This window comes from Medicago sativa, chromosome 5, assembly GCF_051527215.1.
Source record: "Medicago sativa cultivar Bolivia chromosome 5, Bolivia_mono, whole genome shotgun sequence".
Lineage (NCBI taxonomy): Eukaryota > Viridiplantae > Streptophyta > Magnoliopsida > Fabales > Fabaceae > Medicago > Medicago sativa.
Window position 1 is genome coordinate 62,618,689 of NC_140753.1, and position 72,089 is coordinate 62,690,777.

A 72,089-nucleotide genomic window follows, 5' to 3' on the forward strand; every position below is an offset into this window, starting at 1 on the left:
AAAATAAATGTGAAATTATGAAAAGGTAGCTTATGACCTTATGTTTACAAACATATTAATAAATAAATTTAAAAACATATTTGAACAAAAAAAAATTAAAAACTTATTAATAAATAAATGAGAAACTTCCTTAAAAAAAATAAATGAGAAACTTATGACCTTATGTTTACAAACATTGATTACAGATTTTATTTTGAACAAATACATTAATGATTTTTTATTATGATATTTCTAAATATAAATCAATATAAAAGTGTTAACTTCAATCAAAAACACATATGTGACCAAAAAAAAGAAGGCAATATACATAAGTTTTACATTAATGATTTTTTATTATGATATTTCTAAATATAAATCAATATAAAAGTGTTAAATTCAATCAAAAACACATAAGTGACCAAAAAAAGGCAATATACATAAGTTTTTTTTTATGTAAAAATATAATAAAATTTAGATAATATATATTTTTCAAATTGTTTTGTAATTATATAAGTTCCTCTTTTAAACAATATCATCATTCAATTTGTAAAATAATAATTCGAGTAATATGATAAAACAATATTTTTTTTTTGAGGAAATATGATAAAACAATATTGAAATCAAATAAACAAATAAACTAAATTGACCACATAAGTTTATAAGGTAAATATTTATTTTAAGGTAAGCATTTTTTAAAATAAACAAATATATTGAATTGGTTAAATAATAAATAATAATACAAAACATTATGTACAAAAGAGTTTTGATGTTTATAAAGATGACACTCGTTTCTCTAACATGATATGAAAAAACAAAGTATATCTAACACATATTAAAAAAAACAAAATATAGCTACAAACTACAATATGTAAAGCAAACAAATGATTTGGATCCTTCAAAAAAATGAATTGGTTGAATATGAAAATAGATGACAACTAAAATACAAATGTATAATCTTCCATTACAGTGTCGTTAATCTTCTCATCCTAACTCTGTATCTTATCATACCATGAGAGTTCTCTAACAGTGACATGGATTTTCTCAAAAAAATAAATAAAACACAATAGTTAGAAAAATAGTTATAATCATTAAGACACAAAAAAACACAACAATACGGAAACTACTATAATAATGATTATTACTAAAGATCATATTTTTTCAAAAATAAATAAATTGCATAAACAATCAAATATTGTTTGGCAAACAAAATATTTCTCATTCACACAAAAAAAAAATTAGCAACCAACGATTGACAAAAAAAAAAAGAAGCAAAGAAACTAATAAGAAAAAGAGAATACATGGAAGAAGCAATGTAATTTGCAATGGTCTTTCGAATATCATTTATATAGACAATTTTGCAAGGGTATTTTAGTATTTTTGTTTCATACCAAGCACATTCAAAAAGGAGTCTTTATAACGAAATCATTAGAAATCTTTTTCTTTTAATTTTGTAACCTCTCTTTGTGCTAATTCCATGAAGCATTTATATTGATATTGTTCATCATCCTTTTTAATAAACTTCTAAAGCAAACTATTTTTTTATTCTCTATTTTGGGTTTTTTTTAAAATTACAAAAAAAAAATAAGAAAGTAATTTTTAAAAAAATGTAAGGATTCATATTTTTTTTATAAGTTTTATACATTAAAACAAATTCAATAATTGTTGTGCATATAGACACTTGATATCTAAATAATGTTATAACGATAAATCATCATCATTATTATTATTATTATTATTATTATTATTATTATTATTATTATTATTATTATTATTATTATTATTATTATTTCTATTCAAAATTACAAAAATAATATCAAAGTCATACCTTAAAACAATTTAAATGAAATTAATTTTTTTAATGGTCAGATTGTCATTACCTATTTCACTAAGCCTTGAAATTTGAATTTCAAATGGAACATCAAGTTGAAATTTGAAGTTTTAGGTGTATTAGAGCATTAATTAGAGCATTAATGATGATTAACAATTTAGAGTGCCACGTGTACTTTTACAATTTTTCAAGGCAAATATATATAATAGAGATAAGAAAATTATTTGATATCCAAATATAGAGACAAACTTTTCTAGTTGGGTAGAACAATAATAAAAAAAAAAATTAGATATTTAAAAGTACTACATTTTTGGAGCTGGATTGGAATCTAAAGTATCTGATTAAGTTGAAAGAGATCTTTTAGTATCGTATACAACTGTTCTTTGGGTTATTGTTATTTATAAGCAAATCTAATTTAAAATCAGTTCCCCCCTCCTCTGGCCTCTGATGATGATATTCATGATAGATGGGTTTGGGGAGCTTCTCAAACAGGAAGGTATTCTTGTTCTACAACATATAGTTGGCTTTTATCTCGTTATAGAGAGTTGAATGATAATGAAAGTTGGGATTGAATATGGAAATTGTCAATTCCAGCCAAGGTGCAGCATTTCATGTGGCTTTGCATGCACAATGCAATCCCAACTAACAAGCTTCGACATCACTGCAACTTGGCAACTTCTCCGGTTTGCCAGCGATGTGGAAAATACGAGGAAGATGTGCTTCACTGCCTTAGGGATTGTGCTCCATCAAGGAAGTTTGGCAGCTAATATCTAGTGTTAATCATCGATATTTATTCAGCTTCACATCCTGGAAAACATGGTTACAAACTATGTCTAAAGGAGCGTTTGGTAACATGTTTGCAATAACTATTTGGTGGATCTGGCGCTTCAGGAATAATCATATTCTTGGCGACAAGCAATGGAAAACCCAAAATGTCATTCATTTTATAGACATTATGTGTACCGACCTAACTTCTCTCAATATTCACTCCTCTGAGCACCACATTAATCGTCACATGGTTAATTGGACCCTACCTCCAAATGGATGTGTTAAGTTGAATATTGATGAAAGTTGTGGTGCTTCTGGTGATATTGGTTCTGGAAGTTTACTTTGAGATAACAAGGGAAATTGGATAGCTGAATTCTCTTCTAATGATGGCCAAGGGGATGCGCTTTTTGCTGAGCTATTTGGGGTTTACCATGGTTTGATGTTGGTAATCAGCAACTCTATTTAACGAGTTATTTGCGAAACAGATTCTTTAGAAGTCTTCCGTCTTCTTCAAGATCCAGATCACTCTCATATGCATGTGTACACCTCTTTGTTGGTGAAGATTTTTGGGTTAAAGGAGCATATTCGTAACATTTCTTTCCAACATGTGCTTCGAGAGGGCAACCATTGCGCAGATTTCTTGGCCAAGCTCGGACGCTCTTCAAGATTAGGTGTGACTTTTTTGCATGCTCCTCCATCGGAGTTGAAGTCAGTCTTGAGGCTTGATACCCTAGGCTGAGCCCTGTTTTTAGGGTTTTTTTTTGTCATTTTACCAAAAAAAAAAAAACCAATAGAGCTTAAAAGAGATGGCACATATTTTAATTTTGGTTAAAAGTAAAAATATAAATGATTTTTGCTTTCAAATTATAAGAAATCAAACTAATCATGATTATCTATTTCAATGAAACCAACAATATAACAAAAAATTATAATATACATTCTTTTTTTTTTAATGACACCAACAACTATCTTTATTATAGAAAAAATTGTCGTTTAAGGGTATAATTGAGATTTTGAAAAAGTAAGTATAGATACGCTCATCTAGTTTGTTACACTTTTTAAATGATAAAGGAAAAAAGTGGACATTTGTGTTTGTTGCACTTTTATTTTAATATTCAAATTTATTCTTATTTATTTGTTACAAGTTATTTGTATTGAAAATTGAAGACGATTTTAGAAAGAGAAAAAGTCAGCCCAAAAGAGCTGAAAGGATTGTTTTCTTTATAGATTTCAAACAATTATAATTATGAGTGCATATGTCCCTTAGTTTAATTTTTTATATTAGAGATTATGATGGGTTTCTTACATGCCAAAATTGTTAAGTAGAATTTGTGTATTTAGGTAGCTTTTATGATATTTTTTTTAAACTAGGAGGAAAGCAAGGTGCCTTCACTCCTAAAATATATTAGCCAAAAAAGATTGATATAAAAGGAGAGAGGGACTATACCAAAACCTTTTCAAGAGTGATTAAACTTAAAATTAGGTCACCCAAGCCTATTTTTAACATAATCACTCCTTACTTGTAAAGGCATGGAATGTGCGTAAGGAATGGACCATGTGCCTAGGGCATGGTGAGTAACACACTCACATGCGCCTAGGGCATGGAGTGTGCACCCCGTGCACTTTTTTTTTCTCAGTTTTTATGTTGTTTAGGGCGTTTGCTTCCATATAAGTTGTCTTGGGACCCGGAACAAAATTTCTCCCTCTATAAAGTCTTCTAAGACCTCTTGAATTTTCATTCTTGATCTTCCTAAGATCTTCATTAATCTTCAGATGTTCTTGTTTTGCTGATTTGCATGATTTCTTCGTGAATTACATCAAAAACACCCTAAAATTGCTATGTTTTGGGAAGACTAAAATTACAGACTCAAATATAGAAAACATTAACAAATGTTCCAAAATCATAGGCAATTGCTCTACTACTCCTCCGTTTTGCTGATAAAACCTACTTAAAATGACTAGAAAACATGCTAAGAATAACGTAAGATGATCTGTCATCAGCAGACTTCTACAATTCTTTGCTTTCACACAAGAAATGTTGGTACAATTCTTCTTCAAACTATTGTAACGAATAGACTTGAGAATAAAAATACAATTTATATGAAGAAGGGTTTTGTTGGATCACGATTTCTTAACACATGTTTGAGATTTTAATAAACAAACTTGAATGATTATGATTTAAAGATATAGTGAGAGGGCTTGGAGTTTGTTTGTAAGTGAAGAGTTTATGTGTAGTGATGATACTTCAAATCCTCTTGTATATATAGAAGTAGTGAGGCTTGGTGATCAAGTGTAGAGGGCTGTTTGGATAGCAAAAACTAGCTATCATAGGATCCTCTTGATTTCTCTTTTCTTGTAAAAATAAAGTGTTTTCTGTCTAGAATGTTATTTTACACATCCAGAACGTTCTAGATGTCCAGCCACTTTATGCATCCACGTGAAAGCATCCAGATGTAATGAGCTGTTGATAGTCGTGTAAAAGTGACTTGCTTATGTCATTCTAATGTCCTTTTGATGGTGTCATGTTAATTCCTATGTGTTTAAACCTTTATGAGATATTTTGTTTGATTGACAAGTTGCTTCTTGATTTCTGCTCTTCTCTCAGCACATTTTGCTCGCGCCCAGCTTATTTGCCAAATATACCCCTGCGTGAGTTAAGTCACGCCGCGTGACTTAACTCACGCACCTTATAACTCTGCTTGACTTAAGTCACACTCCTTTGGTCGGTGCGCGTGTTAACTCATGCAGGTTGGCCGGTTGGTCAGAGCTCAAGAACACACTTTTTTGGACTTTGGTCAATGCATTTTAATGATTTTTACACTTTTTTTTTAAGTTTTTTCACATTTTATTTACCTCATTAAATGCTATGTTACCTTAAACCACCTATAAATACCCCTCCAAACTTCCCCATTTCCTCACACCATCTCAAATTCAAGCTCTCGTCACTCTTTCCCTCTATTTCTCTTCTCTTTTTAATTTTCTTCAATAGTCTCTAGTCTCTTTTTACCCCTTTGACTTATAAAGTGGTCAGGCTTGAGGTAAATAGTGGCTAGCCGGCTTGGGGAAGAAGAGATCAACCCTTGGGATAAAATTATATTTTCTTCTTTTTACCCCAAAAACTTTTTACTGTGGGTATAAAAAGAATCTTCTTGGGGTATAAAAAGAACAAAATTTAAATTTAGCCTAAGGGTTGACGATGTCTTTTCCCCCAAGAAGGGTGGTCACTATTTACCCCACGACTGCTCACTTTTTACCCCAAGAGGGTAAAAAGAAAATAAGTAGATTTAGTGAATTCGAATAAATGTATCAATTATTGTATGAATTTTATTAACAAAATGAGATGTTGTTATATGTATTAATTTTGTTCATTTTTTTATTTATATTTGCTTTTATTTTCTGATTTTGTATTTAATGAATAAATTCGAATAAATATTAATTTTGTTCATTTCTTTTGATTTACATTTGCATTTATTTAATGAATAGAATAAATTCGAATAAATATTTATTTTATGTGAAAAAATAAATTAGAATAACGTAAATAAATAAATTAGAATGAAGTAAATAAATTAAATTGAATAAATTGAATACATTAGAATAAAGTGAACAAATAAATTATAATAAAGTGAACAAATAAATTAGAATAAAGTAAATAAATAAATTAGAATAACGTAAATAAATAAATTAGAATAATGTAATTAAATTAATTTGAATAAAAAAATAAACTAGAATAGTGAACAAATAAATTAGAAAATAAATAAAACTTGCGTGAGTTAACTCACACAACGTTAGTTAAGTTGCACATTTTTAACACTTGCGTTACTTAACTAACGCAGGGGTATTTCTGGTAATTCAGCTGGGTACGAGCAAAATGTGTTGGGAGAAAAGTAGAATTCTTGCTTCTTTTCCTTAATGGATTGACAAAGTCATTAAGGCCCAGAACAAATCTTTCTTCATTTTGCAAAGAATCCATGTCATGATTAAATGTCTTCTTTTGGTAAGGCAACATGAATGTTTTGATTTTGATTTCAATAATTCAAAAGTTGAATATTCTTGGCCAAATTTCGCCTTTTTATTGATTTGTCTTTTGATGTAATTGTTGTATTTGCTTTGTGATATCAGAATGTTCTCGTTCATACGATCATGTCATTCTCATGAAACAATTATCACAAAATAAATTATTAAATAACAAGATGAGATAAATTTAATAGTTCTTATCTTGAAAAGATCAAATAAAGAATTTGTCAACAACAAGACTATTGTTACTCTTCCTAACCCTAATTTCTTAGGGAGAATTAGATAGCTGCATTGGATGGTTTTTTTGTTAGAATAACATTAGCTTTAGTTTCATGGGAGAAATTAAGTTTTTTCTCCTAATTTATCGTACCTTGTTTTAAGGAAATTGGATCCAAGAGTTGATAACTTTATATTGAACTCTATAAACTGATGTGATAGGAATATATCATTTGTTTCGATCGCAACCATGTAGTTTTATGTAGAGAAATAAAATATCTAGAATATTTCTATCATTCAGACTTACGGTTAAATATAGAAAACAATTTAAAAAGATTGATCATGACTTAGGCTTGATTCAATTGTTCCTAGAAGAGAATCATGAAAGTGGTTGTGTCTTTTATCTCTTAAGTAGTGAATCACAATTGCATCAAGAAACCCCCTCGTGAGAGGCTTTAAACCCTCTCTTTTGGTGATATTTTTGCATCTCCAAATTGTCTAATATTTGATTAATGTCTTCAAAAATGAATTTCTTCGTAAAAGACTTTGTTTGAGAAAGTTTGAGATTGGTTTTTTTTTTTTTACAAAAACAAAACGATATTCATTCATTCATTCAAAACGATAGAGTACATCAGATACAAACATCGCTAAAAACGTAAAGGATGAATCTGCGAACAAACTCACATCACCTAAGTTAATAGCATACAACGACAAAATGCCTACAAATAATATGATAAAACCTAAGTCACTGAAATACTCATGCTTCCAGATCTACAACGTTGACCCCCAAATCATTGGTTGAATTTGTAATTGACTGATATAGATCTTTCAATAGGAATTAAACGAACACCGCGGCAAGGCGCGAAATCAAACTCAACACAAGACGACTGACAACACAAAACACAAAAGGAAAAACTTGATATATGTGAAAACCACTTATTTAGATTGAAAGAAAAGGGGAAAGAAGATGTAGATGGGTGATTCTAGGTCAAAAATGACCTAAAACCACCCCTCCTCGATGAACGAAGGAGAAAGAAAGTTTAGAGAAAAGTTGGAGTTTCTCTCACTAGAAAACTAGGGCCGGCTATATAATAGTTATAATATACTTAAATTATAAAAATATATTAATCATAAACATTAATATATCATTCTCGAAAAATCTACTCTTTTAAAACAAATGCAAAGATTTTACTATTTTCTCCTATATTTCCAACCCTCTAAAATATTCCCTTCTCCTCTGAAAGTTTGAGATTGTAATATAGTTTAGTATCCGATACCCCTAATTTGTAGTAATTTTTTTTATAAATGTTAAATTTAGCGTCGGTGTAGCCGAATCTAAAGGATTTAGTTGGTTATTCTAATTTTGACATTAGAGTCGGTTCATCCGACTCTAAGTGATTCAATTGAGTTTTTAGAATGAGATTAGAGTTGGACTTTAACTCGGCTCGGCCGACACTAAATTAGCCTCGGATCCACAAAACTGACGCTACCTAGTAGCTTCAACTTTTTAGCTTGCACCCTACCCCGACGTTAATCAGACGCTAAATCATTGTTAACATCTGATTTTACCCGGCTAGAGTGGGTTTTCGGCCGACACTAAAATGTAGTTTTCTTGTGATGTTCTCCCTATTGATTCTTCTGATTTATTGCAATTCTCTCTATTGATTTTTCTGATTGATTGCTTTTCTCTCCATTGACTCTTCTGTTTGGATGTTTCTCTTTTTGTTTGGTTTGTTTTGACCTGGTTCTTCTGTTTGGATGATTTCTTTCTCCATCGTTTCTTAACCTTAAGTCATGATTCCATTTTCATATCGGTGCAAATTTTATTTTTCAAGTTTGAAATGATAGACCTAATATCTATAAACTATTTAAGGGTTTTTTGGGGGCTAGTTTAACTGTATGAGTTTAAGAGTCCCATGCTAAAGAATAATCGATTATAGTTACATTGATTCACAATGTGCAAACCAAAAGTCATACTCAATTAAGGAAAATGCGAACAAGTGTCTTGTTTAGAAGTCCAAAGAAAAAAAATATTGAAAATTGTATATTCAATGAATTGAAACAACACTTTATATCTTACTTAAGCCATGTTTTACAACCTATTTTACACCATGTATTACATCATACTATCTTTGCAGTCGCAGGTACTATGTTCATTGTATAGGAACAAATTTTATTATCGTTTTTTCTTTTAATAAACTCACATGTGCATCACACATGTATACGATATAGTAATATTCTATAGTTTGGATATATTAAAAAATGATCTTTGTTTAATTTCTATTCAAATTTTGTTATATTTCCTCATAAAATACTCAAACCATGAAATATAAAGTAGAATCACTGTTTCCATTCATCTCAATTGCATTTCATTCATCTTTATTTTGTTACATAATAATTATCCAAATCATTTTTATTGAAAAAACAAAAATTAATAATAAAAGACCTTGTTGTGTAGAGCTTCAAGGCATAACTAAGAATATTACACAACAAACTAAAGATCCTAAAGTGAATCCCAAAAAGAGTCATAACCATTTGAAAACCTTATAGTTCTGCTCTTGTAATGAAGCGCAACCACATTGCACACATAATATTGGGGCACTACCTAGATTTGGTTGTGATTTAGAAGCACAATCTCTACCAATTTGATCGGGAACCATAGTGTCTGATGAGTCATCATGATATCTAGGAACATTACCAAATTTATTTGAAGCAAATATTGGATGTGTCACAAAATTATGTTTCCCATTCAACCAAGGTGAATGAGTTGAAAAAGTTACTGGACGAGGTTTAATAACTTCATGAGCTTTAATAATTTCCTTAGGGTTATCTTTTTCTTTCTTTTCTTTTGCTCCTCGAACATCCTTCTTCAAATTGGTGTGCCAATAGTTTTTCACATCATTAGCTGTTCTACCCTGAAGTCTTGCAGCAATCAACGTCCATCTATATTATATATGTATCATATATGTGAGTAAGTATAAGTTAGCTGAAATGCTATCTAAAGAATAGAAATAGATTACTAGCATGAATACAAAAAATTAATTTTACCCTCCAGAAAAAAAAAAAAGAAATTAATTTTAATTTGGCTCTATTTGGAAGCTTACCTATTCCCTAGGATTGGAAGCTTACCTATTCCCTAGGAGGTTGTGTAACCTAAGGATCATATCAGCTTCATCCTCAGAAAAGGTTTCTCTGTTGATGGTTGGGTTTAAATAATTTAACCACCTCAATCTGCAACTTTTTCGGCACCTATTTAGCCCTGCCAAGTATGTTAGGCAAATATTTTGATAATATATATGTAGAAAGAAATGAAACTATGCATATCCTTAATTGTATTTATGGTTTTGGGATGAATCGTGGCTCTCATCCATGATTTCCTTTTGATTTATATTCACAAAAACGACTTTCTTTTCTTAGATTTTGTAAATTGAATAGAAGTCATTGCAAATTTTTTTTTGAAGAGGCTAAAATGAAATATATTACCACAACAAAAGGGTCTTCCTAGCACGTGCTAAGGAAGAAAACACCAAAGTACAAAAAGATTCGGAACAATAATTACAGGCTACCACCAAACATCTGAAAACCAAAGAAAGAAACTAACTATTAACCAATACCTAATAGAGTAAAAGGATTGAGCCACCAACCATGATAGTTAAAGGACAAAGTACCGTATGATTAATTAAAAAAATAACAGAATAGAACTATTATTTTAAAGCCATCAAATAAATAATTTTTTTAACAACCAATAGTATTCATGCTACCAACCTCTCAAGAAGAGAGAGCTGGTGCCAAAGACAAACAAGATCCCAGCGCAAACAGCAAAAGGAATAATAGCTCCAACCACTAAATATATGTTAATGCATAAGTATGTTAATGCAATAATTTAAATGGTGAATTTTTCGCTAAGGTTATTTGACAAAAATAAAATAATATTAATGTAATATGTCATACCATTTATATTTCTTAAAAACCATTAAAATTTATAAATATTGTTCAGTTTGTATTTTTATTTTTTTGAAATTGAATCTAATTCGATGGTTTGGAATATGTGCACTCCTAACCCCTAGTGGTTTCATTACTTTTCAGTTGTTAGTTTGATTGTTTTGGATATAATTCATACGTCTAACATAAAAATATATATATTGTCACAATATTTAGAAAAGAAAATTATGTATGGTTAATTTACAATATTTGCTTCAATATAGTTGTTCAAATTAACTATATATTACCCAAATACGCAGTAGAATAAACAACATTCATTATACCTGCTCTTTTAGGAATTAAATGCCATTTTCCTTCACCATACTTGTTAATATAAGCTTTGAGTAACTTGTCTTCCTCAGATGTCCACGTACGTTTTCTCATGACTCTGTTATTCTCCTTACACATTTTTTCTCATATACGTTTTCTTTCTTTAAATGTCCATATACAAATATATAGGCATGATCTTTTGTCTTGAGATAGTATATATTTATGTTACGTGCATTAGAGGAAAGGTACGTTACGAAAAAGACAAAGGAGTATGACGTCACATTTCCTTAATTTTCGTTTTTTCTCGATACATCCTTTTCTTTAATTTTCACCATAAAGGTACTCTAAAAAAAAATTGATAGATGAAGTGTGGCAAGTATGAGAACCGCAGAAATTATTTATGAGCAATAAAGTTATAAGCAAACACATGAGTTGTCTCATAAATACAGTTTCAGATAGTAAAAAATCGAAGAAACGTAAACCTAATATGTTGAGATTTCCTCAAAAAAATAAATAAAAGGTAATATGTTGCTATATACTACCTCTGGTTTTGAATACATTTTCATATAGAAAAAATCGTAAAAAAAGTAGCATGTTGGGATTCTTTAAAAAAAAAAAAGTAATATGTTGAGATGTACTCCTCTTGTTTCGAATATAAAAAATATTTTTATTTTTATTTTTATTTTTATTTTTATTTTTATGAAGACGATGATGAGTAAGATGAAGTTGTTCATCAACTTTATGGGTTTCTATATTTTTAACAAAAAATATTTTAAAATAATAAGATTATCTTATATGTCTTGTCAATTCAGTAATTTTTTCAATCAAAAAATGAAAAAAAAAATATTTATTTGTGCAACATTCAGAATGTGGAGAAGGATTCTTAGTTACTATGAATGGTAAAACACAAACAAACAAATATTTGATAAGAAAAAGAAATTGATACTGAAGTCAAAATTGTCAAAGAGTTGAACATTCTAATGCAACATTCAGAATGCAAAAGAAGTGTGCTTGTCAATAATCACAGATGAAGACTCAAACTAATTATGCATATGAGGTATGGTCACCGAAATTTTAGAAGATTATGCTACTTGAGCTATAAAAATATAGTATCTGGATTACATGTATTGAATGCCGACAAGAAATTATATGAATTTTGCTTGAGAGGCAAGCAAAATAGATTACCTTTTGTCTCTAAAAATCCTAAGAGATCAAAAGCAACTTTATAAATTGTTCATTTTGATATATGTTGGGCCATTAGAGGTTCCTACTATTGGTAGATTTACGAGGCATTAAAGCTATACATATTTGTTTACTTGAGGGACAGGTTAGGTCTCTTAAGCTTGTAGGATTATGGATTAAAGGGGTTTTGTTAGATAGTTAATCCATAATCACACTTAGAGATTAGTTACAAAACTATTTTCATTTTGGTTACGAGGTAGTTAGAATGTTGGTTAGTTAGTTCTGATAACTTGTACCATAAGTTATGTGTGTATAAATACGTTGTAAATCCTGCCTTTCATTAATCAATGAAAAACACATTACAACAAATTATCTTCTCTCTCTAGCACCTTCATTCCTATTATATTCATTCAATTTCATTCATTCTATACGATTTCTTGTGAAGCGAGAAATTAGTTTTTGCGCTAATAATATTTATACATTTATTGGGTGAAATCATATGAATCTCACTACTTTATACATAACTTATTTTCAAAGTGTGAGACCCACATTAATTAAGTTCACCTAATAAGAGCATGAATGTTAGAGAGTGTTACAAAGAAAGCGTTACGTTCCTAGTATGTCTCGTCTAGATATATATATCTAATTGTGAGTGTTATGCATGGTCGTGCAAATGGGGCTTAGTGGATAATATATTGGTTGATGGACCATGGACCATAAATGGAAGGTTTTGTGTTAGTTCCTTGATTTGGAATCGTAGCATCATAGTCAAGGGTGGGCAAAAAAACCAAAAATCTGAACTGAACCGAACTAAACAAAAAAATAATTGAACTATTACTAACAATTCTGAAATTGAACTGAAACAGTTCGGTTCATTCAAAACAGTTTGGTTCGATTCGAAACAGTTCAATGCAGTTCGGTAACTAAAATTCAATTTCGTTTGGTTTTTTTTTATATTTTTTTAATGGTACCAATAATAACAGTTTGGTTCAGTTCGGGACAGTTCAGTTTAGTTTAGAACAGTTTGATTCAATTTGAAATGCAAACTGTTCAATACAGTTTTCATGCCGAACCAAACCATGTCCACATGAGTTTTACCCCAGTTCAGGTTTTTACATAGGTGAAGAAATCTACCAAACCATGTCCACGTGAGTTTTACCCCAGTTCAGGTTTTTACATAGGTGAAGAAATCTACCAAACCATGTCCACGTGAGTTTTACCCCAGTTCAGGTTTTTACATAGGTGAAGAAATCTGGCGAGTTTTACCCCGAACTTAGGATTGCGGTTAGGAAATTGGCATAATGTATTAGGAAGCTTTTACATACACTTTTTTTTTTGAAGAACGAAGCTTTTACATACACTTAAAAATATTTGCACCGATTTTACCACCACCATGAATTTGGCAAATATGAATCTTGAATCAAAGAAGTTCATATACTCGAAAAAAAAATATGAAAATATCTGTAGGTACCTGCAAAGTCCATCAAGCTTAACACATGGGGCAGCCCCTTCTAGGGTTCAAGTTTAAGTTGACTTGGGTGGGACGGATGCACATAGTTATAAATGGGGCAGCTGACCTCACTTTTTTTACTTTTAAAAAAACCCACAATAATGAGTAATTAATTGGATTATGAATTGGTTTAACGGTGAACCTTTATATTCTGATAAATTTTAATAAATGTTTTTTAATTGTCTATTTTTTATTATTTTGAAATTTTTTGTTTACTGAAAAAGGACCATATTTTAGGGTTGCTTAATGTGAATCTGACTCCAATTATGAATTATTTTATTTTTAGTGAATTTCAATAAAATATTTATTTTATTTTTCGTTTTTTATAATTATAAAAATTATGTTTTACTAATAATAGTAAAGGTTCACCTTTAGACTATTTCTAGATGTCCATTTTAGAAACCCACCCCCCACCCATATTTTAATAAAAAGGCAAATTACAGTCGGCTCCCTTGAAGTCTTCTTAAATGACACTAATACCCCCTCTAGTTTTGAATTAAACATTAACCTCCCTTCTCATTTAACACAGTTAGCTTTCTGTTAGTTACTACGTGACAAGAATTTTAGAGATTAGCTACTATAATTTGGCTACCGGTACTGGGATGGTTAACTCGCTGCTAATTAAAACACTACAATGTTAGAGGATTAATAACGTTTCCTCGATCACCCTCACAAGGTTCATCAAATCTTGCTTAACCCAATTTTTTTTGTATATATCCTTAATTAAACAAGTGTTCAAACATTTCAATTGACGTCAATTCACATTGATTTTACACCTTTCAATTCGCATCATCTTCTTCTTCTTCTAAATTAACAAATTTATCTTGATTTTACATCTTGCAGCATTGATTTCAACAATATATGTAGCTAATGAGTTCAGATTTTCGACCAATTTGTTTCTATTTCTTTGATTCCTGCATTTAATTATTCTTCATCCTCTTGAATTTGGTTTCTCCAATTTTTCAACCTAGAATTTCAGTTTCTATTTATTCACTTCCTTCTCTAATTCTCCAAAAGCAACATTAAGCAATTCATCCAACTTTATTATGTTGATGTGAATTACAACCGCTTCCTTAATCCTAAAATTGAATATTTATCACGTTTAGGGATCAAACTTCACGCCTCAAAAGCTAAGGTTTTATTTCAGGTCTTTCCATTAATCCATTTTTCACCATATAGAAGATATTCATTGTTATTGTTTTCCAATTTTTTTTTTATTTCCTTTAATCCTTCCATTAATCCGTTGAGTTTGTTCGACAATGAAGTTGTGTTAACACAGAACTAACAGTGTTACATGATAGGGGTGGTGTTTGTAGATTTGAATAAAAATTAAGGGAGGTTTGTGTTTAGTTAAAAACTAGAGGGGCTGTTCGTGCTATTTAAGAAAACCTCAAGGGAGGTGAGTGTAATTTACCCTTAATAAAATGGTCCATCTTTAAACTATTTCTCATGTCTATATTAGATTGACTTGTGAATAATATTATTTCTTTAGTTTTCATAAAAATATATTATTTCTTTAGTAAATAATAAAGAATAAATGTGACTTTTTTGTCAAAAGTAATTTAATACATTAATCCCCACGTTTATTCAAATAAAAAACGCTAATGCTTAATATAGCGACAAGATTTATCACGATAGTTTCACGAAGGCACATATCATAACAATACATGAGTGATTTTATTTGTTTTTTGAGTAAAAAATTAACAGGTGTGCTTCTTTAGTCCACCAAGTATTGAAATATTGCTCATAACTGGTGATATAGCTTCAATACTTTGCATGCTAGTAATGAGCCATGTGTCTATTGCGGTGATTTTGCTTTTTCATTTTGATGAAACATGTGATGCTTAATCATTTTCTTCTATTTAATAGTAGTTATATGGTATACAAGTAGTAGAAATCAGGTTTCGTGGTATTTTCGCGTGCATTTCTATCGGGTAAATAGCATAACCCAATAAAAAAATAACATTAACCCCCACGTGAAGTATATATTAATGTCCCCGCACACTTGGGCTGTGTTTGGTAACACAAAAAAGTTAGCTTATAGCTTGTTGGACTAGCTTATAAGCTTGTTAGATGAAAACGTGATTTGTTTGGTAACAAGCTTTTCTCACGAGCTTATAGCTTTTTTCGAGAAGCAATTTCAAGTAGCTTTTTACCTTATAGCTGATAGCTTTTCACATTTTCTTCCATTTATACCCGTTAATATTATTTTTTATTGAAAAAAACTACCCACAATAAAGAAAAAAACACTTCTCACGTTGTGTTAATGTTTTTTTACGGTTGCCCTATAAATTGCTTTCTATTTGAATTTTTATTTATTGTTTGGTTGGAAATATGGTTCTTAGATTTTTTTATTTATTTTTTACGGTCTCATGTTGCTTTCTATTTGAATTTTTTATTTATTTTTTCAGATGGTTCAAAATATCGTTCTTAGAATCTTATATTTTGGGGAACCAGCCCCTTGCACTATCCATATGTCCACTTATGTTGTAGTTTTTTTTTTGATATATATTTTCTTTCACTTTTTTTTTTAAACAAAATCTACAATAAATAGTGAAGTCATTTTAGTTAAATACAAAATATTAATTGAATTCATAAAACACATTTATCATTTTAGAGATGAAATTAATTTGAAATGAATTTAAATATTTAAAAAAGAAATGAAAAAGTAAAAAAATTATGTATAAAATTTATTAAAAAAATAAATAAACAAGCATGTCCTTTTATGTCATTTTATATTAATCAGTCACTTCAACAACTAATTTTACCAAATACATTATTTTTAATAAGCGAGGTTTTCAGCTATAAGCTATCAGCTATCAGTCATCAGCTATCAGCTAATTTTTCAGCTATCAGCTAGTTTATAGCTGATTTTTACCAAACTGAGCTTTGATATAAACCATTTTTGAGGGAATACGCTACTGCATATATGCAAACTAATGGAGTATAACACTACATTCACCTCTAATATATTATATAAATTAATATTTTATTTGATTCAAATAGTTTAGGGATGAAGACTTGTGTGGTTAAAGATATGGACACGTTATTTAGAGACACACACTCAAAAGAGATAAAAAGGTTGAAGAAAAAAAAATTAAATGATGTGTTTTTTTACATAAATTAAATGATCGATGTATAATTGGCTTTAAATTTTATAGCTAATATTTTGTGAGGAATCAAATGCGTAACAATATGATCGATAAATTTTCGAATGAGAAAAAATGATATGTTTGATAATGTTGAAAAATGAGAAAAAAAAGTTTCCGTAAACTTAGCTCAGTTGGTAGGGACATTATATAATATATCCAGGATTCGAGGTTCGAACCTTGAACATCCCACTAAGACTACTTAAAAAAAATTCATATGACATTTTTAAAATAGGAAGGAACATAGAAAGCAATTATAATCCTTTGGTACTAAGGTGTCTAGAATTTTGCAATGCACAAAAAGTATATATTTTTTTTATGATCTCTAACTTTTTGGATATACAAAGTCATGATTGGAATTGTTTGGCTAACAACCAAGGTTCATACACACTAACTTCATTTTATAATTTATTGAGCTACTCCTTTTTTATTCCTTCTTCGGCAATTGCTCCTTTGGCGTGTTTTTGTACTATCGGGGGATGTATTGTCATTATTCCAAATGTTCTCTCTTTCACCGGAAGGGCAAGAGGAGAAAAGGGTCTTTTTGGTTTGGCATGCACATATTTGGTTAATTTGGGAAACAATGAAAATATCTTTCAATATATACAATACAACTTCATGTGTCGGGGATGCTGTGGAAACAATTAAGACATTGTTTTGGCAATGGTGTTTAAGGAAGAAAAAAAAGGTGGTCTATGTGTTCGGTAATGAGTTGCAACACCATATATGTTATATTCATTGCATGAATTGCACTAACCAACCCATTTAAACTGAGTTAATCTAATGTGTTCTCAAATTTTATTTCAAAATATTATTTCACTATATCTGTGAAATGTACTTACTTCATCCCAAATTATAAGATCATTTATAAAAAAAAAATAAAAAATTGTCTGTCAATAGCTCTATAAATTTTTAGTTGGATTTATCATTATTTTTTTAAATATACCACTTATTAATACATCAATTTGTATTAGAATATGAAAAGTAACATTTGATACATTTATATACAAGAGGCGCTTCTACGGTGCATTTTGTTTAGTCAATAGTATAACTGTTGATAACATGTCAGCTAGTGTCATGTTGGTAGACTACTCTAAGACTAAACTTTACCTTATAACAAACCAATCCTCATACAAAATATTAATTACTTTTGATTTATTAACTTGTTTTATTTAAAATTAAATCATTTTAAAGCATCCTCTTTCTTCTTCATCTACAGAAGGGGATTTCGCTAAGACATATGTTCTTTGTGAGAAGAGATCGTTTCATCTTCTTGCTCCAGGTATTGTAATTGGTGCCGCTCATCGGAGGAGAAAGGAATTGATGAAGATGAACATATTCAAATTGATGAGGATGAAAGGGATTCGAAAGATTTATGATTTTGATGATGAAAAGATGAAGGAGATGAAAAGCTCATAGATGAAAGAAACTGATGAAGATGAACTATTTTGATGCATACGTTTAACGATTACAAAATAAAATAATAATAAAAATGTTTAATTTTGATTTAATCATGGATACAATTGCAATAAGTAAAGATATAATGACACACCTTGTGGACAAATGTGCAATAAACCCTATAATCTAATGTGACATGGATTAAATACACAAATTCTCAATGATTGGTTGTATTCTCATGACTTCACTATAAAATTTTCAATATCAAGTGGTAATTTTGTAATAATGACACAAATTTCAAACAAATTTATTATGTTGGAATTAGGTCTAAATAAAGATCAATTTCACAGGACATGCATAATTTTTTTTTTTTGGGTACACAGCACATGCATAATTTATTATGTTAGAATTAGGTCTAAATAAAGATCAATTTCACAGGACATGCATAATACAAATAAAAGTATAAATCATTAGAGGAAGCAAAGAAAACTTTGAGCATGGATATGATCGAATCTACAACATGCATGTTGATCTATCAAGATACTAATAATTAGGTATTAGGATTACCTTGATGAAGTTTTGATGACAGTCCTTTCAACAACAGTGATATGAAAACACACAGGAAATATTAGCGGCGATATATTTTGCTCTTTCTCAACCGGTATTTTTATGCCTCAAGTTCTCCTTAGATGGGGAGAAGAGAAAGTATGGTGTGTACGGTGTACAGAGGAACATAGCCTCTTTTAATATGATGGTCACTAGGGTTTCCCGTTATTCCGTTAAACATCCACTCATACTGAGTTCTTATCAATTAATTAATTATTTAAATAGAAATCTAATCAAACTTATTACTTAATTTGATCACTAATCTAATCAATTAAAGTTCCAAATTGATAAATAGCTAATATAATTATTATAAAAATATTTATCCACATAATGATATTGGAATATAATTAAATAATAAAATAATCCAACGATTATTCCAACAATTCTTTTCAATACACATGATTTTTGTTACATATTTTTATAAAAATAGACGGACGCAAAACTCAAAACATCAAGTCTTTCATCATTTTTTTTTGTGGTGTTCAGGGTTCGAATCCTGGACTTTGCATATATTATATATTGTTTTTACCAACTGAGCTAAGCTCACAAGGACATGCTTTCACCATTTGAACCAGTCTATGGTTGATAATGTAGTTGGTAATTGCTTAATGCAATTAAATTATGTGAAATACTACTATTACGTACGACTTTTAGCTGTTGGTAAAAATTCTTCCTGGCAGTTACATGGATTCAAATATGAACACTTGGATATCTTTTGTTTTATGTGTGGTGTTATAGACCATACAATCAATACAGTAAGAAACTATTCCTGATCTAGATTGATAATTTGTCCATGAGTATATTTTTCAAAGCAGAAGTTCACTGGAATGGTGGTGGGACTAGGGGTGTGCATGGTTTAGAAAGCAAACCAAACCAAATATTGTAGATGATGGGAAGACGGTTTCAATATTTATACCAGTCACAGAAGGAGTTGATTCTTGGCATGCTAATTTTGAAAATAATTTTAAGTGAAATCTATTATTTAAGGATTTAAATTCAAACTGATCTAAATCAATTCGCAAATTGATAAAAAAAAATATATAGAAAATTTAAAAAAATCGAATATTTTTTATGTGTTTCAATGCTATTTTGTAAAGATCGTTTGAAGCGGATTTCATATAAATTTTTCAAACCCCATACAAATGTTTTTTTTATCAAATGATCGTGGTTAGAATTTCACTCCTTAAAGTTAGTAAGTGAGGAATTTGTGGTTCGAATCCTACCTATGCATATTGTGGTAAAAAAGTGTAATTACGATAGCTTTTAGATATTATTATCAACCTCAAGTAACACTACTAAAAAAACAAAAATAGTGAGCGAAATTTAGTGAGGAAAAACATGAAATCGCTCTCAAATTCCGTCACTAAATTTTGCGACCAAGAAATTTATGAGGGATTTTATTTTTTCCGTCACTAATTTCCCTCTCTAATTTTGCTTTTTCTAGTAGTGTAACCTGATTGTTAAAATTTGACTTCTTGAAATGTTATGAATAAAGACATGGTAGTGAAAAATAATATTAAGTGTTTTATTGGTTTTATAAAAGGATTAATGATTTGAGATAAAGAAAAATAATAAGAAAAAAATCTATTTAAAGACCGTTGGAGTAAACCATAAAAATTTGTCTCAAGTTATTCCTTCAAGTATTAACTGTAAAATGAGTGTCATGAACATTCTCTTTCTAACACTCTTCTTAACATTTACTCTCTTATTGTGTGAAATATATGTGGATATCATACTATAGTAATGGATCCCATGTAAACTAATCTGAGACTCACATAGGTTTCACCTATAAAGTAAATGTTAGAGAATGTTAAAAAGAAAATGTTCCTAACACTTCTAATGCTTGACAAAAAACATTGATGATCTCGATGATGATTGTATCGCTTGGACGGTAACACGCCAACAATTGCATGAACACTTTCTACATAACAGTGAGCATAAAACAAAGTTTCATCAGAAAATATTTTGAAATTAAACATATATAGATATAGGTTGGTCCATGATTTGTCCGTGATTGTTAAGCATGTAATGAGTGATATTTGTCTTTTTCACTAAGGTCCATCAATGACAAGCTAAGCATTGCGGAAAAATGTATACCCCGGTCGACCTTCTTCCAAGCTAGAGCTATAGTACTCACGTTCCCATCCATGACTATAAGCAAACTAGTCCTACATAATAATATACACAAACAAACAATCGACTTTATTGTTGCCAAAATGATTGATTCCATTATTATATATTATTATCAGTCACTTTTCATGGGGTTTTCTTTAACAGTTTGTTTATATTACTACTTCTAGAAGTCAAAGGAACATGCATCTTTATGAATATGTTTATGTGGATAATATACATGCACGTTAAAGGCCTACGAAGCAATTTGATACATGCTTCCCGCTTTGTTTTCATCTCCAAATGAAAAATTAAAATAAACCTTGTCGAAGTAAAAAAAAAAAAAACTAACAAAGCTCTACAAATAAACTAATTTTGTTTGTCAAAAAAAAAAACTAATTTTGTGTTCATTTTATTGCGTTCCAAGTCAGAAATTACCGATTTATTGTCCCTCAAATATAAACTATTTTATTGTGCATTTTTTTTTTTTGAGGGAACTATTTTATTGTGCATGTGATTTAAGTGTGGTAGTTCTTATAGATCGCCTTTATTTCTTTCCACTTCATTTTGTATTAAAATATGTTATACATGTTGAATTGAAATCCACGATACCCCGCCCAAAAGGATTGTCTCAAATAAATGAGCGCAACATGATCAACACATGGATGTCATTTTATTATAACTTCTATTCGGAGTTTCTTAAAACTATGAATATTTTCCTCATATAAGAGGTAAGACCCGTAATTTAGTGATGACAAATTTTAGGACTTTGTGTTTGTTTTGAAGTTTACTTTGATAATAAATGATTTACACGAGTGTTGTTAAACATAAATTGTGAGGATTTTTTTTTGCAATTATTTTGTTAGTGCATAAATTGTGAGAACTTTTTTGGCTGGTGATTGTTTAGGAACTTTTGGTAGCTACAAATCTTTTTAAGTGAGATTTTTTTATTTTATTTTTTTTTACAAAAGTGAGATTTGTGAGAACTTTTTTTGCTGGTAATTTTTTAGGACCTTTTGGTAGCTACAAATCTTTTTAAGTGAGATTTTTTTTTTTTTGACAAAATTGAGATTTTTATTTAGTAAGTCAATTGTTAAAACCTAGTCCATATTCAAACTTCTATCTAAATATATACTTGCTAGAAATAAAATAAAAGTTTTATATTTAGAACAAATTTAGAAACCAGTTTAAATGTCAATAAATAAATTAGTTTCTATCCAGAAGTCCTAGCTCAACTGGCAAAATGCCGAAATTGTTAGGCCGGATGCCATGACCGGAGTTCGAACCCCAGTACCTCCACTTATGTGTGTGAGTTTATAGTGGCTTTGTCATTTCGTCTTCATTTCGTCTATCTACCCAAAAAATGAAGACGAAATGACAAAGCCATTATAAACTCACACACATAAAATAAATTAGTTTATGCTTTTGGTCTAAAGAAACTAATTTATTTTTTTGGGTAGATAGACGTTTGTCATTTCGTCTATCTACCCAAAAAAATAAATTAGTTTCCGTCTATCTACCCAAAAAATGAAGACGAAATGACAAAGCCATTATAAACTCACACACATAAAATAAATTAGTTTATGCTTTTGGTCTAAAGAAACTAATTTATTTTTTTGGGTAGATAGACGTTTGTCATTTCGTCTATCTACCCAAAAAAATAAATTAGTTTCTGCTTTTGGTCTAATTTCTAAAGTCGCTAAATTGATCACTAGTCGTCGCTTATTTTATTTTTTTGAAAGAAGATCACTAGTCGCTCTTTTTGATGGTGGTCGGGGTTTGAAATCCGGACCTTGCATGTATTATGCATTGTCCCTACTAATTGATCTCAGCTCACAAGGGACAAATAACTAGTCGCTTATTAACGATCAATTTGACATTTGCAATTTTTGTTGTTGTTGAAGGGTTGATATTTACAATATCTAAATACATGAATAAATAGCAATATTAAAACAATAAAATCCCCTCTTTTGTAACAAAAAAAAAACAATAAAATCATTGATTTATTTTCATACGCTAATTTTTTTATAAGCGACCAAATAAACTTTTTTAATTAATAACAATGTTATTTTTCTTCCTTAAAAAAATAAAAACAATGTTATTTTTCTCTGTCTGAAATTATGTGTCTCTTTTAAGTTTTACACATAAGCGTCCAAATAAACTTTTTTAATTAATAGCAATATTATTTTCCTCTGTCCCTGTGAGCTTAGCTCAGTTGGTAGGGACATTGCATAATTTATGCAAGGGTCGGGGTTCGAACCCCGGACACCCCACTTCTCCGCATTTAATTGTGTGAGCTCTAGCCACTAGGCTACTAGACAAAAAAAATATATATTATTTTTCTCTGTCTGAAATTAAGTGTCTCTTTTAAGTTTTACATTATTATTAAGAAAATGATTGAGATTGTAAATTTTAATGGTAAAATGTGTTACATTTACTAAAACATTTTTATTAATTATAGTTAAAGGAGTACTTAGATAATTGAATTGTAATGAAGAAAGATATGCTACTAAAATAAAGTGTGAGCTCTAGCCACTAGGCTACTAGACAAAAAAAATATATATTATTTTTCTCTGTCTGAAATTAAGTGTCTCTTTTAAGTTTTACATTATTATTAAGAAAATGATTGAGATTGTAAATTTTAATGGTAAAATGTGTTACATTTACTAAAACATTTTTATTAATTATAGTTAAAGGAGTACTTAGATAATTGAATTGTAATGAAGAAAGATATGCTACTAGAATAAAGTGTGAGCTCTAGCCACTAGGCTACTAGACAAAAAAAATATATATTATTTTTCTCTGTCTGAAATTAAGTGTCTCTTTTAAGTTTTACATTATTATTAAGAAAATGATTGAGATTGTAAATTTTAATGGTAAAATGTGTTACATTTACTAAAACATTTTTATTAATTATAGTTAAAGGAGTACTTAGATAATTGAATTGTAATGAAGAAAGATATGCTACTAGAATAAAGATACTCCTTTCGATCACATTTATAAACAAAAATAATTTTTTAAATTCATTGAATTAATAATGTATCTGACCATATTAGATCATATCAAATACATTACTTATTTAATAATGTAAAATATTGTTTTTTATATAAATGTAACAAAAGTAAGTATGTGTTAATTTTATTGGTATTATAAAAAGGATAACTTATTTCAGATAAAGAAACATACTCCCTCCGTCCTATATTAGATGACATAGTTGACTTCGACACACATACCAATGCATATGTTTTATCTTTGATATCTTCAATTCTCTACTAAAAAAATTATGAAAATTTAATATTTTAAAAATATTCATCGAGACGAATCCAACAACATCTTACATTATATTATTTATCTTTGTGAATTAGTAGAAAAATATGGTCAAAGTATGTTAAGTCAATAATGTATATTGTCAAATATGGCATTTATTAAGGGACGAAGGGAGCAATAAAAAAGACATCGATTTGAAGACAGATGGAGTAAACTGTAAAAATCATTGAACTGTTGTCTCAAGTTATTCCTTTTAAGTATTAACCGTTAATATCAATGCTTGACTCCATAAAAAGAAAAATGAATGATGGACAAAACGCACTACTAGGACTGGGAGCACGCCAACAATTGCACGGACACCTTTTTTTTTTTGGTATAAAAGAGGGATAAAGCCCTGCACGGACACTTTCTACATAACAGTGAGCATAAAACAAAGTTTCTTTAGAAAAATATTTTGAAATTAAACATATATAGATAGACTAGTATGGACACCCGTGCCAAGCACGGGCTAGAATATCGTCATACTTAATGGAGATAATATTAAGATGAAGAAAATGTCAGTTAAAGTCTAACATTGGATAAAAGAGTTCAGGTTGAACAACAAATAAGTAAAAAAAAAAAAAATCATACTTAAGCCTTTCGGATGAAGATGTATCATTCTCACTTATCTGATTTCTATTTTTTAAAACGTGTGGATCCACATCAGTGTTGGCTCGCTCAAAATGCACAACAGTTGCATTATATCCTATTTCAACATTTTGGTGGAGTAGGAGTGGTATCATTCTCACTTATTTTGGGGGAGTGGTATCATTCTCACTTATTTCGGTGATCGATCACGAGCACATAGAGTCTGACACTTTATGGAGAGATGTTAATGTGTCAAATCCGAGTTAAAGTTTCACATTTTATGTAAGAGTAGATGTTGAGAGATATGTTAATGTGTCATGTGTGAGTGAAACTTCTACTTTTGATATTGAACAACATATATGTGAGATGACCAATATACCTAATGTCTTTAGGTTTCAGATGGAGATGTGGTTTTCATCTTACATATGAGGTTTCTCATATTCAAATGTGACAATCCAATCCATTGTAGGATTTATCTGAAATCCAAGCACTATAATGATATTTTTTTGGTTTTGGGATGTCATTTGCTTAATTTTATTATATTAAATTTAAGTTTTTTGATGTCATTCACCTTAATGCAATGTCTTTGTCTAACTTTAATTATTTTAAATTCTTTCATTTTGGTCTTCGGTGGGTCACAGTATAAACAATTGTAGAAGCATTATGTTGAGTCGACAAAATACATACTTATTAGACAATTTGAGTGAACATGCGGTGTCAATATCACCTGTGTGGTTGCTCTTAGTCTAATACAGTGATCCAACCTAATTTAGGCTCCATCTATCATTCTAACATTAAAATGAATTACTTTGCTGGTGTTTGAATGTCATTTATTGATTATTTTATCTAAAAAATTAGTATTTAGATGTCATTCGCTTTCATGCTATTTTTATTCAACCTCTATCATTTCAAACTCATTCACGCCTGGTCTTTTGAATGATTTGAAAATAGAAGAATCTTTATAACGATTGTGATTTGACAAAATACATGTTTACTAAACTCATTTTAAAATGCTAATTTTTTACCCAAAAACCTTCAACTCCTTCAAGAAACCACTTCCAGCCCACGTTTTTGAACATGTTGTGTCTCTGTTTGACATTAATTGACTATGTCACATAATTACATGCACGGATGGTCGCACACTTGATTAAGATATGTTAATATGTCAAGTGTGATTGTACATTCTACATTGGATGAAAGAGTAAATTTTCAACAACATATAAGTGAGATGCTCCATGTACCTAATGCCTTATGGTTTTGTGTTAAAATGCGGTATCAATCTCACTTGTATGGTTGATATTGGCCTAATATAAATATTCATATCAGTGTAGGTAGGCTTAGCAGGAATCTCAATATTATCCCAACATTATGATAAACATTTTTGTTAGTTTTTGGATGTCATTTGCTTGATTTTTTTTATCTCAAATTTTATTTATTGGAAGTCATTCGCTTTCAGGTTATATTTTTTATTCCACTTCTATTATTTTAAAATCCTTCACTTTTGGTCTTTGGTGAGATTACAAAGAAAAACTGGATACTGTTCTGCTGAGTTGACAAAATACACGCTTGTTAGAGTTTTTAAAATAATGTAATTTTTTTATTTTAATTTTTTGTTAAAAAATTTGTCCAAAAATATACAACTCCTTCAACAAACACGTCCAACAACTACTTTATTCTCTATATTCACCGACAACGCATAAACCCCTTTTTTCTTATTATTTCTTTCATTTCAAATTCCTTTTATGTCTTCTCAATTTTTCTAGTTTATTTTTTCTCTTCTTTTCTCCATTTTCAGGAAAGGAACAAAAATCTTCCTTCATTAAATCACCACCAACCCTTTTTTTTTTACTATGTTACACCTTCTCAAGTCTTATTTAGCTGTGCTACCATATCATATGCAGAGAGTCTCAAACTTAAGGGATAATTATTATTTTTTAAATAAGCTAAATTAGCCCAGTCAATTTAGCATTGGGTCCCAAGTCAATACCACCAGACTTACCCAAGTTGGTTAAATGATAGATATTAATATGTCATATCTAAGTTAAAGTTGCACATTAGATTGAAGAGCATAAGGTGATGAACATATAAGTAAGATGACCCCATATACTTAATACCTTGAGAATTTGGATGTGGTGTCAATCTTACTTTTGTGGTTGCTCTTAGCATAATGTGATTATCCTATCCTGTTTAGGCCCATACATAAGTCCCAACATTATAATGATCTTTTTTTTTTTTTGTCATTTTCTTGATTCTTTTATTTCAAAATTTAGTTTTTTTATATCATTTGCTTTAATTCTATTTTTTTAATCCAACCTTCATTATTTCCATTTCCTTCACTTATGGTCTTTGATGAGATCTGACAATAGCAAAACATAGATGTGTTATGTGAAGTTAACAAAATACATGCTTATTATACATTCTAAGTAAAGATGTGTTATCAACCTTAATTGTGTGGTTGCTCTTATACTAATTTAATGATTAAATCTAGTATAGACTCCTCCTTGGAGTATCAACATTATGATTAACTATTTTGAAAGTATTTGGATGTCATTTTTAAAAAAAATATATATATCTTAAAATTTAGTTTTTTGATTTTATTCGCTTTCATAATATTTTTTAGGCTTAATTGCAGTTTAACCCCCTAACTTTTATAAAATTGCAATTTTGGCCCCCTAATAAAAAAAAACTACAAAACAGCCCCATAAGTTCTGCATCTGTAGCAGTTTTTGCCCCCAAAGACAAAAAAAAAATAAAAAAAATAACACGGGGCACCTCACTTAGGGTGCCACGTCAGCGTAGACCGAGTCAAAGTTGGCATTGGGGGCTAAAACTGCCACATATGCAAAACTTAGGGGGCCGTTTTGTAGTTTTTTCTTTTTAGGGGGCCAAAATCGTAACTTTGTGAAAGTTAGGGAGTTAAAACTGCAATTAAGCCGATTTTTTATTCAACCTTTGTCATTTCAAAATCCTACATATTTGGTCTTTGGTTGAAATGCAGATGTGTTATTCTAACTTGACAAAATACATTCTTATAATGATAGTAATGTTTGAAAATATATATATTCGTTACTATAATTATATACATGTCAGTTTTACAATATTTAATTAATTGTGAGATTAATTTTTTTTTATATAATTATAATGATATTTTGTTATCATGTACACATCAAACACATGATAAGATTTTTGTTATCATGTCTATATCATATCATGTCTCTATCGAATTTCATATTCTATCATATCTCTATCCTATACCGACCATCAAAGAGGGTTTAGTCTAGCAGTGTAAAGACATACTTTAAATTTAAAGGTTACAGGTTTTGAGCCCTTTTAGTATCTTTGGAGGTATGCAAATGTAAATACTAAATAACTTAGCGAGTGCTCTTTTATCTCTAAGATTTTTTCTACCTTATACAAAATTAACATTCATTCACCATAAAAAAAAATTACCAACAAAAAATTCACTATGACTTTTATTTTTTTTAATAATGGCATTAAATGTCATACCCAAGAATCATTATGGTCCATTGATCAACGAAGTTTTTTGTGTTAAAAGATATTTATGATCATTATTATTATACTATTAAAAGACGTTCTTATGTCAAGCACGTGAGAATTTTCTTCTTTTTAATTATTATTTATTTGTTTATTTTTTATTAGTGAATGAAATGTTTTTTTGGAAAGTATGAGATTAAATGATATACACTATCAATGTTTGTTTTACACTAACATTCAGTCACACAATCAATTATCAGACACAATAAAAATAAATTTAATATAATTTTCATTATAGACTTAAAATTATTAGCCTTTAAGTTTTTTATTTTTCAAAATATTTATTATATTAATTAGTTTGATTTTATTGGGGTATATTTTAGGCTTTCATGAAATATATATGTTGTTTTTATTGTAATTGGATTTTTTTAAAAAAACCTGTTTTAAAATACTTAAAATTTTCCTTAAAAAAAAATACTTAAAATTTACTGAAAATGAATTTAATAATGTTAAAAGTAATGCGGTAATTTATGGAATTGTGATTCAATTTGATTGTCTCTAAGAATAAAAAGACTCATCATTTGATCAGATTAATTATCCATTCTATGATCAATTTGGCTTCACCAAAATAAAGGGAGGTGGTTAATAATGTTAAAATAATCTTATGGGCATGGTTTGATTTGATGAAGGATAAAAAAACGGTTATATAATTTTTTATTTAAAAAATGGATGAATTAGTATAATAAGGGTTGGAGTACTTATTGTAGTCTCTAATTATATATCATTTTTCTTATTAAAATTCAAACATTTAAATATCTAATTGTCATTCATTTTTATTTTGATAAAACATCTTCTTTAATTTTGATTTAATGCACATGATGATTATAAAAATCGATTAATTTTTTTAGATGATTTCCTTAATAAAATAATTCATGATAAAAATACCAAAAATAGAATCTCATACAAATAAAAATATATAATAATCATTTCTTAAAAAGATAATACACCAAAAATGGAAATTCTAGTAAATAAAAGTATGTAATAATCATTTATAATTATAATAGAAATTCCCACAACGATTCTTTAGAAAAAAGAAATTTTCACGACGATCAGCTTGTCATTAATTTCCACTTATAATTGGAGGTTCACCATAAATTTTATTTATTTTTTGTTCAATTTTAAATTAGTAACCACATAACATAAAAAAGTGAAAATTACCTTTAATTCCCAAATTTTCTATAAAGATGAAGTTCATACTTTGATTGATTCTATTCTAAAATTTTTGGTTGGGATACTTTGTTGCAAGTTTTGCTAAAAAGAACAACAATGAAATTAGGTCATGTTTCGACATCTTATTGGATAAAGTCAACCCAAAATTGCAACTTTAAAAAAATAATGAAAGAAACATGAGTAGAAGAGCAAAGATTGATATATCAAACATAATAGAAAGTCAATCCCATGATTTTTATAGGATTAATTCCCTATGAAGTTAAAAACCGTTAATTTAGCGTCAGTATTTCCAAAAGTTTAATGCATTTCTTTTTGACCAAGGGTGTGTACGCTTGTGCGAAGTTTTACGTTAAGCTAACAATTTTTTTCTAGAGATATCATCTCTCAGTTGTGTGCTTGACGATACTTAATTTGAAAAACATCCACAAATATTTTTTTTAAACCTTTGTTGCACTAAATATCCATAACTTTATTTTGACACAGATGCAGAAAGTCATTGAAGAAACATGGAACAATGTTACAAATAATGAGAGAACTAACAGAACACAAATCATTGGGTTATTCAACATCATAAAATATACTCCATTCATTTACTATTATAAGAGGAAGACGAAAACCAAAGGATCATATCATATAAGAAAAGAAAAAGAAAAAAAAATAATGGCTCGTCATTCTAGGGTTTGCCGTGCGGTTTCGATCAATTTGAGGTAAAAAAAATCGAATAATCAAATCAAAGTATGATCTAATGCGAAAGGTTTTCACAAAGGACATTCAAACATATGCAACGATATTAGATTTTGTGATTTTCAGTTTTTGTACCAATTTATGATTTTCTTTTGAATCGGTTTATATTCGAACACTCATAACTCGTCATTAGTGTGATTAGTTAGACACTTGCAACAATATCAATATTACTGCTAGCATTTTTACAATCTCAATGCAAATAAAACTACTTAAAATTCATTTAACATCAGACACTTTAATCAAATTTATAATATATACAACTCTTAAAATATAAAGCTTGATTAAAATATTCTACTCTCTCCAAATTCTTTCTTTTGTTGAGAGGAACTCTACAAATCCATGTAGTCAAACTTCAATTATTGCATCCTTGCGCTTCATCTTTAATTGTATCCACATAACTGGAAAAATAGAACAAATCAATAAAATCCCGTTAAAACCAAAGAACAATTGGTCGAAGAGCTAAAGAAGAAAAGTTGAACAAAAAATTAGGTAAAAAAACTATAAAAATATAGAGAGATAGAAAGAGGATAAAAATATAAAATAATAGATTTAAATAAATTGCAAACCCAAAGTAGTCAAGAACCAAAAACAAATATGTAATATTTAGAGAATAAGGATGAAACACTATTTATGGGCACTATGAAGAAAAATAATACAATTTTTTTTAATAAAAAATGGATACAAACTATAAATGAACAAACATGATTTTGAAATAATTTTAAATTCTATAACTGAATGTTAAAATGATGTGAGGAATGGTGATGGTTGAAGTAATATTTATAAGGAAAAATTCAAAGCATGGTGAGATCCGAGAAGTAATGTTGAAATTATAAACAAATATCTATTAAATAGTGGTTAAAAGTATGTTTGAACTTTCTGTACACAAATACTAATGGAAGAACGATTAGCACACATCTATGAACATTAGACAAATATAGGCATCAAACCAGCACTAACATGTCGACGTCGTCAATAATCTAAGAAAATAAAATATTTGAATCCACTTACCTTGTTACACTTGAGACTATGATTTTCATCTAATTGATTTTTACTATATCATATCTTCGTGATTGAAAATATGATCGTGATTTAAAATATACTACCTAACAACCGGAAGAGGAAAAAAAATGGTGTTAAAGCTTGGAAGAAACGTATGGAAAAGAAGAAGGATAAAAAAATATGTTGATTTTTTCAGGTTTGACTATGAAACAAATTAAAAAAATATAATGAAAGTTAATAGCATTTACACGCCATTAAATTATCCATTTTTTAGTCAACATTTACGTTTTAATCACATAAAAATAAGAAGGAATATTCTTTGATGAGAGAGATGAAAAATGCTAGATGAATAACATTAAATGCTAGATGAAAAATATGATGCCAAGTGTACTTTGGCTCATAGATGTATCCTTTTGTATTATATAGAGATTGGTCCATGATTGTCAAGCATTTAATGAGTGATATTTGTCCTTTCATTTGGTCCATCAATGACAAGCAAGTATTGCGGAAAATGTATACCCTCGGTCGGGCAAAAGTTATTATGCATAAGGATTTCCTTATGCATGGTGCATAAGCAAATCAGGACCATTAGATCAAGGACATGTGTTATAATCTGGTGCTTCAGCTCAAACATATCACAACCGTCCGATTTCAGACAAACTATCCTTTCTTCCAGCAACAATCCTCACTCTCACCGTTGCTCTCTCACCGGAGGACAAAGAAGTCCTAGCTTACCTCATTTCATGCTCTTCTTCTTCTTCTTCTTCTGTTAACGGAAACTCTCGCCGGAAAACTAAGAGTTTCGTCGACGGTGAACATCTTCCTCTCTCCCATTGCAACTGTTTCCGTTGCTATATGAGTTACTGGGTTCGTTGGAACACTTCACCCAATCACCAACTCATTCACAGAATCATTGATGATTTTGAAGATTTTCTCTCTCAAAATGCTAATAAAAGGAAGGAGAAGAAAAACAAGAAAGGTTCTTCTAACAGCAGCAACAGAGCTTCTGAGTCAAATCGCTCCGAGTTGGAATCGGTAAAGGAGAGTAGTGGTGATAGTAATATTGTTGGTGTTATCAATGCTAGTGAAGGAAGTGAATTCATTAATTCGATTGAAGTTGAAGAAATTGAAAATGAAGAGAAATTAGGGTCAGTGAGAAAGATTTTGAGTTTCATTGGAGAAAGGATTTGGGGACGGTGAATCAATTTCCAAGTTCCAACACAAAAAAAAAAAAAATTACAAAATCAGTTTGTTTTGGGTTAATTTTGCTTTACCTTTTTCCATTTATGATTCCTTTATTTTTTGTTGCCTTTTGTGCATTAATCACTTTCCTGTGATGTACTAAAAGAAAATTGTAGTTTGGTTTATTTGTCTTGTTATATCAAATAGTAAGTTATTACTATAGCTTGATGAATATCTTAGTTTTAGTGTTACAGACTGATAAGTCTGCGAATTTTATGGCTTCAACTCATTTCTTTTACTGACTGGGTTTTTATACGGTTGCTGAGGCTTTCATTTACGGTTATGGACGGACTGGACTCTCTTTCTACCACTGTATCATAGGAGTTTCAACTAACAAGAAAGTAGTGTTAAGAAAAGTGTTAGAATGAGAGTGTTTCTAACATTTCTTTTCACAATAATGTCTTGAATTATTTCTAAAAACAGTTTCTAAAAACAGTTTGGATGTTGTTGCTATATGAATCTGGAAAATTATTTGCGTGATGAGTGTTATTGTGAATGGATTCGTGTTAGGTTTTGAGTTTATCTGGAAAATTATTTGCGTGATGAGTGTTATTTTCAAAGAAAACCATTAAGTACATCTAATGGTTTTGGAGTACAACTCACATAAACCATTTTCACAGCAAAATGGTTTTGGAGTACAACTCACAGAACTGAATGATGGCAATGGTTTTGGAGTACAACTCACATAACAGAACTGAAAATTCAAAACCATTTTCATAGAAAATTCAAAACCATTTCGACAGCAAAATGGTTTTGGAGACCAACTCACGAAAACCATTTTCACTGCAAAATGGTTTTGGAGTACAACTCACAGAAACCATTTCCACAACAAAATGGTTTTGAAACCAACACACAGAAACCACAGCCATAACAAAACCATTAGACAATTATTTTGGTTTCTCATAGAAGACTATCAAAACCATTAAACCATAATTATGGTTTCAGTAATAATTTCAGTGTATAACATCTTAATCATTATTCAAAACCATCTAACAATAATAATTTCATTAAAAACCATTACACAATTATCTTGGTTTCACATACATGATTATCAAAACCATTAAACCATAATTATGGTTTCAGTAATAATTTCAGTGTTAAACAACGTTCCAGTAAAGAAACTCATAATCCATACTCAGTTCTCTCTCTAACTCATAAAAAGCTTATTCAAAACAGCTTATTTTGTGCAAAATAGCTGTTTTGCACAAATAAGCTGTTTTGTATAAATAAGTTGTTTTGAATAAGCTGTTTTGCACAAATAAGCTATTTTGTATGAATAAGTTGTTTCGAATAAGCTGTTTTGTATAAATAAGCTGTTTTGACTAAGCTGTTTTGCACAAATAAGCTGTTTTGTATAAATGAGTTGTTTTGAATAAGTTGTTTTGCACAAATAAGCTATTTTGTATAAATAAGTTGTTTCGAATAAGCTGTTTTGAATAAATAAGCTGTTTTAAATAAGTTGTTTTGTATAAATATGTTGTTTTGCATAAATAAGTTGTTTTGAATAAGTTGTTTTTTAAAATGAAATCGGAATAAGCTGTTTTGTATAAATAAGCTGTTTTGAATAAGCTGTTTTGCACAAATAAGCTGTTTTGTATAAATGAGTTGTTTTGAATAAGCTGTTTTGCACAAATAAGCTATTTTGTATAAATAAGTTGTTTCGAATAAGCTGTTTTGCATAAATAAGCTGTTTTGAATAAGTTGTTTTTGCATAAATATGTTGTTTTGCATAAATAAGTTGTTTTGAATAAGTTGTTTTTTAAAATGAAATCGGAATAAGCTGTTTTGTATAAATAAGCTGTTTTGAATAAGCTGTTTTGCACAAATAAGCTGTTTTGTATAAATGAGTTGTTTTGAATAAGCTGTTTTGCACAAATAAGCTATTTTGTATACATAAGTTGTTTCGAATAAGCTGTTTTGCATAAATAAGTTGTTTTGAATAAGTTGTTTTGCATAAATATGTTGTTTTGCATAAATAAGTTGTTTTGAATAAGTTGTTTTTTAAAATGAAATCGGAATAAGTTGTTTTGTATAAATAAGCTGTTTTGAATAAGCTGTTTTGAACAAATAAGCTGTTTTGTATAAATGAGTTGTTTTGAATAAGCTGTTTTGCACAAATAAGCTATTTGTATAAATAAGTTGTTTCGAATAAGTTGTTTTGCATAAATAAGCTATTTTGAATAAGTTGTTTCAAATAAATATGTTGTTTTGCATAAATAAGTTGTTTTGAATAAGTTGTTTTTTAAAATGAAATCGGAATAAGTTGTTTTGTATAAATAAGTTGTTTTGAATAAGTTGTTTTGCACAAATAAGCTGTTTTGTATAAATGAGTTGTTTGGAATAAGCTGTTTTGCACAAATAAGCTATTTTGTATAAATAAGTTGTTTCGAATAAGCTGTTTTGCATAAATAAGCTGTTTTGAATAAGTTGTTTTGCATAAATATGTTGTTTTGCATAAATAAGCTGTTTTTAATAAGCGGTTTTAAAAAAGTGATCCTAATAAGTTGGGTGTAGAAAGCAGTTTTAAAAAATTATAATATGGGACTTTATTAGGCCCACAAATAGTTAGATTTTATATTGGACTTACTTGGGGTGTAGAAAACAATTATGTTGGGTGTAAAAAGCAATTATGCACGGTGCATAAGGATCTCCTTATGCACCATAACCACTCCCCCTCGGTCGACCCTCTTCCAAGCTACAACTTGTTAACAATATAGACAAATAAAAATAAGAATAATGACGGTTAGGGTTTCAATATTCTACAATGGTATTAGATGACTAAAAGTTACAAGAGAATATATAGTGAAAATATAATATACTCTATTAACTTAAATCTAGAGGATCTTGTTTTGTAGTGAGAGAAACTCCAACTTCTCTTTAAACTTTCTTTCTCTTTCGTTCATCGAGGAGGGGTGGTTTTAGGTCATTTTTTGACCTAGAATCACTCCTCTACATCTTTTTTCCCTTTTTCTTTCAATTTAAATAAGTGGTTTTCACATATATCAAGTTTTTTCTTTTGTGATTTCGTCGTCTAAGTACGGCGTTGTGTTGTTCGTCGTCTTATGCGGGGTTTGATTTTGAGTCTTGTCGCGGTGTTCGTTTATTTTCTATTGAAAGATTGACATCAGTCAATTACAAATTCAACCAAACGTTGAAGATCCGAAAGCATGTGAATTTCGGTGACTTGGGTTTTATCATATTATTTGTAGGCATTTTGCCGTTTTATGCTATTTGGTTGCTGTGAGTTTGTTCGCAGATTCACCTTTTACATTTTTAGCGATGTTTGTATCTGATGTAATCTATCGATTTGAATGAATGAATTTCATTTTGTTTTTGTCAAAAAAAAAACTTAAATCTAAAATGTCCAATAAAATAAGTATATATTTTTATCTAATATCTACTCTTAAACTCATGATACATCTACAGAAAGTATTGTAAGTTTGTCAAACAAAATATTAAATACATATTAAATAATTTCATTTTTTTATACTCATGATACATCTAAAGAAAGTATTGTAAGTTTATCAGACAAAATATTAAATACATACTAAATAATATAATTTTTTTATACAATTAACTATAAACAAGCAAACTAGTCCTACATAGCATCACATCATCTACACAAACAAACAATCGATTTTATTGTTGCCCAAATGATTGATTCCATTATTATATGTTATTATCAGTCACTTTTCATAGGAATTTTTCTTTAACAATTTGTTTATTACTGCATTTAGAAGTCAAAGGAAACATGCATCTTTATGAATATGATTATGTGGATAATAGACACGCACGTTAAAGGCCTACGGAGCAATTTGATACGTGCTTCCCGATTTGTTTTCATCTCGAAATGAAAAATTAAAATAAAAAACTTTTTGAGGTGAAAAAAAATAATGATAAAAAACCTCAACAAATAAACTAAATCATTAAACTTTTTGTATTAAATTTCTATTTTTAGATCAGTAAAACGTAATAGTAAAAAAAGAATACCAGTTTAATATGAATTAGCACAAAAACAGACACGATTGGACTTTGATCTATATGTTTTATTATAAAAGTCTAATTCTAACTTAATTTGTGTATTTCAGTTTATAATATCTAAATTATTCAAATTTAACTACATTTTAGTTTGGTGCGCACATCACTTATTATATCGGGATGCCCTTGCTTAATTACCAAGCTGGGCAACTACATTTTAGTTTGAATATTCATTTTAATATTTTTAAATTTAAATGGAAAACAACTTTATTATTAAGGGAAACATTTATAAAAAAAAAAAAATGATACCAGAATTGGTCCCCTTAAAAAATCATACCAAAATTGGTTTTAACATTTTTTTAATTATCTTTAAATTATAGTATAGATTGTTTGGTCGAAAATAAATGATATTGTTTTAAATACTAGAGACTCTCGTAAAAAATAGAAGTAAGAAAGCTTGGTAAAATAATTGGTTAAGTAACCAGCAATGGATCAGTCCAAGTGGTAAGAGATTTAGATTCCTTAATTAAGCATATGGTCAGGGGTTCGATTTCTGATTCATGCGTTTGGAAAAAATCCGGTTGGAAGGAAGAATTCACCATAGGTTTGTGAACATAGATAACTTTGTACCAATATCACGGTAACCCAACAAAATAAATTGGTAAGATTAGAGAGTTTATTGTGGTAAAGCTCAAAGATTGACGGTTGTTGTCTTGGTGGTTCACGGTGTTCCGGTGAGAGAAAGATGTGGAAAAGGGTGCGAAAATGGGTAAAAAAATGAATGTGTATTTGAGCGTGACGCTGAGTAATGCTTATATAGTCGTAAAGAGCGTTAACCGTCTCTAGATTATGTGGCGCCAATCCTGGAGTCCATTAGAGATTATCTGAACGATTAGGATTGGACGTGACATGCTCATGTGCATAAGGCTTAGCGTGCACCTTTGCGGTGCTTCTCCATGAGATGTTGGACTAGGCTTTATTGGGCCGTTTAATTGGGCTTTTTGAATTGGGCTTTATGCCAGTCCGAAACAATTTTTTTACTATTTCATTTCATGATTTAAGTGTGGTAATTCTTTTTTTTTGAAGAGAACAAGCTAAACGCATTTCATTAATCAATATGTGTTCAATACAATCAGGTATTACATACAATAGCTGGAAACTAGATGATAATGAGGCCGCTTTAGCTAAAGCGTGAGCTGTCTCATTTGCTTGTCTCCGTACAAACTCTACCTTGGAGTTTTCATAATAATTTCTAAAAAGAGATTGTCAATTTTGAATGATATTTCCGAACTTAGTAGCATCATGATTGTCGATAAGAAATTATCAACAACCTTTTTCGCATCCATCTCAAAATCCATAGGACCAAGATTAAGCTCATGAACCCATTTTAGAGCAGATAATAAACCAAGTGTGGTAATTCTTATATACCACTTTTATTCCTTTCCACTTCATTTTCTATTAGGGCATATCATGAGATAACATGAATTAGCAAGACTGTAGTATTCCTTATATGATTTAACAATAGTCGTTTTAATTCTGAAATAAATCACAAAGAATTAGTTGGCATGTATATTGCTAGCATTAGTCGTCAAGCTATACACTCAAAATTTATGTGTGATAGTCACAAAGACATTACAAGGGAGCAAGCAACAACGATAACTGAGCACGTAGTGATGACAGTGCGGAGTACTCTATTACTACTCCTTCATCCACAACATATTGCTTGAAAGTTGCATTTTGATAACCAAATAAATTTGCAATCGTGTTAATATCTCTATTAAAAATATGTTGATACATGTTGAATTGTGCGCAACAAGCTCAACACATTTCACTTTATTATAGTTTTCTATTTGGAGTTTTTGTATATTTTCCGTGAACCTCTTATAGTATGAGCTGAGGAAGAAATTGCTCAGCAAGAGAAGACGTTAGTCTAGAACAAATCAAGTAGGAAACCTAAAGACCAGAAGGCTTATAGAAATCCACAAAGCCTAAAAATAAGTGCAAGCTACTTTCTATTTTATTAAGTCTGAGTTTAGAGTTCCTACTAACACTAAAAGAAATCCTTGAATTGGCAGCAAGGATTTGCGGCAGACTATACACCCACGCAAATTTGCAGCGGATTACATGCATTTGCGGTGGAATAATATGTGCCGCAAACTTTTACGGGAAAATTAGGTTCACGCAAAGTCTGACCTGAAAAATATGGGATTTGCGGTGGAATAAATGCACCACAAAGTTTGGGTGGAGAAAAATTAAATTTGAATTTGCGTCGGACTACATGCCGACACAAACGTCAAAGCTGGTCTAAAAAATGAGATTTACCGCAATATAAATTGGCCAGAAGGATTATTTATTAGAGAAATATTAGAGATAAAAATCCTAGATATACGTTAAATTTATAATAAATAAAGGATTGTTTATTAATTTTATTATATAGTAACAAATTAATATATATATATATATATATATATATATATATATATAAGCAAATTTGAACATAAGAATGCTATTTTGTTGGTGTCGTTCAAAAAGATAAGAATTTATATTATATTTGTTATATTGTTGGCATAATTAAAGAAGATAAGTATAGTTTGTTACAATATAAAAGTGCAAAATATCTACATTTATACCTATAATTTTAATCAAGATCAAAATAATTTTATTCAAAATTTCATAAAAACTATTGTTTGTAATTAATACACATTATCGCAATAAAAAGAGTTGACAAATGGACAGAGTGCCCGTTAGAACGCAGATAAATATAATATTTTTAATAGTATTTAATGGGATAGTTTTATTAAAGATAATTATTTAAATTAAATGTATAGATAAAATATATTTATTTGAATATCGTTGGCTTTTGCGTCGGCCAATATCTGACACTAAAAACGCATGGGGTTTGTCGCATCTTGATACCGCCACATAAAAATAAAAAAAGGTTGACTTTGCGTCTGCTTTTAGTCCGTTGGTATGTCATATGGGAATTTTCGGCGGCCTAAATCCCTCCCCAAACGTTTGTGAGGTTCGTATTTGTTTGGGACATATGTCCACCACAAATTTGCGTTTGTGTGGACTTTTTGTGCTTTGTATGGGAATTTGACACATGCAAATCCCTTGCATTCTTGTAGTATAATCCTATTGAAGATGACTAGTTTTTAAATGATGATAAAAATGAATTTTTTTCACAGTCACTTGATGAGTATAAAACTTATATGTATTGTTTGGTAATGTTTTAGGGAAGAAGAAAAATAATATGTCGACTAGTTTTTTTTTTAAGCCGCAAATATTATTCTCGCCAAATCCATGCAAGGCGTACTAAAAACATCACGGAAGACAATGACACAACTACAAAGGACCCTGTATATAGACAGATTCCTTAACTTCTTTTCCAAAATCATGTTAATTAATTACATGGCATTTATTAACTTCTTTTGCAAGTAATCTAGATTAATGGGGAATCATCTACGGGATCTAATCTCTTCCCTTCTTGTTTCTTATTATAATAAGGTTATGCATATCAAATCCTCTCTATCTTTTGGATTAAGTATAATTTTTTTTAACAAGCAAAAATGGAATATATTACTATCAAAAACGTAATTGTTGCATCACAAGGTGTGCTAAACAATCACGGAAAGAACAAGGTCCTGTCAAGAATACAAAGTTTTCAGTCGATGCCCATACATAAAAGTGGGCTCGACCACCAATTATGAGTACCAAAACTAAAAACAACATTACTAGCTTTTAACCACCACAAAGAAGATGATTTTACTTTGTCTAACATTTGTGGTAAAGAGTTTTGCCTGTTTCTAAAAATTCTATCATTCCGATCATTCCATGGGACCCAAATACACTGAAGCCAAATCAAATGGAAAAAAGATCTTCGCGATTTCAAGCAACCCGCGTAATGAATAAATTGCAAAAAATGGTCTGAAATATGTTGAGGATCAACCCCTTCAACCCCAAGCCAAGTCCTCACCAATGGCCATAAGGCACCAAAAATTGGGCAAGACAAAAACAAGTGATTCACATCTTCCACGTGCCCACAACCAGTGACACACAACCGCGCGTCCAAAGGAATGATACCACAGTTTGCCAAATTTGCTTTCGTAGGTAAACGATCCCTCAAAAGCCGCCAAGCAAGAATAAAGACTTGAAGAACCTCTTTATGCCATATTAACTCCATATTTGGATGTAACTAAGGATGTTCCTGTGATGTCAGCATGTCATACACACCGCAAACTGAATACCCGCCACCCTGATCCGGTAACCATAACCATCTATCAGACAATGGTTCCTGCAAAGAAACTGTCAGTAATAAAATCCTACACTCCTCTAACAAGTTTTCCTCCCATGCCCATAAACGACGGCGCCACTGCCACACCTCCCCACCAACATCCACCCCATAAGTACAATTGCTATGACTCTTTTGTAGATACTTAATCTTGATGGTTATATATAATTTTGTTTTCATTATATCAATGCTTATATTCCCATTCTTAATGTTTTTTTCGACTGCAATCCGAAAAAGAACTTTTGACATAAGAAGTAATAGACATAGACTTTATTGGTAAGGGACATGAGTAGAAGCATTTGTCGATGTTAGTTGTGAGATATCATGCTAGGTTTATAATCACACACACACACTGTCTGAGTTTAATTGAATGAATCAACAATTTTGCTAAGCATCGGGAGTTAATTTATACAACAGATCTCATGTTGTTTTCCAGGCATAGAAACAATGTTGATGGACATGTAAAGGCATAACTAAAATAAGAGGAGTATACAACCGATTAAGAAGGTACGTTAGACGATTAGTTAACAAAGCCTAATACCGACAATACAATCTCTCTATTCTGGTTTCATTACATACACTCCGTAAACTAAAATACTTCTTTAAACAAATCACTTTTTGTAATTGTTCTAATTGTTGAACGACAATACTATCACACGAGTCCGTGGATACAATACTTTGAATACTTAAATTTGATGCCGCTAAAAGAAACTCATCAAATGGTGTCGTTGCCCGCGACTTGTGTTTAAGGTATTTGAGCATCATATTATTGTTTTGAGTATTTGAACATATATTTGTTTATATTGTATAGTTTTTGTGTTTGTCCTTAATCCCTCTTTTCTAGCCAAAGAAAAAATTTATTGTTAGTTATTTCCCTTTTCAGATTATCCATAACAAAAAAAACCATGACCAGTTGTGGTCCATAACATATAAAACCATGACCGGTTGTGGTTACCATAGCTTTTATATATAGTATGTGTATCAAACATATCAACATTACCATAAATGTCCTTCTAAGGATGAAATATTTTAAAAAATAAAATACTAATGAACCAGCTCATGCAACAGTCCATGATTAACATGCTGAGACACAATGAAAGAATTGATAACTTGGCTTGTTTTATCGGACATATGAGTTCAGTACTCGCTTCAGAAGAAATAAAGTTGCACCAAACAATAGAACTTCTTCATAAAAGGTCATGTGCCCAGAATGCCAATATTGTTGATTAAGGAGTAGTGACTGATGGGGAAGAAGATAAAGGCTTCATTAACAAAGAAGATACGACTACACAAAAGAGGGTGGAAGAAAACAAGGTAGAGTCCTAGACTCATTTTGGAAAAGACTATGCAGTGAGAAAATTAATTTGAAATCTAAGGAACGTTAACTTGCCATATCATTCGTGAGCCCAATCACGATTAAGCATTCGCTATATCTAGCATTTTCGTTTATAAAAATAAGTACAAGACGATACTCAAACACAAACGATTTTGTTCCACGTTATTCTATTACATACTACTCATCCAAATAATTTTAGATTAAAAATTAAAATTAACAATAAATAAACCTTGTTGTGTAGAACTAATAATATTACACAACTATTTAACGATCTCAAAGAGAAATGAAATCACAAAGGTTGGAATCCCAAAATGAGTAATCAATGGTTGAAAACTCCATACTAAAGTACTCCTCTTGTAATGAAGAGCATGAGCCAATTTTCTCACTGCCTACTGGCTCCCCCAAGTTCCACAAATTATCCGTCAACATTGCACATGGTTGTGAAGCAGAAGCACAATCTCTACCAATTTGATTTGAAACCATAGTACCTAATGAGGCATTAGAATCTCTGGGAACATTACCATCTTTATTTGAAGCCAGTACTGGTTGTGTCACAAAATTATTTTGCTTCTTATTCAGCCATGGTGAATGAGTTGAAAAAATTCGAGGTTGAGGCTTAATAACTTCATGTGTTTTCATAGTTTCCTTAGGTTTCTTTTTTTCTTTCTTTTCTTCTTTTTCTAAAGTAAGCTTCTTCCGCAAATTTGTGTGCCAATAGTTTTTCACATCATTCGCTGTTCTACCGGGAAGTCTTGCAGCAATCAATGACCATCTATATCACATGTATATGTAAGTAATTAAATAGCTGAAATATTATCTAAACAAGAAAAATATTAAATATAAGAACTTAGATATGTTTGCATAAATATCATGACTAAATCTAGCTAGCAGCCCTAGAAGATTGTGTAACCTTATGATCATATCAGCTTCATCCTCGGTGATGCTTTCTCTGTTGATACTGGGGTTTAAATAATTTAACCACCTCAATCTACAACTTTTTCGGCATCTATTCAATCCTGCCAAGTGTAACAAATACTTTTACAATATATATGTAGAAATGAAATTATGCATATGATTAATTTACGATTACTTCTATAGAATATAGTTGTTCAATTTACTAACTAAACTTTTTAACCAAAGTAGTGCACTTTTTGATTGTATTTATCATTAGATTTTCTATAGTTGTCCAGCTTAACTAATTATAAGCCAAATACACAATATATAGAATAAGCAACATTCAATAATACCTGCTCTCTGTGGAACTAAATGCCATTTTCCTTCACCATACTTGTTAATGCAAGCCTTGAGTAGCTTATCTTCCTCATATGTCCATGCACCTTTTCTCACTGCTCTCGTATTATCCATACACACCTTTCCTCGCATGTACGCTTTCCTAATTTGTCCATATAAATATACACACAAATATAGGTGTGATATTTGTCTTGTTATATATATCGTGGTTTTTAGGGTGGACATAGTTGCTTAATTTGTGTAGCATAGAAATCTCTTTTATCTACTTACTTAGAAATATGAAGGGCAACCTACTAGTATTTCTGGTGGTCTTAGTTTACTATGGAGCACATTTCAGAGGGAATCGAACCTGAGACATTATGAGGAGCACATTTCAAGGTTCCAAATCAACATCATTAGACCAACTCAAGTGACTTATAACTAGAATATATTTAACTACAAAAAATATATAGATAAGAGTATAATTAATTATATTTAGTCCCAACAGAAGATAGAATTGCCTATAGATGATAGCCTTACACTACATAATGAGAAAATGTGTAAAGATTGTTAAAGTTGCTTCCTCAAATATTTGTCAATGTACCTTTATCCTGCCCCTCTAGCTGGTTTGCTCTCTGCATAAACCGCATTTTCAAGACACCTTACATTCACTTAGCAAAATTTCCCTACAATTTTTTCTCAATCTTTCTAACCAAAATGAAGAAATACCCCCATCCACAGAGCATTCATACTCAACTCTGGGGTGTTGGTTTGATGAGTCTATTTGTGCAAAGAGGATTCGTACTCAATTGTGGATAACTATTTTATCTTGGGGACAACCCAGACTGAGAAAAACTGTTGCACCATTGAGACAGAGTCGCAAAACGTCTTAAAAAGAGCGATCTAGTTCGCAACTCAGCCCAAATTTTTTATCTAACAGAATTATTTTTTGTGTTCAAGTTTGATTTTTTTGCATAAATAATTTCAAGTGTTCAACTGATGCAGCAACAATTTAAAGTGTTCAAGAAATGTTCCAACAATGTGTCATGGATATTCCACTCTTAGCTCAAACTTTCTTGTGAGCTTTCTTCTTCAATTGTTTGATGTGCATTTACCTTATAAGAAAGTAAGGAAAGATGCAAATATCACCATTTTATATGTACAAAAACCCTAATTACTAATAGCATGTTTGGAATGGTGTTTTTCCCCCAATAGCACATATGCACAATACCTAATGCAATTCTACCATGATTTTAAGAAGCTGATAATAGGAGCTTCTACGTTAATGTTGTCTTTTGTCATGATTTAGGGGAAAAAACGTGGATTACAACCGCATATCCAAACAGAGGCTAAGAATATAAATAATAATGGAAAAAAAATCAAATGAATTCTTTTAAAACAAGTAAGTAAGCATCTATAAAAGTATATTATAAAATACGTAACTTTACCGCTTATCAATATCATACATATACCTTAAAAAAAAGGTATCATAAATAATTGAAATTCGCCTTTTTATTTTGAAAAACAAATAATTGAACACTTTTGTGTTATTATTATTTTGAATCTTTGATAAAATTACATGACTTTTAATAAGAAAAAAAAAAACATTCCCTTTGATTTTATTTTATACCCAAAAGTCATCATCATAAATTTTGAACTTGTTTTGTGTTAATCCTCCAGTTTTCTTTGGAGGAAAAGGGCTTTGGTAGCCTGGACTTCTGAAGCTCAACCATGATGCAGTATAACTTAGCAAGAATTGTTGCATTCACAAATCAAACTTAGATTCTTCAAAACGATCCGTTATTTGATGAAATTAATTTACCACTTGAGCACAATCACTTCAGTTAAATACAATCAAATGTCACCTTATAATATTTAATGTCATTGTTCTAAATCTATTCATACATTAATCTGTTAATCTTGTGAGAGAGGTAATTAAGAATTTAATAATTAAGGGTAGGTTACTAAATGTATTTTTTTATTACATGAAACTAAAATAATTATGGAAGTTTGTTCTTTTCTTAGTATTTGTCGCTCAATAAACCATTTCTGTCAGTATTATAGGCCATACCACCGAGGTTGATAATGGAGTGGAAGACGGTGTCAATATCAGTGTCAAGATCAAATGAAGCTGGAGTTAATGCTTCAGTGCTAATTTTGGAAACAATTTTAATGCTGCAATGAAGCTGTAAGAAATGCTAGCGAACAAAGAGTCGGTAGTAAGTGGAGTGAATAGATGAAATTCTAGAGTGAGGGTTATGGGACAGTTTATATTATAGGAGTAACAATTTGAATGTGTCAGGCAGACAAGCATTTAATATTGGGGTCACCAAATAAGAAATAATGCATCAATTACATACGATCCCTAGCAGGAGATGTGAATCCCTTGGACAACAAGGAGAAGAAATGGACCAATGGAAAGGGTTTCAAAGATGGGATTTTTTGCTGAATGTTGAATACTCCACTTATGCCCTCACGAGCATCTAGCATTACGACAGTACAGTCTATATGGTACAAGTAAAAGTTATAATACGAAGCAAAAAATCCTCATGTCGGTTAATACGTGTCTTCATGTTCTTGTGACAATTTTTATATGGTACACTCAAAAATTTGAGGGTACTGGTATATCGGTTAATAAATTGTCCTCATGAACTTATCTCAGTTGTAGGGACAATGCATAATATATGTAAGGTCTGGGGTTTGAACCCCGGCCACCACCAAGAAAAATATCGGTTAATAAATTATTGTTAAATGATTTGTTTTTAACGAATTTTTTATTATCATTTACAATAATAATAAATCATTCATATTTATCAAAAGTGTCAGCGAAGCAAAATAAATTAACTTTTTTTTATTAATCATAATAACCAATATTGATTATTCTTGACGATAAAATGTAAAAAAAATTGTATGATTCTTATAACCAATTAAATGATGTTTTATCTTATGAAATTATATTTTCTGAAATATAAAAGTCATTAAATAGTTCTTTATTTCATAAAAATAGTTGTTAATTTATTGATTTAGAAAACAAATGCATCAGTACACCTTAATTTACGAGTTTATCATAGAAGCTCCTCCCCCTTATGTATGTCACACACACATAACTAATAATCATAATACATATAAAACCAATCCTAGAAATGTGAGTGGTTGGGTGCTCCATTAATAAAAGTCTAATGAAAAATCATTAGCTTTGACCTTTATCCACGACCATGCGAAAAAATTTACCATATATATCAAAAGATGTACGACTTAAGCAATCATGATTACCAAACACCACATAGTTACGGTGTTTCTAAATTGACCAAATGCATGACAACCAAATAGTTGATAACATACAAAAATCTTGGTTACTGTATTTAATTTTATCCCTAATTTAGTTGTTTTATGATTTAATTAGTTTTTAATAATTTCTTGGCAGTAGGAATATTTTATGTTTGTTAGTGTTTAGTTGAATCGACTAATTGGGCATTTTGGTGAAGTTCATGCTAGGGTTTCCAACTTTGGATTGAAAGTTGTAGCTTTGCGGTGCATCAGACAGGTCTAGTGGCTACGTTCTAATATGGGTTCAGATCCTCAAATAGGGAAACTTAAATTGCTTCTTATCCAAGTTACAAAATAACCATGCATTAAAATTGCAATAAGTGTCCCGTGAGCATAGCTCAGTTGGTAGGACAATGCATTATTATATGCATGGGCCGTGGTTCGAACCCTGGACACCCCACTTATTCACCTTATAAGGTGAATTCTAGCCACTAGGCTACCTGACCAAAAAAAAAATTAAAAATTGCAATCAGTATAGTAACATATCTTTTCGACATGGTACTGAGATCCTCTTTCTTTCTCAATTCCGACTAACTTACCGTTTCCTTCCTCTAGGAATTCAATCATGGAAGACTTAGAGAAAATAGTACATACTCTTAACCACAATCAATTCCTTGTTCACTTTGTCACCAATTTTCATAGCAAGTAGTGTTGGTTAACTCACTCAATCAACATGTTAATCCCAATTTACCATAAGCTTGAAGAGATTCTAAACGCTCATTCAAAGCCAATATAAACATACACACTTTAAAGGTTTTTTGTGGTTGTAACATGGCTTACGTTAATGGTGGGATATTTTTGGAAAATTAAACTAAGAGTCCGTTGGTTTAACTTTTTGCAGGAAAAAATCACTTTTTTTAAAAAAAATAATCACTTTTAAGAGTTTTGCATCCGTTTGTTACAACTTTTTAAAAAAATCAGAATCTAAAAATAATCTAAAAATAGCTTCAAATGAGAAGATGTTAAGCAGCTTCTCAAAAAATAGATTTTTTTTTAGAGGAGAGAAAAATATGATTTAACCGATTGAACTAATTTTGTAAGAAAAAATCCCTTTTATATAGTTGTATTCAAACAAAAAATCCCTTTTATATAGTTGTATTATTCAAACAAATTAAATTATTTGTTTAAAAAAGGTATTTTTATCGTGATAAACAAACGCAAAATAGATTATGATTTGTCATAAAATCTTTAAAATATAATCTCTAAATTAATTCATGCGAAAATCACTTTTATTTTAATTTGTGACAAACAGGCCCTAAAAAGAAGAGAAGTTAGATATCTTCTTCTTCTCCTTCTTAAAGAGGTCAAATTTTTTAATTATTGGCTCTTTTTTTTAGTGATTGCAAGATATATATATATATATATATATATATATATATATATATATATATATATATATATATATATATATGGGTTTGTCTAACATGTTCAATATTGCACATGTTAAGGTAACTAAAAGTAGTAACTTTTCATTGAAAACAAACAATTATTTATTAAAAGCTACATACTCCCTCCGGTTCTATTTACAAGAGAAATTTGACTTTTTAGATACATTGAATAATGTACGTATCTAGTCAAGAACCTAAACCAAATACATAAATTATTCAATGTATCTAAAAAGTCAATTGTATCTTGTAAATAGGACCGGATGAAGTATTTAATATAAAAAACACAAGTTCCAAATCAAAGTTACTACTTTAAACTTCTTATTATGTGCAAATTTGCACATGATAAAAAAAACCCTATATATATATATATATATATATATATATATAGAGGATGTTTATTATGAGAATGACTATCTTATATGAGAATGGTGAGAATAATTATCAACCATTTGATTAAAAGTTAATGGCTGAGATTTAAATGGTCAATTAATATACCATGTGCACTCTATTTTCTCTCACGCGGGCCTCTTATTGACTATTGTTATTGTTCTTCTTCTTCCGGATGGCAAACGAAACCCTTTTCACCCAAAGCAAACCCTTCTTCTTCCTTGACCAAATGTTGGGCAAAGTAAATTTAACAAAATCAAAATTCATTCAATCAAATAAACAATACACAAAAACCAACATTTGTTGGCAGTAGCTATTGGAAACAGAGGAACCATCATGCTCACCGTTAACTACAATTCTTTCAACCTCATACCCACTTCTGCAACCCATATTTTTAATGGGTATTATGTAATTGAATCATCAATTCTAGTTTAGAATGATCACTTTGTCATTAAAGAAATAAAATTTACAGGTCTCGTCTTTTAATTTACCCAGATGGAAAGATGGAAATAAATATAAAATCCAATCACAGCTAGTATCAAGTCCACTAATTTGATATTGAAAGGTTAGGTTGGGTTAATTTTAAATTTCAAAGATTAGAATGGTTTGGTCTCCAGATCATAAAAAATGGCGTGATGTTGTTCTTTGGAAAGGAAGAGGAAACGAGTGAAGGTTGGGATAAGGGAAAACAACTACGCGTGAGCTCTTGTATTTAATTTTAAATCTCAGCCATTAACTTTTAATCAAATGGTTGATAATTATTCTCACCATTCTCATATAAGATAGTCATTCTCATAATAAACATCCTCTATATATATATGAGAAGGGATCCATTGACTCCAAGAGTAAGTCTAAAGACTTACTCCAATTATTGACCCTTGATTTCAATATTAATTAATGGTTGTGATTGATTACTATTGATCCTTATCTTAAGCTTTCATACTCCTTCTTCTCAAACAACCCGACAACTGTAATTAATAGCCATTAAGAAGAATATTTGATTCATGATCTCAAATAAATCATAAAAGCTTGTATAGCATGATACACCTTCAACCCTCAAAGAATTGGTTTTCACTTAGGCATGTAATTTTGTGATACTTTTATGATTTCATTCACCGTCAACCAAAGATAATCCTTTATGATATATCCAAAGATCCAATGCCTTTCTTGAATTTTTTGGTTTACATGATTTTTATGAATAAAAAATATTTGATTCCATTAACATCACACTCATCTCTCAATTAGAAAAAAGATAGTCGTCAATTGGATTTAATAATAAGGAATGCTTGTTGAGATAATTATGGTGGCATAAACAACTCATTTGTAATTTCGGTTTTCTTGATTATAGATTCTATGTGTGTTTTTTTTTTTTTAAGAAAAAAAATCAAGAAAAATCAAATTTGTTGAAATCTCACAAACATATTTGTTTCCTATAATTATTTGATGATCTCTTTACAAATTTGACATGCAGCAATCAAATCTCACGGCAGGTGCAATCAAATTAGAGACAAGAACAACACCATGATAGGTTTATTTATCCTGGAAAATTGAAGGTTTAACCATGAATTGGAGGTTAAAAAATCCAAAGCATGAATTGTGTCTAAATTAAAGATCCCTTTTTTTTGTTTCTAAATAATTTCAGGGAAATTAGAAGAAAAAACAAATAAAACTAAAGGTCATTACTAGAACTCATGAATGGAAATGAGTGATGATAGCATCCAAAAAATGAGAGTGATACGATCCATGGGAGGAATTGGATTTTTCTGTCAAATGCAGAAAGCAAACAAAGGTATGGAAGAAAAATAGTGTGGGAGAACATAAGTTAAGGTTCACTTTTAGATGATTAATAATTAATTTGAACCATTAGATTAAAACTAAATGAAGGGATAAGATTTGGAGTAACTCAATAAACTTACTCTTGGAGTCAATGAATCCCTTCTCATATATATATATATATATATATATATATATATATATATATATATATATATATATATATATATATATATATATATATATGTGGGTTTGCTAGAACACACCCACTAGTTTTTATGTGGGAGTGTTTTAGCAAGTAAATAACTAAAAAGTGGTTAATTACACCCTAAGGTGTAGCTTTGCTAAAACACTCCCACATAAAAATTAGTGGGTGTGTTCTAGCAAACCCCATATATATATATATATATATATATATATATATATATATATATATATATATGGGATAGGATCAAATGACACCAAGGTGAATGTTGTTTTCATCCACTAGTTTTTATTAAGGTGTGTTTTAGCAAAGATATAACTAAAAAGTTGTTAAATACACCTTAAGGTGAATGTTGCTAAAACACACCTTCTAAAAAATAAGTGGGTGTATGTTAGCAACTCCTATAGGCATTTGCTAGGATACACCCACTTATTTTTTAGAAGGTGTGTTTTAGCAAGTTATAACTAAAAAGTAGTTAAATACACCTTAAGGTGTAGCTTGCTAAAACACTCCCACATAAAAACTAGTGGGTGTGTTCTAGCAAATCCCATATATATATATATATATATATATATATATATATATATATATATATATATATATATATATATATATATATATATATATATATATATATGAGAAGGGATCCATTGATTCCAAGAGTAAGTCTAAACACTTACTCCAAATCTCAACCATTAGTTTTAATATTAATTAATGGTTGTGATCAATTTTTATTAATACTCATAATTAGGTTTATATACTCCTTCTTCTCAAACAGCCCGGCACCGTGAGAAGACAGTATTAACATAAGTGGTGCATGCCTGCGAGAATGATTTTTGATTCATTGTCTCAACAATAAAGATACCGAATAGTGTGCATAGCATGTAATGGCACCTACCAAGCTAAAAGAATCATCAAATACACACTTATGAATAAAAAAATATCTCATTCAATTGACATCATTGTCTTTTAGAGGTTAGAACAAAAAATAACATTCTTCTATTGAATTCAATAGAAAATATCCCTTCTCTTTATACGTGGATTTGGTAGTTCGCTGGTGCGGGTTTGAACAAAAATTTTGTTTCAATCTGTGTACAAAATCAAGTAATACAATTGAAACGACAAAAAAGTTCATATACTAGTCATGTCACAAAATTATTATTACTTTTGTCTTGCCGGAATTGAATTAATATTGATGGTATGAGAAATTCGTTTCAATCCGTCGTAAGATCAATGGGGTTGGGCTGTTTAAGAAGATGGAGTATATAAAGCTAATAATGAGGACTAATTGCAATTAATCACAACCATTAATTAATATTAAAACCAATGGTTGAGATTTGGAGTAAGTGTTTAGACTTACTCTTGGAGTCAATGAATCCCTTATATATATATATATATATATATATATATATATATATATATATATATATATATATATAGGGGTTTGCTAGAACACACCCACTAATTTTTATGTGGGAGTGTTTTAGCAAAGCTACACCTTAGGGTGTAATTAACAACTTTTTAGTTATTTACTTGCTAAAACACTCCCACATAAAAACTAGTGGGTGTGTTCTAGCAAATGCCTATAGGATTTGCTAGAACACACCCACTTGTTATTGTTAGAAGGTGTGTTATAGCAACATACACCTTAGGGTGTATTTAACCACTTTTTAGTTATTTACTTGCTAAAACACTCCCACATAAAAACTAGTGGGTGTGTTCTAGCAAACCCCATATATATATATATATATACACACACACACACTAGTACCCCCATGCCGAAATAAAGATGTTTTTAATTTCAAAAAGTAACCCTAAACTTATTTTGAAACCAATACAAGGTAAACTTATATCTAACTCAATAATCAAACGTATGTAAACATTTTATATCTAAAAACTTCTAATATAGTTCGTCACCGAAACAAAGAAATCGTTTGGAGGCTCAAAGTGGGTTAATGGAAGAGAAACTATAATTAAGGTATCTTGAAAAGGTTCAGAGTACCAAATAATGTTCCTTAGATATATATTGATTCAACCAATATATTATAGAGAAGTAATGCAAGTGGTATAAAATAAAAGTTAAAACATGAACACTCATACAAAAGAGCATGGTAAAAGTGGACTATATCTAGGCTCAAAATCTCACTGATTAAGCAATTCACAACTCTTTCAAACTTATGAAAGTAAGCTAGCCTATGCCTTTGGTGTTACAAAACCTTTCTAAGCAAAACAATTTTTCATTGGAAGAATTGTTTTGCTTATGAAAGTAAGCTAGCCTTTGCCCTTGTTTGGATAGAGCGAAACTCTAACAAAAATAATCAAAATAAGCAAAACTTATTTCTAAGCAAAACAATTCAAACTTATGAAAGTAAGCTAGCCTTTGCCCTTTATAAGCAAAACCATGGCATAGCATTCAATCTCCATCTTAACCAACTTCTTCTTACACTCATATGCTTCCCAAACAAGATTATCACAATGAAATTCAAATCTATCAAATGAAACTTGATTAGACCTCAATAATTCATAAAAAAAAAAAAAAAAATCTAGTTCAATGTAGATCACTTGTTGCTCATCCACCTTTATGTAAAGCTCATCACAATAATTAATATGACAATTCTTCCCACAAATATCACATCTAACCTTTAATTTTAAATCATCCAGATCTTCTAAATGGTGAGATATCATCCATTCTTGATAGCAAAGGCTATTCATATCGTGTTTGTTACATTTTTCTTAATATTTAAATTTATTCTTTTCTATTTGTTGCGTGTGTTATTTGTATTTAAAATTGTTAACATTTTTTAAAAGAGAAAAAGTCAGCCCAAAAGAGCTGAAAGGATTATTTTCTTTACATATAGTATAGATATATACGTAATTTGCCAACAAGCAAATATTAAATGATTCAAGTGGTATGAAATTTCGATCCTTTAATAATGAATTTAATTTTTAAATTAATTTTTAATCATTTTCGTAATTATTTTAAAAAAACCGTGTTTTGAATAAAAAAACATTTTTTAGTTTTTTAAAATTACAATTTCACAAGGGCAAGCCCCTCGCTTGTGTCAGATACTTGCCAACAACTGGCAGATGGGACAACGGTGCATTAGTGCAGTAGAACGTCAAACGGCAGTTGCGCCAGAACTATTGATATGAGTGAAGACATGAGTCAAACAAGGGGTTCTACGAAGGCTTTTGACAAGGACTCGCCCCTCACAAATTTCCAAGGGGTTAAACCCCTCGGGAAACCCTTGTCGCACATTCGTTTCTCAGGGCGTTATGCCCTTTTCCCTAAGATTTCACCCCTAGTAAATAGCTAGATTTATTGTAGTTATATAAAAATGAAATTGAGTTTTTTCGGTTAAGGAATAAATTTGTTTGCCTATAAAACTAAAGACAAAACTGATAAGTAAGAATGTTTTTCTTAACAAAACTGATTAATTTAAAGTTTCAATTATTTTTTATATTGTCAAGTAAGCATGTTTTCTTGTCAAGTTTGTCCTTTATGTTTAAAAAGTTCAATAATCATAGACGAAGTTTAATTTTTATCTATGCATGTTGTCAAAAAAATTATTTGACCATTTGAAAATGTATATTACGTCTCAATTCATTAATGTTTGAGGATGGGAAAGCTTAATGAAGTCGATTTATGATGCTCTTTGATAAGTGATCAATTAGGACAGACTTGAAAACAGACAAAGAACTTGACCCTAACCATTTATGATCCTCTTCGGTAAGTGATCAATTAGAACAATCTTGAAAATAGACAAAGAACTTAACTCTAACTATGACCCGCCGGTAGAACCAACACTACAAAGTTCTTGACTCAAGAACAAAGAAGAAATTTTCACAAAATAGAAAAACTTTCAAATTGATTAATCTTTAAATTATGATTTAAGTAGTACAAGAGTTTCTTATTTATAGCCTAAGTGATAGAATTTTAGCAAGTGTAAAAATATTGGTCAAGATAATTGGAGAAATATATCATGTCGTTCGAATCATGTTTTCTGTGTTTGGTAAACTACACATATCCCTAAAAATGTTCCACTAGTTTTACAATGATTAACAAAATTACCTCCAATCAATCCCTTGAGTCAGAGTTCTCTTCAAAGATTACAATTCCTTAATCCCTTAGGTTAACTAGTATTCTTGGAAGATTTTTCCAAACGTTAATCTATTATCACATTTAAACCATCATCCATTCCTAGAGTGACTCATTTAATTGAACGGTTAAATTAGATCCAAGTTTAAAAGCTATAGTCAATAGTAATTAAATCTTTGAAATCGGTTTATTATGATTGGTATATAAAAGGCATTACACACAAATTAAACTGAATAAAACTATATTTGCATTATCATAAATAATGTTTCATAGCCTGCGTCATTCAAACATATCAATCAAGATTCATCTACAAAGCTAATCATCATGAACTTAGCTACTCATAATTGAAACTACAATCACTAAATTCAAAGAAAGATTCATTAAATACACGAGGATCAACTATTTGTTTGATGGCAAGCCACCTATCCAATATTCAATCTTCAATTGAAAAATGCACTTTCAGATCTCCAAATTTTAAACTTCTTCAACTGAAAAATGCACTTTCAGATCTCCAAGTTTTGGGCGCCTCAAATCGTGTCACGATGACCAAAATGGTGACATGATGCCTTCATTGATTTTAAATTTCCATTTTGGCGCTCCTCCAAATCGTGTCAAAATTCATAGATCATGTAACAATTTCTTGGCAGTGTCAATTCCCAAAATCTGGTAAAAAAGCATGTCACGATGCCAAAAATCGTGACACGATGTTGTTAACTCCTTTACCATGTAAAATGGTTACTTTTTTCACTTTAGGCTGTCTCAGAACACTAAAAATTGACTAAAACATCAAAACAATTGATAGAAAAACATGTAATAACAACATGTCATCAAAACCCCAAATTTGGACCATTTCTTGTTCTCAAGGAATTTATTTGTAAGTTGAAAAATTACAGTGATATAACAATTACCTCACCAAGTGGTAGTATCAAAAGTTCATCTCCTTGCTAGCAAATTAATAAGCCAGCTTGCTTGACTAACATCTAAATTTCACAACTTCATGCAACAATTTTTGACTAGGGTTTCCCACAGTCAACATGCAAGTCTACATATTATCATAGACTTGAAAAATTTCTTAATGTCAATCAAATTCAATGTCAAATATACATTTCAAAGTCTTTTAAGGTTATAACGGGGTTTAGGTGAAGGTGAGATAATATTTGGGAAAGTATACTTAATTAAACAATTGGAGTTAAATATTCCTACATTGTTGAAAAATTTGAACAATCTAACCCTATCACCCTTTAAGAACAACACAAGAGTACTAGAGAACTATTTATGAACATGACACGTCTTTACATATTGATTGCCTCTATTTCTTAAAAAAAAAGTTATATATAATGTGAAAACTGATCTTAGATGGTTCAATTAACTTTTCTTTCACATTTTCTATGTTTCTTTTTCTTAGTTCTCTAGTACCCCTACCCCAAACTTAAATAGTTGATAATTCCAAAAGCAACTTCAAACTTAATATTCAGCAAACATCTTACATAGCCTATCTCCAACACAAACAATTGGGTTAATTCAACTTATGGTCTATAGGCTTGTAAATTTGTTTGTCACCGAACAAAAGGTTCTAATCCTACAGGCTCAAATTGGCATTACAAAGGAATGTAAAAAACAAAATCATGTAGGCTATAAAAGGCTTTAGGTACCAGGCACTTAGCCTTAGTGTGTATATGACATAACCAATCAACAATAAAGAAACATCATAAATTCTAAAAATATAGTTGCATGGAACCTCATTTATGTAAAATTGAAAAATAAAATTTGGCTTTGGACCTTACAAGTTTAGATTTATGGATGTTTTGTCTACTTACATACACAATGTCATATACTTCTCTGTTGATATGCAATTCAAGCCTTTACCTCCTTATGAACGTTTGATATACCACTTGGATAAATATTTGTTACTGAACTATAGTAAGTCAAGAAACAAACAAATTCGCCAATAATAAACAAGTGCAAATTTATTACAATGACAGATGATTACAACTAACTCTAACAACAAACACACTCGCAATGCCAAATTATTGTGGACATTTTTTTTTCCTTTCATCTTTTCATTTTTTATTTTTATTGAAAGTAAACACTTGCAAAATAAAAAACATTAGAAAAAGGATAAGTTGCCACCCATCAAACGCTTTCTTTTACGTCATTTAGCTTGACACTTCAACCAACGTTAGGGGTGACAAATTTGACAGAAAAATATATCATCCTTCTTCTTCCTCTTGTCTGGTAGGATTTCCATAAACTTCCAGTGTTAAACCTTTGGAATTTGAGCTCTCTCATCTTATAGAAGAATACATATCCATTTGCAATTGAAGGGTTTCTTTCAACCCCATTGGTTGAGACTTTAGGTAGAGACTAACACTCCTCACTTGTAGATTTTCTTCCACCACAATAGCATGACATTCAGTCTCCATCTCAACCAACTTTTTCTCACATTTATTTGATTTCTCAACAAGATCACCACACTGATGCCCAATAATACCCTACCAAAGACAAATATCGCCCTCAAATCACCTTCAAAACCCGCATCATAACAACTATCCCTCGATCATGATTCAAAATTCCACATTAATACCTCTACAACCAATGAACTAGATACCTCTATCAGACTATCATTGATATCAATGAAGAAAGATTTGCATAAGTTAATGATAATTTAATGATAATCTTGATAAGTGGGAGGAACATATAGTTCCTTAATATTTTTATTAGATTTCTTATCTTCCTTTTGTTTGTGTTTATGATAGCTCTCAATGATACATTTATCCTTTCTTGGAATATTAGAGGGGTAACTAATAATGTTGTCAAAAGACATGTCAAGGATGTTATTAGAAAGTATCACCCTACTTTTCTCACTAGCATCGAAACATGTTCCTTTTTAAGCACAAGTTTTTAGGCCCAAGACGTCTGAAAATATGGGTCAATGAACCAGTATGACTCTGTTTGGTAAAAATAGCGGATAACTGATAATCTAAATGATGGTTGATAGTTGATAGCTTACATATGATGAGTGATAAGCTTCTTGAAGTGTATGAGAAAATTAGTGGTTCAACAAACTGATAAATGTAAAATGACATAAAAGGACATTCTTAATTAATAATAAAATTTACATCAATTGATATTAAAAATGTTTATAATTTAATAATTTAAATATATTAATTCAATATATTATTAATGTAAAATGACATAAAAGGGTATTCTTAATTAATTCAATATATTATTTTTAAATTAATAAGTTTGCTGATGTATTTTTTAAAATTTATTTTATTTAAGTTTTTATACTTTATAAAAAAAATTAAACAAAACCTTTCTTAAACGTGATTATATATATAAGCTTTTTCAGACTTTTTCACCCTTTTTCCTTCAAGTCAACAACCCCACCAATTCAAGGGCATATAGCTTATTTTTCAGACGCTTTTTCACCCTTTCAGACGATATAAGCTCAAATGCTATTTGAAATAGCGTCTGAAAAATAAGCTATATGCCCTTGAAATAAGCTTTAAGCTCGTTATAAAAAGACTGTTATCAAACGAGACTTTTTTTGTCAGACAAACTTATAAGCTATCCACTATAAGCTATAAGTTAGTTTTTTGACCTTGACAAATAGAACATATATTAGCACAACCAATTTTCTAGAGATTTACATGTAACGAGTGGTATTTTCCCTTGACAATTGTTGTTTGGGTACCTAGTTATTGCTCTCAAGCATCCACGAAACTGCGATTAACTTCCACTCGATACTTTTGAGATCGTTAAAACAATTTTTAAATCTGTTCATCTGATTTAAAAAGTGTTCCAAATGAATTTCTGAGAGTATCTAGTGAACAATTGTCTTTGTCTTTTCACTGTATCCAAAAAAGACAAAGCACGTAACGTGGAAAAGAGAAAATCTTCCTTGCACACAAACATAACACATCATCCTTGGACACAACAAATAAAAATTTGACACATGTCAAAATCTTTTGAAATCAGTTCTTATAAAAACCGGTTTTAAAAGCTTGAAATAAAATTGGTATCTAAGAAATCCCAAAGGAAAATTCATCCTTCAACCTTGGTACTTATGTCCAAATTACCAAGATATTCCTATAGAAAAAGCACTCAAAAGGTTAGCTAGATAAGAAATGGATGGTCTTATAAATCCATTTGGAAAAATAATACCAAAACCATTTATACTAAACCCTAGGTATCATGAAATAACTAGAGTAAAAAATCAGATTAATTGGTGTAGAGAAACATCATTTTGGTGTCTAATAATTGAAGATGATTATTTTACATATTGGGAATATGAAAACCTAGCAAATCTTTTAAGTCAAAAAATACAAAAGTTTACAAATGGCTAACAAAGGTGTAAGTGAAAAAATACAAGATATTTTTGAAAATTTAATAGCATTCCAAGAACGATTAGATAAGATAATAGAAGTACTTCTGGAAAACGATGAAAAATTATCTAATCTAGAGGAAAATCAAAAGATATTAGACGAAAAACTTTGTCTAAAAATAGATGATTTAATCGATCTATTAAAACTCTTACCTATAAGAGATAAATGTCTAACCCTAGAAGAATTACAATCTTTCATCAGGAAAGAGGGGGGAGATATGATAGAAATTTCAGAAAAATCTGAAGAACCAAATCAAGAACCCCATTTTGTCGCTCTAATACCATAATGGACGAGACAGAAGAAGAAATAGCTAACCAGCTACAAGAGTTACAAACCCTAATGGCCACTTTAGACATTAGTGAAAAAGGTAAAAATATCTAAGAACTAGAAGCTGGAAATAAATTCATCTATGATTTCGATTCAGATGATTCATTTGATAGTTTCGAAGAAAACCGACAAGTAGGACTTGTTAAAACTGATGACCCAGAATCATCAGAACAAGGACGTAAAAGAGGACACCGTGATGGTAAAGAAGAATTTATTGACCAACAAATTATCCAAGAAAGGATAAATGAAAGAAAATATGCAAGTATACCATCAAAATATATTCCAATATTAAACCGTCATAAAGATTTAGACGTCTTAGACTTAGATTGCAGCGCAAACGCAGCAAAAGAATTAAGAACATGGTACAGTAATAATATGGTAACCATTCAAACATATCCACAATTAAAAGCTTTTGGATCAAAAGATATCTTTAATTATCTCAAAACTAAAACTACAGGAAGTGTTTGGAATTTTCTTTCAGAAGATCCAGACCCAGAATTACCTGAAAAGAATTCAGATGTAACTACTTATGTGTTTGGAGAACTAAGAAAGGAATTTCTTGGATTTGATTCTGACGATGGACAAAGTGATCTTGAAGCAACTAACATTCATAAAATCTTTAATTTAAGAATTTGTGATATGTGCCAAATAGAACCATTCATTTGTGAATTTCGAAAATATTACTATTCAATACACAAAAACAAAGAATTGAATATAACCTTTGTAACACCCATACTAGACGTATCTAGAAAGTCTAGCATGTGTATTAGTTTAGTACTGGATAAATTAAAAATTTACAACAATACAACTACGAATGAATATATATATATATATACAACCAAATGCGTTCGTACATAATAATATAACTCAACTTTCTAAAGTATAATAGATGCATCCTTGAATATCCACATCGTCCTGCAGCGGTACGAACGAACACTTGTCGCATCATCCATTCGGCTACTAGCTTGCTAATTCAACCTGTTTATCTGAAACAAATAAGGATTGGGATGAGACATAATGTCTCAGTGAGTTCCCCTAAATCCTAGGCTATAGGCAACCTCAGGGGAAACCTACGGTCACCACGTGTCTAAAATACAACCTGACGGTTGATTATACGTGTGTGGGAACTTGCATACTTAGACAGTAGTGCATACTAGGGCCGTCATAGTCTTATCTCACTTGTTATAGGCTTTACTTCCTATACGTGTCATGGCGGTCAAGGGGAATCTAAAACCGTAATGCCAAGAATACGCTCTACGTATCGAGGCCTAATTCTAACATAATCATGACACGGTTCTAAATCGGACGATTAGGGGAAACCTAAGATCGTCATCGGCATATCTTTCTCTATTTGCTCTAATGCAAAATACGATGTTTCTAACAACGTATCTTATCTTGCTATCATACTAGTTTTGACGATCTACGTCTATGTTCTACTATTCTTGACGATCTACGTCAAGGCTCTATGACTTAACATAAATATGTCTAATAAATATGCACAGTCAGATTCATTCATAAGTTAGCGTTTAATAAACAAGCATTATCTGAGTTCATTTTACGGAAAGCCCCGAGTGGAGTAACCCCGAGCGCAATCCCTATCTATCCGATGGAAACCTATCTAAGGTATAACCAACAGCACTCCTGTAGTGACGTGCGGGATCCTTACGGCTAACCCCATTTCTCCTAATGGAAACCCCTTGAACCAACCTAGTGTGGACACAAGAGACACGACCACTACATCTTGCTTACTAAGTGACATGTGGGCTCCTTACGGCTAACCCCGTTTCACCTAATGGAAACCCCTTGAGCCAACCTAGTGTGGACACAAGAGACATGGCACCTTTAACTTAAAAGTCTTGGTCTATATATATATATATATATATATATATATATATATATATATACATGAGTATTAAATCTATAAATGCTATCTCTTTTACCTCGGATGCCTATACGGTCCGACTAGAGGTAAACTATATGCTTGCTTAACTTGCTTTGTGAAGAGATGTCTAATCAATTCACGTCTGGCCACACTCGTATGGCACTCTAGTTTCTATACGAAGAGAATACTCTATATCACTTCGCATTTAATCATGCATACTACTCATGCCTAGCATTCTATTCTTTACTAACTATTCTAGTTCTTGACAAGCTATGTCAAGGCTCTACTTTCATCCCATGCCTAGTTCTTTGCTACCCGATTAATTCAGCTGATCTCTCTTGAATCACTCTTGCCATTCATGTTAAGATTGCCATGATTTTCATTTCAAGAATCGTTTGATGTTATGTGCATTGCCTAGATGTTGTTTTGGGGTTATAAAGTTATTAAACGATGAAAGAAAGGCTATGGAATGCATCACCGACCCTAGGATGGACCAACAAGCCAAAGCATGTTGGCCAAGACCAGTGAGCTGCGCTAATAGCTCAGCTGGGGCGTGGCTCATCCTGAAGAATTTAGCTATTAGCGTAGATTTCGCTAATAGCGTAGTTCTTCTGGTCTTTGGTACCAAATTTCCAATTTTTGACCCAAAACTCATTCTAATGGTTCCTGCAATGCACCAAAACATCCAGCAACATATATATACCTTATAAAACGTCTTTCATGGCAATATTAATATGTACAAGACTAGATCAAGGCTAGGGTACTAAAAATCATTTTTCTTTAAACTTAACTAAAATCATGATTTGCTTGCAATTAAACACATAATCCCAATGGTGGGTTCTATCTAAGAACTCACCTAACATATTCCTTGTGATTCCTCAAGTTCCAAGCTTTACCAAGTTCAAACCTTAAGCCAAGAATCCTTGCTCAATCCTTTCTCTTTGTTGTTTCTTGTCCTTGAAGCTTCTATGATTCTTGTTTGGTTACCAATTGCATGATTTGGAAAGCCTTGGATGGATTGGAGAGGGAAGGAGGGGCGCATATCTAGAGAGAAGGAGGAGAGAATACTTTACCCAAAAACCTAGAGAGAGAAGGAAGATGAAAATGTGATATTTTGGTGCCAAAATCCAATAAATATCCTTTTTCATGCAATTACCAGAATACCCTTGTCTCAGGCGTGTTAAATCCGACACTGATGCTTAACTTGTATTAAGTTGACATCACATAATAAATATTTCCGTCAACTTACTTTTCATAAACTTTCTTCCTCTGGCACGCTTGACTGATAATATTCCGATACTGATAAGCGGGATATTACAACCTTCTTGGGTTATTTTACAATAAACTCCCACCAACAGTAGGAGCGAAAATAGAGGAGATTTTTCAAGAAAAACTTAAAAATATTATGGGAATGGAAAATACCCTAGGAGCAAGGATAACAGCAATAAGACAGTGGGTGTCTGAACAATGCATGAACAAGATTGCTAAAAGAGGGGCAAAAATAAACCTTTGCTGTGACAAACTTCAAGATAAAGTAGGTAACTACGGTTGTAATAAATCTAGAAGAAAAAGAAAAAGAAAAATCTTTAGGAAAATTGATCAATCAAAATACAGAAGAAAAAAGAAATTCCCTAAGAAATTTAACAAACAAAAATATTTTAGGAGAAAGAAAAAATATCCTAAAAAGAATTCATGCCCCAAAGGCAAGAAAACATGTACATGTTGGCTATGCCATGAAGAAGGACATTATGCAAATGAATGTCCCAAGAAGAAAGATTCTAAAAAAGAAACCTTAAAATTAATTTGGCATGTAGGTTTCGAACCAATAGAATCAGACATAGACTCTGATGAAAGTAGTATTTTTGAATATACTACTGAAGAAGAATTTGAAGAATGAGTAGGAAAATGCTAAAAAATGGAAATCCTAATTCAACATTTATTCAAGTTATCTTGAATAAAAAGAAAATCATGGGTGACATTGATACTGGTGCAACTCTATGTTTTGGAAGAAAATCTATATCAAAAGAATGGATTGCACTAAAAAAACCAAAAGAAATAATAATTGCTGATAAAACAAAACATAAGATATGGTTTGTTTTAAAAAATACTTTCATAAAAATTGAGGATAAATATTTTTATATAAGATCAATTTATGAACATGATTCTGGAATAGATTTGATAATAGGAAATAACTTTTTTAAGTTATATAATCCTTTTATTCAAGAACTTGATACTATAACATTAAAATGGTTTAATGTAAATAATCCAGAAGAAAGTAAGCTTGTTACAACAAACATTATAACAAAAAATGAAATTTTAAGGGCAATAAAAGAAAATCTCAATGTGCTTAGATGTATGTGGGATAAGAGAAAGTTTTACTTAACAACTGAACAAAATCTAGAACATCATCTAGACCAAGTTTGTTCTGAAAATCTATTAGATTCTGTAGTAAATAAGATACAGGATTTAATTGTCATAAAACTTAAAGACCCCAAAAAAGAAGTTAAGGTCTTATACAAAATCCCTTATTCCTCTGATGATAAGAAAGAATTTAAAAAAGAAATAGCAGAATTATTAGAAAAAGGTCTAATAAGTGCTTCTATTAGTCCACATTCAGCGCCAGCTTTTTATGTCAGAAAACACAATGAGATAAAAAGGGGAAAAGCTCAAATGGTAATCAATTACAAAAAACTTAATGGTGCAACTATAAGTGATTCTTATAAGTTACCAAGAAAAGATTACATTTTTGAAAAAATAAGAGGATGTAATTGGTTTTCATCCCTGGATGCAAAATCTGGATATTGGCAGTTAAGGTTATCAGAAGAAACAAAACCATTAACAGCTTTCAGTTGTCCAGAAGGACATTTCGAATGGAATGTTTTACCATTTGGTTTGAAACAGGCACCATCAATATATCAAAGGTTTATGGACAATACTCTAAAAGGTCTTGATCATATTTGCTTTGTATATATCGATGATATTTTAATCTTCACTAAAGGAATTAAAGAGCAACATGTCAAAGATGTTATGACTGTTTTAAACAGAATAAAAGATAGAGGTATTGTTCTATCCAGAAAAAAGTCAGTACTTTTGAAACAAGAAATTGAATGCCTTGGTCTTATTATAAGAGAAGGAGGAAAACTCGACTTGTCACCACATGTTCAAGAAATTTTTTTACTTTTTCCTGACCAATTAGAGGATAGAAAGCAAATCCAAAGATTTTTGAGATGTTTAAATTATATTGCTAATGAGGGATTTCTCCAAGATTTAGCAAATGATAGAAATTTTTTACAGAAGAAGATATCTGAAAAAGTGTCATGGTCATGGACACAAAAAGATACTGAGGCTGTAAAATCTTTAAAAGAAAAATTAAAAGTTTTACCACAACTATACAACCCAATAGAAAATGATTTTTTGGTTGTAAATATTGATGCAAATCAGTTTACTTGGGCTGGAGTTATGAGAGCTCTTCCTAATGGTAAACAAAAACTGTGATTAAATCTCAGTGGATATGTTGAGGATGAAACCCCACAACAATACTATACCATTGTGGGCGCAACCCCACAGTTAAAATCAGATATCCCTAATGGGCGATCAGATATAAAATCAGTTTTGACTGATACAAAACTTGATTATTCAAGTAATAACATCCGAATTAAGGATAAAGAACTTGTTTTATGCAAGTATGTTTCAGGTTCTTTTAAAGATACTGAAACAAGATATCATATTAATGAGAAAGAAACCCTTTCTTGTTTAAAAGTTTTAGAAAAATGGAGTATGGATTTAATTCCATCAAGATTTTTATTAAGAACTGATTCAACTTATGCTAGCGGATTTTGGCGCTACAATTTAAAAGTTGATCATAAACAAGGAAGACTTGTTCGATGGCAAATGAACATCCAACAATTCTATCCTTATATTCAATTAATAAAATCAGAAAATAATTGTTTTGTAGATACATTGACAAGAGAATGGAGCAAGCTCTGAAAGTTCTCCAAAACAGCTTAAAGTAAAAGGATGAACAAATTGAAATCCATAGCCAAAAGCTGAAACAACTCTCTTCAGAAAGGGGGGAGATGATTAAAATGATCAAAAGTTTAACTAAGATCATAAATGTTGAAACTCCAACAAAAGAAGATCCAACAAAAAAGACTTTGAATGAACAACAAAGTTTTTCATCAACATCTTCAGCAGGCTCTATGCCAGAAGAAGATACAAAAAAGTCATGGGCTGACAAGGCCGAACAAGAAGATGAAGAGCCAAAAAATGGTTCAGACCAACCAAGCGATGTTGTCGATCCACAACTAGCAAAGAAGGTGTATGTCATCTTTGATGGTCCAATGAAGGGCATCTACAGCAATTGGGCAATTGCAAGTCTCCACATGAATGGCAAAAATGTCAGACACAAAGCTTATCCAACTATGGAAGAGGCAAAAGAAGCTTACAAGGCTTCCTATAAAGAAATGACCATTGCTAAAGAAATTGGTCAACCATCAAAAATGGAGTCAAAGAAAAAGATCTCAGTAGGATCCATAATAAGTCTCCAAAAAGAAAAAAAATAAGCCAAAAACCCTTGACAACTAAAATCAATGAAGTAAGTACCATTTGGTTTATGAGAAACGTTGTTGGGAAGGGACTTCGCAAGATTTGAGGTTGTCATTACCAAAATCGAAAGATTTTTAAAGTTTTAAATATCAATAATCGAAAGATTATTTCAATATCCAGGAGGTTGAAAGATCAGAATCATCAAAAATTCTAACCAGAAGTCAGGTATAACTTTATATTTTACAATTCTTAAGTATTTTGCAATGGAATTTAGCATGATAAAAGAAAATTCATCTGGTTTTATGGCAGATGTATTAATAGATCATATAGAAAAGGTAGATTTTACCTTAAAACCAGAAGAAAACTTCAAACAAAAAAGTATTTTTTTCTTTAATAAAAGAAAAACTGTCTAGAGAAAATATTCTAAAATATGGAATGATGGTAGGAGAAATTTCCGTACCAATGGAATCAACAGATGGATCGGTTGTGATATCCATGATTGATATAGAACAAATAAACGAAAGGTTAAAACACTTATCATTAGAAAAAAGACAGAAGATAGGATATATTCATATATCAACTATCCAAATAATCTAAAAAAGTACTTTTATGAAGGGAATAAATTCAGAACTTGAACTTCTTATAGAAGATGCTAGAATGAATAAAAAACATTCACTAATAACCAAAGATGAAGGAAATTTAATAGGTGAAAAAATAAAATTTGACATAAATTTACAAATAGGCTTGAGTCTAAATGATATAGATCTGAACAGATCTTTAGTAATTCATTATAAACTCAAAGATCAAGATCTTATGAGACCAGGAAACCATCCTTTTAGCATAAGTTATAAAATGAATTATACACTAATTAACTCTCACTATAGTGTAGAATTTAGTGGAAAAGAAAAGATACAAATAGATGAACTATTTGCACCATTAGTAAAACTAGAATCACCAATTCTAAAACCACTAAAAAGATCAAAGTCTATTATGACAATAGAAAGAACACCTCTTTTAGAACAAGAAGAAAGCACTAGTGAACCAAAATTCTTACCACCAAGAACTTCACTAGATAGTAAAAAGGTTGATAAAACATTATCAGAAATTAAAACTGAACTTCTAAGAATTAATAAAAAATTATAATGCCTTGAATAACAATAAAAAACGAGTTAAGATTATTCAAAATAAGGCTAGAAAATTTAGTTAACAAAATAGAAGGAAATTTTCTAAAAATAGAAATGAAAAATACAATTTGGGGAATCCGTGAATTAATTATTCAACATATTTCACATATGGAAGAAATATTAGAAGAGTTGGAAGAAATAGAAAATATTTCCACACAACAAAAAGAAAGAGCTGGGATCTTATTATGGCCTGCTGAGAAGTTAAGCTATTTAGAAAACCTTATGAAAAAGGCTGAAGAAAATTCCTCAAATAACTTTGTCCCAAACATATAAATGCCTAGGTTAACAATCAAAACAGAATTAGAAGTCTTAAAAGAAAGACTAAAAATCATAGTCAGTGATATTGAATGGTATTATGAATTAATAGTGTTTAAACAAATTTGTTATAAAGCCCAAACTATAACAAAAATCCATATAAATCTAATTGAAGATTTATTAAAAGAAATCCAAGAAAATAATCTTACAGAGATTCAAAAAACAAGAGCAATAATTCTCTTAAAACCTTTTCAAGCATTAACACAAATCGAATTGCTTTTAAAAGAAGCTAAAAACCTGGAAAATTGATTGGAGAAAATTCCATTAATAATTATGTACTTAACCAATAATGCCAGGATTAGATCTTATAACAGAATTAAGATTCTTTAATAAAAGACTAGAAAACATAGTTTCTGAAATAGAATTTTATAATGAAAGAATTGTTTTAAGACAAGTTCTTTTCCATTCAAAAGAATTTGTAGTTTATCGTATAGAACATATTGATGATCTACTAAAAGAAACATAAGATTTACAAAATCTTACTAATATACAAAAAGAAAGAGCTAAAACACTCTTAAAACCATTACAAGGGTTAAAGAAAATCGAACAAATGCTAAACGAAGTTCGAAGAAATTCCGCTGGCGACTTTGCGCCAAACCTGGTATTAGAGCCAGTAATACAATCCTAAGGGATAAAAATGAAAACAAAAATAAAAAAGAAAATAAAAATATCTTTTTTCCAAAAACTAAAGCTTTTTAAAATCGCTTTTCCAATCAACCGATTTAAAAAGACTGCCATGCCACACAAGCAACGTCAGTTAACCTTTTAACCGACTTAAAAACCCGCAAACATGATTTGTCAAAAAATTATTGGCTGTGCCCAAAAGACAGGTGTTGGGTCTGTGCCTATGCAAGTGTTTCTCCGTGGAAAATGTATACGTCCCGAGCGACCCTCTCCAAGTCTCAAGCAAACTAGTCCGTCCATGACTATAAGCAAACAAGTCCCACATAACATCACATCATATATACAAACAATGAAACAAACAATTGACTTTATTGTTGCCAAAATGATTGTTTCGATTGTGTTATATATTATTAGGAGAATTCTACGGTACAGTCACCCAAATGACTTTTCCAATAAAGTCAAACATTTTAAATCAGTTTGTGGAAAACCGGCTTTAAAAGTCTAAATAAAAATGGAATTTATTAAAGGACCAACAGGGAAATGTATTTTACAACCCTTTATATTATGTCCAAACTATCAAGATATTACACTAGTTAAAGCACAAATTAGATGGTGCAATACAACGGCTGAATATTTTTTAGATAAATATTTATATGAAAGCCATGAAAATATAGATCATTTTTTATATAATGAATATAAAGGATTAGCTCAAGATTTAAGGAATAAACTTAAAGAATTAGCTAGATGAGTGAAGAAAATAATACCCTCACAGCTAGAGTTAAAGATTTGCTTGACGAAACCAAGAAATTAAATGAGAGATTTGAAAGACAGATTTCTTTTCTTGAAACCTTACCTCAAATCTATAAACAAAATAATTTGTTTACAAAAGATTATGAGCAAGGATTAGAAAGACCCCATGAGACTTGGGTAAATATGGAAAAAGATTTTCCGTGTTACAATAAAAACGAGAATAATAAATATCCTCATATATATCATTCTTTTAATCCTCAGTTAAACAATATCACTGATATGATTAATTATCTAATAAAAAACTGTTGTAAACAACATCTTTCTCTTCAAGAAGGGGGGAAGAATAAGGAAAAAATCGAAATCGAAGAAAAAACCTTATTTGCTAATTATAAAAGATGAGTATAGAAGAAAACATAGAGTATCAACTCGAAAAATTAGATCAACTTATGGCTACTTTAGACATAAGCGAAAAAGATTCCATTAAGGAAGAACCTGAACCTAAAGATCTAGAAGATATTATCTACGACTTTAGTTCCGATGATGATTCAAAAGACGATGGAAATTTCGTTAAAATAGAACAATTGGAAATGGGCGAAAGCTCAGGAACAAAAAGAGAACCCTCTTATAATTGGAATGCAGAATTCCATAGGGAATTTTCCCAAGCTAAATACCAAAAAATTCCTATGAGTTATATTCCCAAACATAGTGTAAACGATGGAAGTGGAATTTTAAATATTGATTGCGTTGACAATCTTGTCCAAGCTATAAGAAGTTGGTATAATAAAAATACTGTAGGAGCTAGAATTTCTATTCTTAGAAATTGGATACAAGAACAATGCCTAAAGAAACAATCAAAACGAGAAGCACGAATAGGATTGTGCTGTGATAGAATCCAAGGGAAAATTGGAGCATATGGTTGTGAAAAAACTAGGAAAAGGAGGAAATATCCTAGAAGAAAGAAATTTAAAAGATTTTCCTATGATAAAAAGAAACATAGGAAGAAAAAATTCTATAGAAGAAAAAGAGAATACCCTAGGAAAAATAAAACCTGTCCTAAAGGTAAAAAATCATGTACATGTTGGTTATGCCATGAAACAGGACATTATGCTAATGAATGTCCAAAGAAAGTTTCTAAAGAAAAGAAACAAGTTTTAAACATGATCTATAGAATAGGTTATGAACCAGTAGAATCAGACTCAGATTCTGATTGGGAGCATCAAAGTTTCTATGAACTTTGTACAGATTCCGAAGATGAGCAAAACCAAGATTTTGAGTAAAGGAAACCCTAGTGCTACCTTTATTAAAATAAAACTTCGTAAGAAGGAGATTTTAGCCTATTTAGATACAGGCGCAACATTATGTTTTGGAAAACGAAACATATCAAGAAATTGGGAAAGATTAGGAAAACCCAAAGAAATAATTGTTGCAGATAAGTCAAAACATCAAATATGGTTTGTTTTGAAAAACATCTCAATTACTATAGAAGGTCATGAATTCTTCATACCAACAATTTATCTCCATGATTCAGGATTAGATTTAATCATTGGAAATAACTTTTTAAAGTTATATGCACCGTTTGTGCAAAATGTTAAAACTATTTCTTTACTTTGGAAAAATTTAGCAAACCCCAAAGAAAAGACAAAAGTTATAACAACAAAAATTATAACTAGAAATGAGATTATTCAATTAATTTCTGAAAATCTTATAAACCTAAAGAGTATTTGGGAAGAAGGTAAATTATTTTTAAATCTTGAAGAAATAGAACAAAAACTTGATGCTGTATGTTCAGAAGATCCTTTGGATAATCTGAAAAATACAAATCATGAACTTGTTACCATCAAATTGCGAGATCCTAATAAGGAGATTAATGTAAAGTATAAAATGCCTTATTCAGTACAAGATAAATTAGAATTTCAAAAGGATATAAAAGAACTTCAAGAAAAGAAGTTAATTACTCCATCTGCAAGTCCACATTCGGCACCCGCTTTTTATGTGACAAATCACAATGAAATAAAAAGAGGAAAAGCTAGAATGGTGATAAATTATAAGAAACTCAATGATGCTACAATCGGAGATTCTTATAAATTACCACGAAAGGATTATATTTTGCAAAAAATAAAAGGATGTGATTGGTTTTCATCTTTTGATGCAAAATCAGGATACTATCAAATCAGACTTTCAGAAGAAACTAAGCCTTTAACAGCTTTTTCATGTCCACAAGGACACTACCAATGGAATGTTCTTCCATTTGGACTAAAACAAGCACCATCTATATACCAAAGATTTATGGATAATGCTCTTAGAGGATTAGAACATATATGTTTGGCATATATTGATGATATTTTAGTTTTTACAAAAGGAACTAAAGAACAACATCTTAAAGATGTAGAAATTGTTTTAAATAGAATTTCAGAAAAGGGAATTGTTATTTCAAAAAAGAAATCACAATTAGCCAAAAAGGAAATCGAATATTTAGGCCTTATTTTTAAAGAAAATGGCACCCTCGATTTATCTCCACATGTTCAGGAAAAGATCCAAGCTTTCCCTGATGAATTGAAAGACCGAAAACAAATCCAAAGATTTTTAGGATGTTTGAATTATATTGCCAATGAAGGATTTTTCAAAAATTTGGCAACTGAAAGAAAGATTTTATAGAAAAAGATATCTGAGAAAGTTCCATGGTCATGGACTGATCAAGATACTCTAACTGTAAAAACTATTAAAAGAAAAATTAAAGTTTTACCCAGCTTATACAATCCAACAGAAAACGATTTTTTAATTGTTGAGATTGATGCTGATAAAACAACCTGGGCAGGTTGTATGAGAGCTCTACCTAATGGTAAAGCGATACTGAATCTTGATGATTCGGGAAACTATGTTGGTGATGTAACCCATCAACAAGGAATGAAAGATACTGGAGCAACCCAGTACGCTAAGTCTAGTAGCTCGAAAGAGAAATTGGACAAACTCTCTGATTCATCAGAAAAATTAGTATCAAAAGATACTAAGATTGATTATTCTTATGAAAATATTAAAAATAAGATAAAAGATGAAGATCTTTTACTTTGTAAATATGTTTCAGGATCATTTACAGATACCGAAACAAGATATCCAATTCATGAATTAGAAACATTGAGTTGTGTTAAAGTTTTAACAAAATGGCAAATGGAATTAATTCCAACCAGATTTTTACTAAGAACAGATTCCAAATATGTAACTGGATTTTGGAAATATGATCTTCGCATCAATTATAAATATGGGAGACTTGTAAGATGGCAGATGAAACTCCAACCGTTTCACCCATATATTGAATATATAAAATCTGAAAAGAATTGCTTTGCAGATGCATTGACAAGAGAATGGAAGCAGCTATAAAGACATTACAGAATTCTCTCAGGCAAAAGCAGGAGCAAATTGCCTCTGCAAAAAATCGTCTTGAAACTCTT

General features: G+C 30.3%; 3 protein-coding genes and 1 long non-coding RNA gene across 4 annotated transcripts; 1 reads left to right on the forward strand and 3 right to left on the reverse strand.

Moving 5' to 3' along the window:
• Positions 1-9,133: 9,133 nt before the first annotated feature.
• LOC146923851 (transcription factor MYB90-like) lies at positions 9,134-11,208 on the reverse strand. Its single transcript, XM_085708957.1, has 3 exons — positions 11,071-11,208; positions 9,935-10,064; positions 9,134-9,748 (listed from the first exon to the last, which is right to left on the reverse strand). The coding sequence occupies exons 1-3, from the start codon at positions 11,192-11,194 to the stop codon at positions 9,331-9,333; spliced, it is 672 nt and encodes a 223-aa protein (XP_085565083.1). The 5' UTR covers positions 11,195-11,208; the 3' UTR covers positions 9,134-9,330.
• A 19,294-nt stretch (positions 11,209-30,502) lies between these two features.
• Positions 30,503-31,470, reverse strand: LOC146923852 (uncharacterized). Its single transcript, XR_015010936.1, has 2 exons — positions 31,382-31,470; positions 30,503-30,771 (listed from the first exon to the last, which is right to left on the reverse strand). It is a non-coding gene; the product is annotated as an uncharacterized LOC146923852 (long non-coding RNA).
• Positions 31,471-31,860: 390 nt separating this feature from the next.
• LOC146923853 (uncharacterized) lies at positions 31,861-32,634 on the forward strand. The gene is made up of 2 exons (XM_085711790.1): positions 31,861-31,885; positions 31,998-32,634. Exons 1-2 carry the CDS (start codon positions 31,861-31,863, stop codon positions 32,570-32,572), a joined length of 600 nt encoding a protein of 199 aa, XP_085567916.1. The 3' UTR covers positions 32,573-32,634.
• A 9,858-nt stretch (positions 32,635-42,492) lies between these two features.
• Positions 42,493-43,599, reverse strand: LOC146923854 (transcription factor MYB75-like). The gene is made up of 3 exons (XM_085710911.1): positions 43,467-43,599; positions 43,110-43,235; positions 42,493-42,995 (listed from the first exon to the last, which is right to left on the reverse strand). The coding sequence occupies exons 1-3, from the start codon at positions 43,582-43,584 to the stop codon at positions 42,493-42,495; spliced, it is 747 nt and encodes a 248-aa protein (XP_085567037.1). The 5' UTR covers positions 43,585-43,599.
• Between the last annotated feature and the right edge of the window lie 28,490 nt (positions 43,600-72,089).

Excerpts from the sequence above, each read along its gene's own strand:
- LOC146923854 (XM_085710911.1), bottom strand. The coding sequence starts at position 43,584 with ATGGATAATACGAGAGCAGTGAGAAAAGGTGCATGGACATATGAGGAA. Across the intron at positions 43,236-43,466 it reads TTTAGTTCCACAGAGAGCAG|GATTGAATAGATGCCGAAAA; the intron begins GTATTATTGAAT and ends TACACTTGGCAG. Across the intron at positions 42,996-43,109 it reads GTTACACAATCTTCTAGGGC|ATAGATGGTCATTGATTGCT; the intron begins TGCTAGCTAGAT and ends TATACATGTGAT.
- LOC146923853 (XM_085711790.1), top strand. The coding sequence starts at position 31,861 with ATGACAAGCAAGTATTGCGGAAAAT. Across the intron at positions 31,886-31,997 it reads AAGCAAGTATTGCGGAAAAT|CTCAAACATATCACAACCGT; the intron begins GTATACCCTCGG and ends CTGGTGCTTCAG.
- LOC146923851 (XM_085708957.1), bottom strand. The coding sequence starts at position 11,194 with ATGTGTAAGGAGAATAACAGAGTCATGAGAAAACGTACGTGGACATCT. Across the intron at positions 10,065-11,070 it reads TTTAATTCCTAAAAGAGCAG|GGCTAAATAGGTGCCGAAAA; the intron begins GTATAATGAATG and ends CATACTTGGCAG. Across the intron at positions 9,749-9,934 it reads CACAACCTCCTAGGGAATAG|ATGGACGTTGATTGCTGCAA; the intron begins GTAAGCTTCCAA and ends TATATAATATAG.